This window comes from Ranitomeya imitator, chromosome 8 (genome assembly GCF_032444005.1).
Source record: "Ranitomeya imitator isolate aRanImi1 chromosome 8, aRanImi1.pri, whole genome shotgun sequence".
Classification (NCBI taxonomy): domain Eukaryota; kingdom Metazoa; phylum Chordata; class Amphibia; order Anura; family Dendrobatidae; genus Ranitomeya; species Ranitomeya imitator.
The window spans coordinates 197,080,808-197,152,896 of record NC_091289.1 but is presented as its reverse complement, the minus strand read 5'-3'; the positions used below and the strand labels follow the sequence as shown (position 1 = coordinate 197,152,896).

Here is a 72,089-nt window from a genome sequence, read left to right as displayed (position 1 = left end):
CCAAAAGTGTTGGATGAGGTTGAGTTCAGGTCTATGTTTAGGCCATATGACTCTCACCAAATGCCTATACCCTGACACCAGGACTGCCCGGGAACGCCCATAAAATACCCATCGGGATGTGATTTTCCTAAACTCAACCCAATGCTTTTTGGTTCAATGAAGGCTAACGGACACTTTTTTGGCTCCCATCATGTGAATGGAGCCTTATGGAGATGGATGTTGTGGAGATCACCCTACACATCAGTTGGTCATGCGTTATGCTCGAGCACGACCTTATTAGCGTGAGCATGGATCGTGGACCCACAGTGCCACGAACCAGACTTACCCCGGAGGGGCATGAATAAGCAGCAAACTTGGTCTTCACTCGAGTATCTAGTGGTGACGTCAGGCATGGGCATCAGGTAACTGCTAAGTACCACTCCAGGGCAGCGTCTGCCAGTAGCAGGTGACCCACAAACGGGCAAGAAGCTCTGACAGATGCTTGCAGAAATGGCAGGGATACTGGCAGGCATGACAGCTACAGGCGAGTGCAGCAGGGATACTGACATGCACGGCCGATTCACAGGCAGGCTGGTACTGGCAGACACGGCTGGCATGCAGGCAGGTCGGTACAGGCGGGAACAGCTAATATACTGGCAGGCAGACAGGCATGGCTGACAAACAGGCAGAGATAGGAGTCAGTTCAGACTGGACAGACAGGAAGAGCTCCAGAAAGAACTGGGTCACTGGCAGGTACGGCTGGAATACATTAACAGGTAGGACCCAGTTCAGACAGGGAACCGCAGATGCAGTCAAGTAGGAAGCCGCGGATACCGTCAAGCACAAAACTGCAGATGCGGTCACGCATAGAAGTGGAGGTTCCAACAGGACAGACAGAAGCAGGTTCACATAGAACAGAAAGGGTAAGGATAGGTACGGACAGGACAGACTGGACCAAGTTCACACAGGAAGAACTTAAGGACAAGTACACACCGGTCAAATAGAGCCAGATTCACACAGGGTACTTACTATGAAGCAGCAAGTGTACACACAGATCACTAATGTTGCACAGTGACAACAGACTCGAGATAAATGCTGGTTCAGACACTGCCGGCAGCGATAGGTGCTGGTCCAGACACAGAATGTTTAAGGATAGTTACAGAGTCAGACACACTGTAGATTAGGAAAGGAAGCTGCTACAGCAGATATATGGTAGAGACTGATTCAGACATCGGGTTTGGAGGAAGGGACAGAAACAGATACAGCTGGTGTGGAAACAGGTACTGATTTAGACACAGAAGGATACAGAGACAGGTACAGATACTGACACAGGAGATACAGAGACAGATACAGACTGGATACAAACAGCATAAACATCAGGTTCTACAGGTACAGGCTCAGGGCTGGACCTACAGACCCAGGGACACAGGTACAGGATCAAGGTACAGGCCTGGGTATAAAGACCCAGGGACACAGGCACAGATTCAGGGTACAAGCCTGAGTATTCAGCCCCCAGAGTGGAGAAAACAGATTCGGGCAAGGAGTGGACCTGACAATGGACTTAGCTGCTTACAGACAAGCTAGGCATTAAAGTCTAAGCCATTGAAAAGGCACCTCCCAATAGGGGAAGGTGCCTTAAGTACCAGATGCCTTCCAGGAATTGACTGTGGACATCTTAGTAGCGCACGCACTGTCTCATTAAGGACCAGGAAATTCCCACACATTCACCCTAACCATACTGGCAGGAAACATGCATAACAAATAGAGGACACAGAGCATACAGCATGGCAAGGACTGACGAGTATGCTGGTGTACCTGCCAGTAGGAGAAGAAGGCACGCAGGGATGCTGGCATTACACGATGCACTGCAGAGCCTGAGAGGTCCATCTGAAGCCTAGAAGATTAGTCCAACAATCAGGAATAAGAAGTTCTCCTGGAATCCACCGCATCGACCCATTAGACTGCCATATGGCGAAGCTTCATTAATCTCTCTAAAGAATGTGTTTTCACATGGCAGTGTGATTTACACATCTCCAGATGACACTTGAGCATAGTGCATGGTGACCTCAGACCCATGTGTGACCGCTCAGCTATGGAAATTCACATCAGGCCGCTCCTGATGACGGCCCTTTCTGTTGACTCTTAGAGGAAGAATGGAAGAATGGAACTCGCAGTTCAGTGTTTGAACCTTGGACAGAAGGTAACTTCTCACATATCACAAGCTTCAACACTTGCTACTCCCAATGCATTTCAGTCCCATTTTACTGGCCATGGTTCACCGATCTGCAGGGAAATAAACCAACCCTGAAAGAAAAAAAGCTGTTTGCAAGGTTTTCCTTGCCTGTTACTCTGCTGATCTCTGTATTTCCTGGCCTGTAATAATGACCTCTCCTCCCAGCCTGGAATTAGCCACAGAGCTCACATGGGTCAAGACATCATCGCAAGGACAAGGGAACTATGGAAGACCCAGATGAAGCTCATGTTCAGTTTCCTATGTTATCCTATCAGCAAAGGAAAATCCATAGATGCCGTATATTAGCGCAAAAAATGTGTACAATTTAGTGCAAATTTGCATTGTGCACGTCTCTCCTGTTTTAGGCAGAATTACTGGGGAATTCTTTTAGTGAAATTCCACCTTGTGTAAAGTTACCCAAAGGCATCACCGAATAGAGATCATGGCCATGGTAGGTACAATGGATACAGTGACAACCAGTGTACCCCAATGTCATATAGCTGCAGTAGTCTGCAATCGTAGTTACCAACATTCAGAAAGCAAGAAATGGGACCTTAAGACCCTGACACCAGGAATGCCCGGGAATGCCCATAAAATGCCCATTGGGATGTGATTTTCCTAAACCCATTTGCCAACCAGTTTGTATGACTGTTAGTAACCATAGTCTAACAATAAGGCTTTGTTCTCACTGGGCAGAAGCGTAACCTGAAGATTACCCCAAAGAAAAATGTATACCAGGACCTCCAGCTGTCATCTGTAGCATGGATGGTCAGTAGGACTCTTCGAGACCCCTTAGGTTTCAGCACCTGGGTGCAACCACATTAATTCTAACCTGTCTCTGGAGATATGGAAACCCAATGTCAAAGAACTAAAGCATGTGAGCATATCCTTATCTCTAAGAGATCTGGCCTGTGGCATGTCAATGGGAAATCCATCCCACCTTATCTTCTGTGTGGAGGTTTTCCAAAAATGTGAAGAATGTGCACTGGTGCAAATGAGCCTGCAGTGTGTAGCCAGCAGAGCTAGGTGTATAATTGACACGCAGACATATTTCATCTACATAGAACAGAGCTGTCTGCTGACATTCTCCAAGAGAAGCGTTATGTGGATTTCCAGTGAGGAGACCTGAAACAAGAGAAGAAAACAACCCTGCTAATGAGGGTTTTAGACGGAGCATTTTTTTTAAATATCCAGAACATTAATCCCTTACAAAACAATCCTGAATCTCGAAACCGCTCGATAACCTTTAAAAAACGCAGCATTTCCCCAAATTAGTTATATATTAAAGCCCGGCTCTGTGTTGAGTGCCGCTGACCTTTCAAATATTGTTTCGCAAAACTTTAACTAAGAGAATTTCACCTTTATAATTTTTTTTGAAGTTCTGCCGCGAATGAACACATAACCTTTTCATAAAAAAAAAGAATAAAATAAAAAAAAAACCTTCAGAACATAGAATTACTTACCTGGCTTAATTGTCTGCCGGGATGAAAGCAGTCCCCATGTTCCCAATAATATAAATGTTATTTATTCTGCGGGTTATGTGGTTCACGGACTCTCAAAAAACCATCACTTTTTCTCCCAAACTCTGTACGAGCCATTGGCGTTAATAGCTTTCCTTTACAAGCTGTATACAGCTTCCTCCAACCCAATAATCCCTCAAATATGCGCCTGATTAAAGACCATATATCCCAGCCCTGGGAAACAGCCAAGGATGATACTGTTTCTAATAAGTCGGGCTGCAGACAGTCGATCATCGGGACAGATACTTCCCGTTCCTGTAATGAGTTAACCACCAGATGATTCAACCTGAATACATTATTCTACAAGACGAGTTAGAATAGAAATATGCAGAATATTTTCCGCCCTATGATACGAAATCTGTCATTATCTACAAGGTAGAATTGGCCAAAGTATCATCAGTGACATCACTGAGGCTGCAGGCGCGGATTATCTCATGCCTCATTGATGCTGCTGGGCCGGGGCGTAATCATAGCCCTAATTGTCATAGCTGAAGAAAACCTCATGGTGTAGTCGCCTAAATTGTGTGCATGGATGATGGACATTAAAGAGTCAGGAATGAGCAGATTTCATCTAAGTTAAATCGAATTTGTTTAGACTTTACCAATATTTGTGAACTGTAGCCGGTGAGTATTTTTGTGAATTCAATTTGCGCAAATCTGAAACCAAGCTTGTTAGTATAAAGCTGAAGCAGCAGAGCTGAGAGTGCAATAGCACCTGGAGTGGCCGGAGGAGGTTGGACGTAGGGACTTGTTGCTCGATTGCAGTCAGGGGTAGGGGGGATGATAAGTAGACAATTGGCTGGCACAGTGTCATGTGGATGACGAGCTTAACTCTGGAAAAAGCATGTGGTATCAGGTGCGATGCTTTCTGAATACTCAGGCAGGAAGTGACCACCTGAGCCAGTCTTATCAGATCCAAGTTGATCACATTTGTGAGGTTAGCAGTGCAACCACAGGAACTTGACAAAGACGAGCACAGAAGTAACCGGCCATAGGGAAGGAAGCAAAGCCCGGCGCTGGAGCCAGGACAGTGAGTAACACCTGCAACATATGAACATAACAATGACATACAAAGCCATTCACAATCTGACTCCTCCATACATCTGTGACATGGTCTCCCATTAGCCAACCTACACGCAACCTCCGATCCTCTCATGATCTCCTACTCTACTCCTCTCTCATCTCTTCCTCCCACAACCGCATCCAAGACTTCTCCCGTGCTTTCCCTATACTCTGGAACTCTCTACCCCAACACATCAGGCTCTCACCTACCACGGAAACCTTCAAAAGGAACCTGAAGACCTACCTCTTCCGACAAGCCTACAACCTGCAGTGATCCACAGTCTACTGAACCACCACATGACCAGCTCTACCCTCACCTACTGTATCCTCACCCATCCCCTGCAGACTGTGAGCCCTCGCGGGCAGGGTCCTCCCTCCTTATGTACCCGTGTGCCTTGTTTTACTCATGTTTATTGTACTTGTCTATATTTGCCCCATTCATATGTAAAGCGCCATGGAATAAATGGCGCTATAAAAATGAATAATAATAATAATAATAACATGTCAAAAGCTACTGTATCATCCTTCATTACTGCAGTGATATTGAACATTTGTCACCAAGTTTTTCACAGCTGATCAACGTAAGAAACTTATGGTCAAAGGATCCTTCTATTAATGGTGTCTAAAGCAGAGAACACATTTCAAGTAACCCAAAAAAAGTGTCAAGAGCGAGTGACAAATATTAGTAGGCCTGGATAATACCTGGAAAGGCATTTCTTAAAATTAGAAAGTTTGATAATAATTTAGTAAAAATGATGAATTTCTCTTGAATATTTAGCATTAGCTAAGCCCCGCCCCTGAGCATCTCACTCCCTGTCAGGCCCAATCAGAGACATGTAATCCCGCAGTCTCAGAAATGCTTGGAGCTTATTTCCAGGATATTTCTTCACAGCTTTTCTCTTGCATTTTTGTCACTTTTGCTCATAAATTTGTAGTCCCTTCTTGCCTACACTGCATTATACCATTAATCTAGAATTTTCGTATCTGTTTAACCACTGATTACATTCAGCAAAGCCCAAGGAAAAGATAATAGATTTTAGTGCACCCATCAATCAGAAAAACAGATGGCTCCCTACTTAGCAGAATCTGACTCGGCATTGTTATCCTCCACATTTGGAAATTCTGTCCGCTCAAGTATATAAAACCATTGCCTCGAGCTTATGAAATGTGAGTTTTTAGCGCTTATGATCCTATTAGACAACTTGGAAGGATTCGGGAATCTTCTGCAGTCTTATTTTTATGGCATTCATTTACAGAATTTTACATAATTATGCCGAGCTTCAATTAATTAATATTGGAATAGAAAGAGAACATTTCTCTTCGAGTCCTGAACTCTTAGCCCAATGCTTTGCTTTCCAGAAATCAACAATACATACTGAGCGAGAGTCGGTCATATTGATTAACCCCCAAACCAGTCTTGGCTTGTGAAAACTTAGGCCCACCTGGGAAAAAAAGTCAGCTGGTTCCCATGATGGCGGTTAGTTTGATCATATGTTGTCCTTACACAGCTAAGAGTGTAGAATATCTGGTCTCATTGTGAAACCGTTGCCCCAAAATGAACCCCCAGAATACATAGTAACATAGTAACATAGTTAGTAAGGCCGAAAAAAGACATTTGTCCATCCAGTTCAGCCTATATTCCATCATAATAAATACCCAGATCTACGTCCTTCTACAGAACCTAATTGTATGATACAATATTGTTCTGCTCCAGGAAGACATCCAGGCCTCTCTTGAACCCCTCGACTGAGTTCGCCATCACCACCTCCTCAGGCAAGCAATTCCAGATTCTCACTGCCCTAACAGTAAAGAATCCTCTTCTATGTTGGTGGGAAAACCTTCTCTCCTCCAGACGCAAATAATGCCCCCTTGTGCCCGTCACCTTGGTATAAACAGATCCTCAGAGAGATATTTGTATTGTCCCCTTATATACTTATACATGGTTATTAGATCGCCCCTCAGTCATCTTTTTTCTAGACTAAATAATCATAATTTCGCTAATCTATCTGGGTATTGTAGTTCTCCCATCCCCTTTATTAATTTTGTTGCCCTCCTTTGTACTCTCTCTAGTTCCATTATATCCTTCCTGAGCACTGGTGCCCAAAACTGGACACAGTACTCCATGTGCGGTCTAACTAGGGATTTGTACAGAGGCAGTATAATGCTCTCAACATGTGTATCCAGACCTCTTTTAATGCAATGACAATGAGAATGACAATAATCAGTATTGGGCACAGTCGGGAGTGGGGTCAGGTTGGTAACCACCAAGTTTGGTTCTTGTTTTCTGTATGTTGTCATCATCACCAGAATGCAAAATGTCTGTGGGACTTTGAATGAGCAACCAATGGGAAAATTTGCCTGATGAAGAGACCTGTGTAGTCTGGAAAGCTGCAATTTGTTACCATCTTTTCAGTTAGCCATTAAAAGGTATCAACCACTGAGGACTCTCAATTCTAAATATTTTTCAACCAATGGGACACACACTGATCACAAGAATGGGGGCATATGTCCCCGTCTCTCCTCATTGCATTATGACAGCCAGGAGATGTTTGGAGAATCAGTAGACCTTGTGCCACGGACGGTTCTTCATTCCATTTTCCTGGGTTGATGAAGAGTCACACATTGTACTCTACTGTCTCAGTCCCATTGACTGTGGCTGAAGTGGCACTGCTGTGGTGATGGTGGTTCTAGCCACGGGCTCACAAATAATCATGTGAATATGTGACTATTGTAGAATCTGATCACCTTATCATTTTTTTCTGTATTTAGAGTGAATGAGTGAATAGTTTCGCAGGACCTTAGTCTGGTGGTTCTGCCATTAGTCTGTTGCTGCTGGATGGAAGCCCTGCAAACCTCCTCTTACCTGCGCCTCTAATGATTTGTGGAATAAGAATGGTTGATAATTGGCAGTTAGGAGGCAGTGGGCTCATGTTCGGTGTCCACATAATGCCGACGTGGCCCCCGACTCAAGATCCTGAAAATGGATTTGCTCATTTCTGCTCGGAATTCTTCCCAAGTCATCTCCTGACTCCTATAGAGGATGTAACATCAGAGACCGCACCCCGTTCCGATTGGCAATCAACTGATCGCTTTGGATCCAGCTCTTGTCCCTTGGCCCCAATAGGTAACGGCTTGTCTTAAAAAGTCCCTTTAACCAGTGCGATACAATATATCATCCTTTTCTGGCTTGTTTATGTGATGCCTATGTGACATCTGAATGAGACAATCCCTTTCCAATATGAGATGTCACATCCATCCACTGATCGCCTTGGATCCAGTTCATGGCACGCAGCCGCTATAGGGAAATGTATATTCGAGGGCGGCCCTTAGTGACCCGTTACGGCATGAGAAAACAAATGTAAGGAGTTTGATATCATATACACATTTGTGAATTGTTTGTGTGATGTCTATGAAGGTTGTGTCATCGGGGGTGATCCCTTTCCGTTTGGAGATGCCCCGGTAATCAGCTGATCATTGTGGATCCGGCAGTCAACAAATAGCTGGCTTTACAATTGCATCCGGGCAAATATAACATGACCTAGTGGCCATTGGCTTCCCTTTATGACACTCCTGTCCCAAAATAGAGCAGAAGGAGAAGGCACGTTAAGGTGTCAGTTACAATATATCCTATTGATAGCTGTACAGTAGACCCTCGTAACTTACTACATTGGTGGGCAATGAATTCTTGGCTAAGTTATCTCCATAGGATTCTTGTAAAAAATGAGCATCACTTTCAAAGGGCTAAAGAGGAAAGAGCGGACACTTCAATTAATAATAGAGCTAGTCCATGGAAACGATTTATGCGGGAAGCCTGTGGACACTATGGAGAGGAATGTCCTATTAATTAAAATAACGGCATGTATCCTGTTGGGGGTGAGGGATACTGTTACGTTTGGAGGATGAAATTCACATTCTATAAACCTGGGAACAATTATTATATGTCATAGCTTCTTCAGTTCACTAATGATCATAAACTGTCCAAAAATGAGAATCGTCTGCTGTAACCAGATGTCCCGGTGTGGAAAAAGTATCAGGAATGCCGACTACGGTATATAAATATTAAGTGTCGTTCTATTATCTGCATGGGGGCAACTATGTACAAAGGTTTAATTAAAAAAGGTAATTCCCTAAACTGTGTCATAAATGTCCAGGGTTCGGTTCTTGAGATAAATGTGCACCCTATCAGTATGCGTTCCCTATAGGATCGTTGGGTTTGAAACTTCATAAGCGCAGGCACAAATGAAACCCATACAGTAAAGATGAGCGAATTTTTTGAAATTGCATTACTATGACGTACAACACTGTGAGGCCTCCTAGGACTGTATGAACGCTTTTCAAGCTCCTAAATGCAAACATAGCTTTAGTAATGCCCCAGGAAACTCACCATATGTTGTGCTTTCACACACTATCTGCACAGTTTCATCAGTGGTTCATGGCTTTTTCTCCCTATCTTTATGGCTAACTGTGAGCTGTGACCCTTTAAAGGAACTTACCAAAAAACGTAGGATAAGAAGCCAAACCAGAAGTTCCATTTGTAGACACGTGTTTCGGGGTGTTTGCCCAACATCAGTGCAAAGCAGAGGTGGCTTGGCTGAGTGAGACCTGTGACAGGAGGTCTAAGAGGTAAAATTTCTCCTTGTGAAGTGCGCCAGGATTGAGTGGGATGCCCCAGGCTCCTGGTTGTCACAGTGGCATTGCTTTCCTCACGGGGAGAGTGATGTCACGCTTGGAAGCGATGGAAGATTCCTCTTAACAGGTAATTAGCACATACAACACCGTTCTGACTCCAGGCCAGAAGGGGGAGCTCTACACCCGACTTCAGGGGAGCTGCTCTCTCTGGTTGGGAGGAGGAGTTAGTTGCTAGGCAGTTGCTAGGCAGTTAGGATTATTTAGACAGTTGATGTCAGACAGCAGACTGGAGCAGTCTGAGGCAGAAGGATGGGTGAGGGGCTGTACAGCCTGAGGTGCTGTAGCTCCTAAATAGCGAGATACAGAAGGAAAAACAGCCTTTAGCTAATGTGATGGAGAGAGACAACAAGGAAGAATAGCAGCGACTCGGCTACCTCCCTCACAGAACGCAGATACCGCTAACCGGAAGACCGAGGTTGTGCCATCCTCTAGGAGGCACAGCAGAAACTGGTAGGACAGCTAGATTTCAAGTTACCTGTCCACCATTAACACCCGAGGACAAAGTAACAGATAGAGCCTGAGTGGTGACAGAGATCCTGTAAAAAGGCTCGAGTTACCTTTCGTACCTGTCAGGTTAGTGTCCCACCTAAAGGGGGACAGAGAGAGAACGTGAGGACCTTGTGTGAGGCCTAAGGCAGCAAGGGACTACAACAACACAGCACTAGAAGGAAAGCTTCCAACTCCATCTGGTTAGGGGGATTCCTGAGAAGCTTCCAAGCCAGCAGGACCACCACCAGCACCCGTGATCCGGTACCCTGGACTGTGGCTGTCTGCTACCATCAGTAAACCAGGTAAAAAGACTGCACAACTACGTCCTTCGTTCTTTACTGCACCACTCACCATCTTCCATCTATTCGCCGGGAGCCCTGGGGACCTACTTCACCTGTGGGAAGTTATACCATCTGGCTGCCATAACATCACCCCAGAGGACCCCTTTGAGCAGTGTTGGTCATCCCTGACCGAATACCACATGTGGCATCACGAACTTTCTTTATTTCAAAAACCCCTTTAAAGACCGTCCCTCTAACATGGGCGCCCAGGGCCACGGACCGGGTCGCTGCCGCCGTGACACATCCCTTTAAGTACCGGATCTGCTACCGAGTACCCCACGGCACTGGAGGGTGACTCATGTGTATGGAGACTTATCAGCCATAACATGCTACTGTGAGAATTTAAATATACAAATAGCCTCTTCAGACAGGAAGATGACAGAGATTCTTAAATTATGAGAAGGCTTTTAGGATTGATACCTCCAACAAGTGGCACTAGAGTCCTTGTCCTTCTCCTCTCTGTAGAGGCTATTAAGAGACTTAATTTCCCAGGGAAACATTGCATAGCCTACAGGTCTCCATACGCCGATGCTCTCCACAAACAGAAACTTTACTCCTTCAATCCCCTATTTTTTCCAAGAATCAGACTCTCTTTCCATGGATTGTGTCCATTATTGGAGCCCGACTTTGCACATAAGATGCATTGAGGAAGCCATTGAGATAAAGGGTCCAGTCAGGGTGGGTTCCATCCTCACTGCTATCCCTGTGATGCATGCTCTTTGCCACCAAGACTGCAGGATAAGGGGGAATCCACATGACGGTCATGACTATGGCGAGAGAGGGCAAACAAAAACCATCAGAGGTTTCTTAGAGGTATTGGTGCTGTAGGGCCATCAGTTTATTAATTGGTGTTTTTGCCCAAGCTCTTATTTGGGCACCTCATGATTAACCATAAAAGAGACATCAATAGAAATTACTTTATAGGGCATCACCAACCTAGGGCTGACTCTGTAACCATGTGCTTCTGTCGAGGATGGCATTATCAGCTCCCTAGTGCCAAGTGACACTTTATAACTCTGCTATGGAGCCCCTTTATTCTATGTACCAACCTACAGCCCCATTTATTTCTAAATGGCTGACCTGCCATACCTGGGGCAGCATGAATAATAATATCGCAGCCAAACACAGCTCCTTTAGTAGGATTGTCCCATTGGGGACATTTATGCCATTGGAGCGCCCCCAGACGCAGGGCCGCGGGTTTCTCGATACCGGTCCTCTCTGTCTCGGTTCTGAGGTTGTCACGGTGGCTAGACCCGGTCCATGACCCTGCTAAGGGGCGTCCAATGAAAGGGTGATGAAAGTCGGTCAAGGTTTCGTGACGCCACCTGTGGTGTTCGGTCAGGGTGACCGACGCTGCTTGGGGCCCACTGGGGTGATATGATGGCAGCTAGATGGTATACCTTCCCATAGGTGAAGTATATCCCCAGAGCTTCCCAGTAGTGCATATGGTGATGATGCAAGGTGCAGTTAATAACGAGGACACAGGGTTGCAGTCTATTTACCTTTTTACTGAAGACTTCGGGATCCGCAATCCAGAGCACTGCTAACTGGGCTGGCTGAGTCCGGCCGGTCCGAAGGCACATCCAGAGCTCCCCCTGCAGGTGGAAATCAGTGCCTACCAATAGCGCCTGTGTGTTGCAGTCCTTCCCTGCTGAGCATTCGGGATAGTCCTCACAACTTTTGTATTCGTTCTTTCTCTCTCTCTCTCTCCGTCCCCCAAGTATATCTGGATAGGACGCACCCGTTTGACGGGAAGGCTCGGAGCTATTCTGGGACCCTAGAGATGCCCCTCTCCACGCTTGCCCCCTATGTCTTCTTAGGTGATGTATGGTAGACAGCCAACCTATAATCAACTGTCCTGCCGCTGTTTGAAGTAATGCGTAGAGTCAGTTACTTCCTCGGCGTTCCAGCCACCGGCTACACGCCTCAGTAGGATGTTGCCGATCTCGGGGCACGACTCCTACTGGCTCTCCTTTGTGCTGTGATCTCATTTCTCACTTCTCCACAATATCCTTCGCTTCGTGTCCTTTCTTAGGATGCCGCCGAGAAGGTAGTGCAGGCGCGGCTCCGTCACGTTCTGTCCTTATGCTAAGTACCTGCCAGGAACCCACCCCTGACAGGTCCTCCCTGGAGCTCTACCAGGATGCCTTCTCTGCTAACTTCCTATCCAACCCCCAGTTTTACCAGTGTGAGGAGTGGCCTAATACATAGTGCCTTTTGCTCCCCCTGGTGGCCGGAGTGTGAAGTGTAATGTGTGACTGTGATACCTGGTCAGGTGAACTCCTTTAGTGCAATCAGACATAACATCACTCCCCTTAGTGGCAGAGTGTCATACTGCAACGGCCAGGACTCTGGGGCGCTGCACCATAGCCATAGGTTTCCCATTACACGCCACTGTCAGTCAGAGGCAGCGGAGCATGTTCGGCAATCTCTATTGATTTGTATGGCGATACTGTAAATTACTCGAAATTTTAGGGACTCGTCTACAAGTGAATAGTGAAAGTTGTGCATGCCTAGTCAAGCCTACATTCTAGGAAGCGCGTCACCGGGCCTCATTGCCAAGATAAATGAGTGGCCCATCATCCATGGGATTTTTTGTGGCATCTCCACAGGTCCAGGAGGACAATAACCCTTTAATGTCGTGCATCATCATCATCATCATCATCATCATAAAAGCGACGCTGTCATGTGTGCTCACATATTCTTTTCTTTCTTTTTAGCATTTTCCCCTTCTGTAACGATAGTTTATTCTCTGACTCAAGAGTTTAGATAATAAAACACCTAAAATTGCAAATAGAAAAAAAGGCAAAATTACAAATTGTTATTTCTGAAGGACACAAATTCACCAATTCGCTCACATTTTTCCAATAGTCCCTTTCTGTATGGCTGAACTGGAAACGGTAATTCATGATGACACGTAGTCAGTGCTTAGAAAAGTGGATAATAATTATTTTAATTGTCGCACTTCGTTATTTCTGACTTTTTACTGGACTTATTCTTGGAAATATGCATAAGGTCCATAAAGATACTGATGGCAGAATATGGAGAATATTACTGATACTTATGTACGGGAAAGTGGTGACACAAGATCTACTCCACTTGTCTGACATCCGGGACATCATGGTTATCACTTTACACCAGAAGGCTGCCCCACCTGCAGATTTATTGGGGACTCCTCCTAATTAGCTGTTATCAGAAAGGAAAGAAGCTGGAATCATGGAGGGGGAATAAAATGTTGCATATTCCCATTGAAATCACTTGTGTCCCTCCAGGCAAATTCCCCTACCAGAAGACCCCTATGCTACACTTGTAAATTGACCAAGCGAGGTAGCCGTGAGTGAGCTGCTGCTCCCACTCGCTCCGGCACTCTACAGACAACACGTGTCCCCATCCCGGTGTGCTGCGGTGGGTCTTACTTGTGGCCCACAGGCCTCCATTGTCTCCAGGTTTTCTTCTACTGGAACCTTGGCAGCAATCAATCCAGAGGACACAGGATTCATAAAAACAATCAAACTTTTACTTGACAACTGGTAGTCTTTATAAACAGGCATAAAGGATAAGGCCCAACGGGTTGTCGTACTTCCCCACAGGTACCGGACACAACTCCAGCCCTTGTTCTCGGTATGGGTAGAATATCCCTCTTGCTAACTTCTCTAGCACTAGGAATTCTTCTCCACCACTAGCAGTTCATCCGAATTGCTTCACCTTCTGCCTCTTAGAGTTTGAGTCCATATTTCCTTGTGGCTTGACAGGCATAGTGCACTCAAGGGCAACGATGTCCATCTCGAGGTTCCTAGGCCAGGAGGCGGATTCACATGGATGGGTTCTTTGGCAATTCACTGCTCCGAGTATTGGGCGCATGTTTTCCCTTGCAGTCTATTGCCTGCAACTGCTGCTGTCACCTCTCACTCCTTCTCCCAACTGAACACTACTTCCTATTCCTCAAACTAACCAGAAATTCCCAAACCTCCTCCCTACAACGGGCTGGCCCTAACTCTCACACTGTCTCTGTGACTGCTGTATTGCTGGCAGATCTCACCTTTCGGCCAAACATGCGCTGCATTGTCTATAGGACTGCAGAGAAAGATGGCTGGCTGCTGTACTTCACTATTAGTACCTTGGCCAATACTGAAGTTCTGGAGTTCAATCACTGTCTCATTTATAGGACCGCTGGTGAAAACTATGTCATGTGCTTTGCCATTTCCGGCAGTACTATAGAGAATAGTGAAGCCACAAACACTGCCCACTTATGATCTGATCAGACCTCCATGATCGGTGGGTGTCCCCTGGATCAGTGATGATAACCTGCAATGTTGGAAATAACCCTTTAAGAATAGAAAAAAGTCAGATCTTTAACAGTAAAGAGGCAAATGTTGCTGATATAAGAATTGGAGAATTGCAATTTCCTCACTTCTCGGGTGGTTTGTAGACTTTTCTTCACCATTTACCAATGTACAAGTTTGTTCCCCAATGAAAACAAATCTTCTTTACACAAAACGTAGGACGGGACAATTTTATTTTTCAGTAATTATTCTTGTAACACCCCAGGTAACCGGTTGTTACAGTGATGTTGCCTTCCTTTCGGGAAGGGCGAAATCATGCGTAAAGGCAAAGGGGATTCTCTTTACCAGGTAAGCAGACACATGCAACACATTCTGAATCCAGGCCAGGAGGGGGAGCTCAGGACCCGAATTCAAGGGAGCTTTCCTCAAATATGAACATATGTCCTGGTCTGGAGGAGGAGTTAGACAGTCTAGGAGAGACAGTGGACAGAGACAGTTGGTCACCAGGAGGGAGAGATAGAGGAAGGACGTCTGGAACACACAGGGAGCCCAGCAGCCACGTGGGAACTGCAGCCTCCGGGAAGAGGAGAACCTGAAGGGTTGTTGCATACAGTGGAGCATTGAGGATAGGAGTGCAGGAGTGGAACAGGGATCAGAGGGGAACAGTGGCAAGACACCCTCAGAGCCAGAGCGTAGCAGCCGGGTACCGGGAGCCCGAGGCCTTAGTGGAACTGTAGAACACTTGGCAGAACCGGGGGACTAAGAACTTTATGTGATTGGCCCACACCACACCTAAGACGCAGCAGCACCTGAAGAGCCCAGGGCATGATAGAGTCCCTGTAAAACGGCTCAAGCTGCCCGTCGTGCAGGTACCTGTCTTAGGACAGGGGGAAAAGAGGACTTTGCTAAACAGCTTCAAGCAGCAGGGACCTCATAGGACAGCCCTAGTTGGAAAGGCTTATGGACCTCACCTGGGAGAGGGATTGGACCCTAACTACTCCTGTACCTGGTACCCTGGACTGAGGCCTGTAACATCTACAGTAAACCAGGTAAAGACTTTAGAACTTGTGTCCTCCACTTATTCGTCGGCATACACCATCAGTGCCACACACCTTAGGACCCCTGGGGACCCCGCTTCACCTGTGGCAAGCATTACCATCATTGCTGCGACAACATCCCCCAGAGGACCCCTTTAAAGCAGTGTCGGTCACCCTATTGACCGAACACCACAGGTGGCGTCACGACAGACTTTACCACAATTCCCCTTAAAAGAACTTTCCCCTTTTATTGGATGCCCAGGGCCACGGACCGGGTCGCAGCCACCGTGACATCCCCTTTTAGAGTGACCGGATCCGGTACCGAGTACCCCGCGGCCCAGGCGGGGCGCTCCATTCTCGTTACACTCAGCAATGGGCAGTGGGAAGTTTGAAGGTTGGGAGACAATTGTTTTACGTTTTTTATCTTTTGTTCATGTAGGAAAATGTTTCTCTCTTGTAATCTTTAATTATGAGCACCGGTATAATGAGAATAAAGGAAGCAAAACACAAGCACGGGGTAGGCCGAGAAATGTATTTTAATTAATGAGAACTTATGAAAAAAAAAAACTAGGATGGAATCAGAATCCTATATCTAACCAGAAGAAAATGATGTTAAATAAGTCAGAGAACAGATGTAATCCCTCAGAACTAAAACCAAATTAGTGTATGGCGGGATGCGGAATAAATACATAAACAAGCCAAAGCGCCGGAAGAGCGGCAAAGTGCATCTCTCCGCTCGCAAACGGCTCAGGACGGGTATTTGATTGGCCTGTAAGCACAAAGGTAAACAAGAGCCGAGATAAACCGCGCAATTGTCGGGGTCTTCGTTTCATCTGCGCTCATTAATTATCAGGAAGGGACAAAAACGATACAAAGTGAATATTTAGTGATGCGGAATAACAATTTGCAACATCTTTGTTTTAATAAATACTTGTATTCCCTAATAAATTCCCTGATAAATAAGAAATTTGTTGCATTTTTTAATAACACAATGCACTGCGCTGTTCCTCTGTAATGTACAAGAAGATTGGCACATGGGCCCCTGTTGATAGGCGGAGTCCCTACATAGTCTATTAGCATTGATTGGATAATATCAGAAAGTGTAAGAGAATTGGTTACGCCTAATGTATTTATATGTCCATCAGGAATAACAGAGGAATGATACAACGCAATGAAAAGATTCCCCAGAATTCCAATACATTGATACATTCAAGTATTTACTAGAACTGGGAGATTATTGCAGATGATCCTTATTTCAGTTGCACAAACTTCTAAGGCTACATTCACATTTGCGGTGCGTCGGGCGCAACCGCGGCGACGCATGCGCCATGCGCCCCTATATTTAACATGGGGGGCGCATGGACATGCGTTGTGTTGCGTTTTGTGACGCATGTGTTTTTTGGGCGCAAGCGTTAGGGCGCAGAGGACGCTGCTTGTTGCATTTTTTTTGCGCTATAAAAATGAACGCATGCGTCACAAAATGCAGCGTTTTGCTGCGTTTTGCATGCGTTTTTGCGTGCGTTGTGCGTTGCGTCGCCGACGCAGCACACAACAACGCAAATGTGAACGTAGCTTAACTTGTCTCCTCCAGTAAATATTTATATATCCCATAAAATAATGTTTCTTTTCTTAAAATTCGTCATTGTCATCCCTCTATTATCCCTTCGGAGAAATGTATCACTTGGACAATACCTTCACCCTTGTCACCAGATTTTGCCCTTAGACTCTCTGACACCTTCGACATTGATTGGACAGTATGGACACATGCCTAATTCCCAGAGGAATATCACAATGTAAAGTCCTAAGAAACTCCGTCGCTTACTCTGTCATCTGTCTTTTTTCTGAGCTGATTTATGACCACAGACCACATCAAAGTTGAATGTGCTGGAAACAAACAGCCTAAAAAAGTCAAATGGTGCAAAGTTTATAAAGAAACCCAATGGAAAAGATTATATTTAGCTCAAAATACATGAATTTAAGTAAAAAAAAAATCCCCCTTTTAATTCCGTAGAGGGAAAACAATTGGTTTGCCCGCGTTATAGTGTGGCTGAACGCAATGCATCGTCTGACAGCTGCTGAGGCTCGCTGCGATTTCAGCTGCTGGCGCGACCACTATGTGTGAACGCGACCTAAGAATAAAACCACACAATCCGGCTGCCACACACAGCCGGCAGCCTTCACACCCACACTCCTACAATGGCAGTGGGTGCACCATTTTGTAAGTAATATTTCACTTTTATCTGCAGACTTGTTCGGCCATTTCTAGGGTTTTAGCGGTCTGGCAAGATTTTGGCCACAGCTGGGTCTTATGTTCTTTCCTACAGGACAGATTCACATGAACGCGTTTTACTAATGCAAACTGATGCATTTATTGACCTGCAGTATTGACATGTGAAACACCAATGTTTCAACCAAGCAGCAGAACGCATTTCATATATACATTTCAAAAATCATCTGCCGAGGCACTTAAATAAAAAAAAAAAGTAATGAATTATTCTAAAAAAAATATAAAAAAAAAATGTATAAAAAGTTTACATCAACCCCTTTCCCCATTCAAATATATATATATATATATATATATATATATATATATATATATACATATTGAATACAGACTCAATGTGTTCTGATAACTGTATAAGATATAAAGAAAAGATAAGATTAGTACACAGGACTTTAAGACTAAGATAGGATTGGGTATAGTGCAGTGGCGGGCCCAATAGGTACAGGAAGTAGACAGGTTTAGGATAGAAACAGTAACTGTATTCAGGAACAGCCCAGTGTGGGAGCGGAAGGTAACAACAGGAACACTTCCTTCTTAGTGCAGTCAGAGTGAGAGATTAGATAGAGAGAGCAGTAGTCGGAGGTCTGAGGGCACGAGGAGCACGGGCTGTTCAGCAGGAAGAGAACATCAGCCATAAATTTGGAGCAGACATTTCTGGAACATCTGGAACGTCTGGGACCTACGGTCCAACTGAGGTACTGAGAAGCGTGCCTCAATATCTTCCTAGGAGAGGAAGTCGGATGAGTAATCACATAAGGGAGTTTTGACGGGACTCATGGAAACTGCAGAGCCAGGTGGAATATCCCAGGGGTCAGAGATGCCAGAGAGGAAAGGGATAGCCCAGGGTGAGTGAACAGCGGTCATCAGACGTGCTGGGCTATGGACTTTGAAAACGGAAAAGTTTGTGCCCTGCCCAGTACTGTGTGTTTCAATGTGATGAAAATGGAGAGGTAAGTCAAGTTATTTATTATATAAAACTCAAGGCTCAGTTCTAGGACCCCTACTCTTCTCATCTACACCTTCGGCCTTGGACAGCTCATAGAATCCCACGGTTTGCAGTACCATCTCTACGCCGATGACACACAGATCTACCTATCCGGACCTGACCTCACCTCCTTACTTACCAAAATCCTGCACTGTCTGTCTGCTATTTCAGCCTTGTTTTCTGCTCGCTTTCTACAACTGAACATGGACAAAAAAGAATTCATCATCTTTCCCCCATCTCACTCTGCCCCTCCACCAGACCTATCCATCAATGTCAATGGCTGTTCACTTTCCCCAGTCCCACACGCCCGGTGCTTCGGGGGTGATCCTCGACTCTGCCCTCTCTTTCTTGCCTCCTCCTGCCATCTCAAACTCAAAAATATTTCCAGGATCCACGCATTCCTTGACCGTAACACCACAAAAACACCAGTGCATGCCCTTATCATCTCCCGCCTTGACTATTGCAACCTCCTACTCTCTGGACTCCCCTCTAGCACTCTGGCACCACTCCAATCCATCCTACACTCTGCTGCCTGACTAATCTACCTGTGTCCCCGCTATTCCCCAGCCTCTCCTCTCTGCCAATCTCTTCACTGGCTTCCTATCGCCCAGAGACTCCAGTTCAAAACCCTCACAATGACATAGAAAGCCATCCACAACCTGTGTCCTCCATACATCTGTGACATGGTATCCCGGTACCTACCTACACGCAACCTCCGATCTTCTCAAGACCTCCTTCTCTACTCCCCTCTCATCTTGTCTTCTCACAACCGCATTCAAGACTTCTCCCGTGCTTCCCCCTACTTTGGAACTCTCTACCCCAACACATCAGACTCGCGCCTACCATAGAAACCTTCAAAAAGAATCTGAAGACCCACCTCTTCCAACAAGCCTACAGCCTGCAGTGATCTTCAACCTACTGAACCGTCGCACAACCAGCTCTACCCTCTCCTAGTGTATCGTCACCCATCCCCTGCAGACTGTGAGCCCTCGCGGGCAGGGTCCTCCCTCCTTATGTACCTGTGTGCCTTGTTTTTTGCTCATGTTTAATGTATTTGTCTATATTTGCCCCGTATTCACATGTAAATCTCCATGGATTAAATGGAGCTATAAAAATGTATAATAATAATAATAATACAACGAATGTGATGTCCCCTAATGTCCCTGAAGCCGAAGAACCAGAGACAGCAGAGGCCTGTGACCAAAACGTAAGAGTCAAGCACCACACGCATAGCACAGGAGAATCGGGACTCTGTTTATTTATGGGGTGCCAGGGTGTGGGAGCACAGCAGCTCCTCGCCCATGACTTCCACTTTGTGCTACTTGCAATTATATAAGATTTTATATTTTAAAGATGTAGCAGAAAAATCTTTATTAAATGTCATGAAAAGCTCGGAACCACTTTGCTTGGACACCACGGACCTACAGAATGATGACCACAATGGCGCATGAGTCACTACTGGAACCACAACCTCTCATTCGCCGGCAATGTTTTTGTTTTCTGCAGATTGCGCTTATCTGGCCGCGATTTTCTCTTTATAGAAAGCAGAGCGTTCGCCTCCTATCTCCCATCTGGCTTTCCTGACTGTAACGTAGTTGAAGTGTTATTTTAATTCATCACTATACAGCGAACCTACACATGGCATAAACCATCGCAGCCGCTTTATTGAATGCCAAACTGTCTTTGCGCGCAGACATCATGTTCAGCCACAGATGTGACTGGTTAACTGCTCAGTATTGAGATTAATTCCGCACAACAATACCTCATTCACCAAGGAAACCTGCACTGGATTACAGCTTTTCTATGGTTAAATCTGTTCTTAATTTGCTGCTTTTATTCAGTTTTCAACCATAAATGAACCCCTTATGAGACATTCAATATAGACCATTGACAACTCTTTTTATCTGCAGGAAAAATATTTTTGGATAATAACTTATGGTTACGAAGTATTCCGAGCAGACTCCGTTACTGTACAGGCTGAACCTTTAATGATGTCGTGTCTTGTAGGAATTTTCATGACTTTTGTGATATTTGCAAACTTTCCACTCTTTACAAATATCGTTTTTATTGCATGGCAGCTTTCAGAGTGTTCTATAAAGTCAAAATATAGATGACGGTGGCATCTGGGGCTTATCTACAAGCGGCTGATTAGCTTCTATCCTGAACATATATAGGAGCAAAGCCATGAATCCGAAGGCTTGGAAGTGCTCAGCACATTGTATCAATGTCGTGTCAAGGTCGCGACCTTCTGTTATTTTCCTGTTGTTCTGCTGAATGATTCGCCGAGGAGGAAATTGTAATTGTAGGAAACAAGTGCAGGACAATCAGTACCCGAGTGATTAAGGAAATACAAATATGAAGAAAACTGCACCAGGATTCTATAAAAAAAAAAATCACAGGAAATTCTTAAATCTTATGAAATTGAAATTGGCTGAGACGGAAATGTCATAAGATAAAACGATACATAGGAAACATTTTACATTGATACAAAATAATTAATTCTCTTTTCAATCCATCATATTAGAGATATATGAATCTATGGAATTTTAAATTCTGCAGATTTGCTCGATATTGGTCAGGAAATTCGATTTGCATCAAACAAATGAAATGTGAATCAAAGGAGGTCAGGAGTTAGGAAGCCTCATGCTCTTTACTCCTTGTCTCTCCTCTTACCGCTTGTCCTCATATTGTCTCCTTCGTCTTCTACTTACTTCCTTTTGGGAAGAGAAAAAAAGAACAGTGTCAGGAGGAACTGTAGAGGTTCACAGAGAAACCATCGGGAGGCGCTAGTGAGCTCTGCGCTTGTAGAAAACCCTATAGCACTGGAGTCGCAAATCACTTTACTAGGAATGTGAATTAACACATAAGCCCTAATTGATGTAAGACCAATGCGTTTCCAGTGCTATACCGCGGCACCCGCAATTCACACCCAATATGGTGGCTGCGCGCTGATCTCAGCTCACAGTGATTGTGTGACGGGTCTGTGCATGGGTGCAAGTTGGATGTCAATCAACTAGCCGGGGCCAATGTCTGCGCTGATGTCACGTCGACAGAGCAATGCTTTGGAGACACTAAACCATGTGACGTCAGCAGAGCGCAGGACTCACTTTATTGACGGCTACAGAACAGAATCGGGACAGCAGAACTAGTAAGAAACTATTTGAAAACTTTTTGCAGGGCAACTTTGGACACTTTAGAAAGTAAAACTTCGAAATGGGACAAGCCGTTTAAAGGGATTATCCAGGGTGTGATGCAGTGACCCCTGTTACAGGTAGGGAGCGCAGCATGGTCTCCCCAGAATACGCATGGAGGCGTATTGAAGCCATAGGAATGCATGGCAATTACAGGAATAACTGTGGTGATGAGATAAAGTTCAGCGTTATTGTGAATGGCCGGTATGTGTGTCACAGAGGAAGACACTCTGCACTGTCAGCCTGAAGTAAGGATGTTCTGGGACCAGTAGTTCAACAAGTAAATTGTGTTGTTTAACAAGGGAGGCTGGCAGGGCTAGTTATAAGAGATTGGCGGGTCGAACAAGCCACACACACACACAACTCCCACCTATGGGAGAGGTTACAGGTGTATAAAGTGACCAGGGTGGGGGTCACAGGAGTTGAGAGTGTGGACCTGAATGGTCTGTGCTGGAAGTTCCTGGAGAGCCTATGTGTTGGGAGTACCATCTCCCTGGTTTTGGACCTGGTGGCCTGGGGTGTTGGACAAGTCCAAAATAGCACCCGGACAGGCCACATGCCTGTGTGTTGGACGGTCCAAGGCAGGGATGGACGTCCTGAATAGCGCACAGTGAGACTGCGGTCCTGGACGGTCTCTGTGTTGGAAGCTCCTGTGAGTGGAGTCTTCCTGGAGCACCTAGAGAGACTGTGGACCTGGACAGTCTATGTTTGGGAAGCTACCGTCCTTCGGTGGCTCTGACCTAACTGAAGTGTGCCTGCTAGGCAAGTTGGTGAACCCCGTAAGGCAGCTTCCCTGAGAGAGAGAGGACTGACAGGAGGTCAGCGTGTGGAGCAGAAGCTCCAGAAAGGTAACAGCCAGAAAGGAGGGCTATCATAACGGCAGAGACGTCTCTGCCAGTGGGACAGACTGTTGGTGCTTGTTGTATTCCATGGACATTGATGAACTGTTCGGCGTACGGTCACCCATGGTAACTGGACGAAGTGAGAGGTCCAGCATGTTTAGTGAACTGTGAATTGAAGCCATACAAAATGTATATAATGAACTGTGCATGACCGGGTTTATGACACTTTTATAAACCGCATACACTATGTTTAAGCGAAAAACCGTTCCTGTGTGCTTGAATCCCATGCCAAGCGAGTGTCCCCCAACACATGCAGTAAGCGCAATCTCACAAGGGTCTCTCATTTCTGCATCACAAGTAGCAATGCACCCGCTAAGATGCAGATATCGTGCATGCGTCTGATCCATTAGAACTGTAGATTATATCTGGTGTCGACGGGTTGTAACATCATCGGCTGAGTCAAAAGGGAGAACAGTCGAATGACCCCTTTAAGAAGTAAATCAGGCAATACACACTAGATATATGCTATGGGATCCTTGCCGCATCCTCCTACTATTGCATGCATATGGCGGCTTCCCTACAGTCACCTGACATCAGACATGGAGGGAACCTTAGGACTTAGCAGGCTGATCCCCGATTCCCCTATACTCCTCTAGTCCCTCCATGGATAAACATACAAAATAATGGGGGGAATAAGATCGCTTTACCAAACGATTGAATAGATCAACTGAAAAGTCTTAAGCCGAACACCTGAGGATCGGAGTCAGATATTGTCAGTTTCCATTTAACATTTCTCAGATCACCCAACTGGGGCGGCTCTCAACACAAAGATAAGAAAATCTCGAAAAAAATTACTTTTTCTTTGTCAAATTCTGCATAAAATTCTGTTCAATAAACTTAGTGACAGAATGACGATCTCTCTCCAGGCAAGAGAAATTCTAGAGGATGAAATAAAGAAAAATATTTCTATTCGGAATGTTCTTTTCCCGAATCTTTGCGATCCTGTAGCGGTGCCGCTTAGATCCACTTGTGCCATGGTAAACTGGCGGGTAACTCGGATATTGATTGACAGAGCAGCGGCCTGAAGTTAGTGGAGAAATCATCTTCAGCTTCTGGTGAACAGACTCCTTGTGTCCTTGGGTCTCAGATTTCGAATTCTTTTCACAAAGGTTCACGAGGTGAGAGTCGCTGGGATTAAGGAGACCACTGTATGATTTTTTAATGTTTCATCCTTCCTTTCATCTCTCCATTATTTCTTAATAATTTAGTTGATTTGCTATTAAAACTCCTTGTTCTGGACAAAAAAAGATGAGTTCTTTATCAATGCTTCCTGCGCTTCTACACGCAAAGACGGCGGCCATGTTCTGGAACATTTTGGATGTTGTCTATTGATGTATTGCGAAGACATTTGGGAGGCATTTCCTAAAATCAGAACATTTTAGTTGTAGTTAGAAGTTGTTATTACTAGAATCTCACAATATTCTCACAATATTCATTTCAAGCCGATTCACTCAATCATCCTGGGTGGGTAGATATCAGCAGATATTCCGCAGCAGCAAGGAGGAGACACAATAAAGAGCTGTCAGTCATGCTGGGTGGGTAGAGATTCTGCAGCATCAGGGAGGAGGGACACTGAGGAGCTGTCAATCATCCTGGGTGGGTAGAGATTTGCAGCATCATGGCGGAGGGACACTGAGGAGCTGTCACTCATGCTAGGTGGATGCAGATTTGTAGCACCATGGAGGAGGGACACTGAGGAGCTGTCAGTAATGCTGGATGGGTAGAGATTCTGCAGCAGCAGGGAGGAGGGACACCAAGGATCTGTCAGTTATGCTGGATGGGTAGAGATTCTGCAGCAGCAGGGAGGATGGACACTGAGGAGCTGTCAGTCATGCTGGGTGGGTAGAGATTCTGCAGCAGCAGAGAGGAGGGACACTGAGGAGCTGTCAGTCATGCTGGGTGGGTAGAGATTCTGCAGCAGCAGGGAGGAGGGACACTGAGGAGCTGTCAGTCATGCTGGGTGGGTATTGATCATGTAGCAGCAGGGAGGAGGGACACTGAGGAGCTGTCAGTCATGCTGGGTGGGTAGAGATTCTGCAGCAGCAGAGAGGAGGGACACTGAGGAGCTGTCAGTCATGCTGGGTGGGTATAGATCATGTAGCAGCAGGGAGGAGGGACAACAAGGAGCTGTCAGTAATGCTAGGTGGTTAGAGATTCTGCAGAAGTAAGAAGGGACACTGAGGAGCTGTCAGTCATGCTGGGTGGGTAGAGATTATACAGCAGCAGGAAGGAGAGACACAAAGGAGCTGTCAGTCATGCTGGGTGGGTAGAGATTATACAGCAGCAGGAAGGAGAGACACAAAGGAGCTGTCAATCATCCTGGGTGGGTAAAGATTTGCAGCATCATGGCGGAGGGACACTGAGGAGCTGTCAGTCATGCTAGGTGGATGCAGATTTGTAGCACCATGGAGGAGGGACACTGAGGAGCTGTCAGTAATGCTGGATGGGTAGAGATTCTGCAGCAGCAGGGAGGAGGGACACCAAGGATCTGTCAGTTATGCTGGATGGGTAGAGATTCTGCAGCAGCAGGGAGGAGGGACACTGAGGAGCTGTCAGTCATGCTGGGTGGGTAGAGATTCTGCAGCAGCAGAGAGGAGGGACACTGAGGAGCTGTCAGTCATGCTGGGTGGGTAGAGATTCTGCAGCAGCAGGGAGGAGGGACACTGAGGAGCTGTCAGTCATGCTGGGTGGGTATTGATCATGTAGCAGCAGGGAGGAGGGACACTGAGGAGCTGTCAGTCATGCTGGGTGGGTAGAGATTCTGTAGCAGCAGAGAGGAGGGACACTGAGGAGCTGTCAGTCATGCTGGGTGGGTATAGATCATGTAGCAGCAGGGAGGAGGGACAACAAGGAGCTGTCAGTAATGCTAGGTGGTTAGAGATTCTGCAGAAGTAAGAAGGGACACTGAGGAGCTGTCAGTCATGCTGGGTGGGTAGAGATTATACAGCAGCAGGAAGGAGAGACACAAAGGAGCTGTCAGTCATGCTGGGTGGGTAGAGATTCCACAGCAGCTAGGAGGTACACTGAGGAGCTGCCAGTTATACTGGATGGGTAGAGGTTATGTAGAAGCAGGGAGGAGGTACATTGAGGAGCTGTCAGTTATGCTGGATGGGTAGAGATTATATAGCAGCACGGAGGAGGGACACTGAGGAGCTGTCAGTCATGCTGGGTGGGTAGAGATTATGTAGCAGCAGGGAGGAGGTACACTGAGGAGCTGTCAGTTATGCTGGATGGGTAGAGATTATGTAGCAGCAGGGAGGAGGGACACTGAGGAGCTGTCAGTCATGCTGGGTGGGTAGAGATTATGTAGCAGCAAGGAGGAGGGACACTGAGGAGCTGTCAGTCATGCTGGGTGGGTAGAGATTATGTAGCAGCAGGGAGGAGGTAGACTGAGGAGCTGTCAGTTATGCTGGATGGGTAGAGATTATGTAGCAGCAGGGAGGAGGTACATTGAGGAGCTGTCAGTTATGCTGGATGGATAGAGATTATGTAGCAGCAGGAAGGAAGGACACTGAGGAGCTGTCAGTTATGCTGGGTGGGTAGAGATTATGTAGTAGCAGGGAGGAGGGACACTGAGGAGCTGTCAGTCATGCTGGGTGGGTACAGATTATGTAGCAGCAGGGAGGAGGGACACTGAGGAGCTGCCAGTCATGTGGGGTGGGTAGAGATTATGTAGCATCAGGAAGGAGGGACACTGAGGAGCTGTCAGTCATGCTGGGTGGGTAGAGATTATGTAGTAGCAGGGAGGAGGGACACTGAGGAGCTGTCAGTCATGCTGGGTGGGTAGAGATTATGTAGTAGCAGGGAGAAGGGACACTGAGGAGCTGTCAGTCATGCTGGGTGGGTAGAGATTATGTAGCAGCAGGGAGGAGGTACACTGAGGAGCTGTCAGTTATGCTGGATGGGTAGAGATTATGTAGCAGCAGGGAGGAGTGAAACTGAGGAGGCTTCATGTTAGGGAGGGGAAAACTGTAGGTAAACCTGCTCAACAAAACAAAATAAAGTCCCGTCCATATAATGTTATTTTTATTAGAATTTCGCCTGCTTGTATTTGATTTTTTAGCCTTTTTATTGTCTGCACTATAACTTTGCCTCGGCCTGTGTAGTGGGTGTTGCAGTTTTTGGTGCATTTATTTTTTTTTAAATGACTAAAAACACTGTGAATAAAGAAGGAACATGATCGGGTCATTGTACCTACTCTGTATACCACCAAATAGATCAATCTGCTATATTTCCCTATGGGTGAGTGAAATATGTCAGCTGCGCATTGTGCTCTATTGCTTCATTTGTGTGAGAGTAGTCACAGGGAAAGACAGCTTAGAAAACAAGTATACTCCGGTGATCGCTTGCAGTAAATTCACCATGATGTATTACGACACGATGGCCAATAACACGGCTCCCATCAGTGCAGTATTTCACCAACCATCGAATTGATATTTGAGTTAAAATACATGAGAGACAATTGTACGGGGCGACAAAGTAAAGCAGGAGGCGAAGGCCCCCGATGGGGAAAATGTGCCCATAATATTAATATATCTATACCTTCCCCACATAAACATCCCATCATAGAAAATACAGCTATTGGTTGCAGCTCCGACAAGGTGGTGACCTCTGCCGCTCCGCTCCTCCGCCTCGGCTCCGAGAGCTATGCTTAGGAGAATAGTAAAATACAGTTAGGTTTGTGATTAGAAAGCGAGATGCAACACGCGGCGCTGAAATATCTCTGCCGGGGGATTGATAATAACAAGAAACACAGGAAAGGACAATTTTTCTTCCCGAGCTTCTCAGATGTAAAACTGTATGAAGTTATCACGCCGGTAGACCGCTAATATCGGAGATTCCCTTATTGCTAGGGCAGATTAAAGGCATATTGTGGTGAAATATCGCCTATGTGGCAAACAATACAAATTCTTGGTCTTTCGGTGATGAAAAATAAGGGAGGGGAACATTTTTGAATTGTAGCAGATATAAGAAGTTTGGCTTCATGTAAAGACGATGGAATCGGGAGAGGTCGTCTCTGGAAGTTGTGATTTGTCCTCAGGAACATGGTGACAAAATGTATTCAAAGTAGAAAAAAAAGTATCATATAGAAAACATGTATATGGGGATTTAACTGAAAATTCACAATGAAGATGGGAAAAGCCAGCAACATTGTATCTTCTCCCATGGTCTGCCATTTGGAACACTGCCCCACCTGTCCACAGATGGTATTGCAGCATCGTCACATGCACTTATTTATTCATTACGCTAGATACCATGAGGTATGGGTGAATCTGCTGATGTATTTGGGGAAGGAAGCTTGGAGTCATGTTTTTTTAAATACAATACAACCAAATTTAAAGAAACTACTTTAGCACAGACAACCCCTTTATTCTGAGACCTACCTTGAAGATTAATTGATATTGTGGAGGTAAATTCATGGAAGAGATTTTATTTATTTATTATGCTTTGCTTATATAGCACCATCATATTCCACAGCGCTTCACATGCATTATCATAGAATGATAGAGTTGGAAGGGACCTCCTGGGTCATCTTGTCCAACCCCTGCTCAAAGCAGGAGTCACTAAATTATCCCAGACAAATGTCTGTCCAGCCTCTGAAGACTTCCATTAGAGGAGAACTCACCACCTCTCATAGCAGCCTGTTCCTATCATCACTGTCCCCCTTGGGGCTCACAATCTAAACTCCCTATCAGTCTTTGGAGTGAGGGAAGAAACCAGAGAACCTGGAGAAGACCCATCAATCACGGGGAGAACATACAAACTCCTTACAGAGGTTGTCCTTGGTGGGATCTGCACCCAGGACCCCAGCAACTGTCCTACCACTGAGCCACCCTATATGTTTTTGGAATCAAGTGTCCGATTCCTTGCACAAAAAGGTCAAATATAGCAGTTCTCATTCCAATGTTCCATCTCCCTCAATTCTGTGTCGTTGTAAGTAGCTGAGCCTCCGAGCTAAGGCCTGATGGATCTTCTGCATGTACCAGGATGGGAGACAGCCCTGACCCTGCTTATCTAACGCCCCCCATTCTGCGCTCCTGCTGACTATTAGTATTAGTGATCAAAAAATTACAATCAAGGTTCCGCAGTGGAACTAAAAAATGTGAAAGACATTAAAGAAAATCCTTAGAAAAGTAAATAATTATATTAAATAAAAAAAAGTGAAAATTATATACAAAATCAGTATTGCAATAGAGAAAGTGTTTTTATTATGTAAAATTAGTAAAACATAAAAATGCTAAAAATATCACGATTCAGCAAATAGTTTACAACAAAATTTTGCAGTTTACAGTGGCTTGTGAAAGTGTTCACCCCCTTGGCATTTTCGTGTTTTGCTATCACACACCCAAGAATTTTATTGTTTTTCAGGTGTGTTTGTGTCAGCTGCCGACAACTGTGAACATTTGATTTTCTTTTTGTTATTATGCAAACAACAAATAGAAGAAAATAGCTGTAAAATTCAATGTGCAAAATTATTCACCCCCCTAAAGTCAGTACTTTGTAGACCCTCATTTTGTGGCAATTACAGCTGCAAGTCACTTTGGACAAGTCTATATGATCTTTCTGCGGCGCCCCAGGGTCCTGGTCATTGCAGTGGTATTGGTTTCCTTTCGAACAGAGTGATGCTATATTTGGAGGCAAAGAAGGATAACTGCATCCAGGTATCACAAACATGCAACACATTCACACTCCAGGCCACCAGGGGGAGCTTTTGCTCCTTTTTATTAGGTCACTCCCCATATATATATATATAACTGGTAGTCTGTAGGGAACGTTAGTTAGTTCCAGACTGGAGTTCTGGTAGAACATTCCAGACCTGAGTCTGAGGTGGACAGAGGGTCCAAGGAGCTGTGCATGACCTCAGAGCTGCAGCTCCAAGAAAGAGACATTCAGAAGGCAGAACTGTATTGCAGCGAGCGTGAAGGAAAGCAAAGCAAAGGAGAGGATACCAGAAGGGAACCAGCCCTACACAGGCTGCCTCCTTCTGAGGCGCAGAAGCCCGGTAGCCAGAATACAGAGGGAGTAAGGACCTTTATGCTTTGCTCCAGAGATCGGCAGGACAGCTAATTGCAGGTTACCTGTCCTCCCCTACGCTCCAGCTCCTTCAGATTAGATGTTTCCTCTGGTGAACAGCGATCTTCACATCTGACCACCGATTCTCCATTGGATTAAGGTCTGGGCTGTGACTTGGCCCCTCCTGCACATTTACACATTCCCCCTTACACCGCTCGAGTGTGACTTTAGCACTATGCTTTGGATGATTGTCTTGTTGGAAGGTGAACCTCCATCACAATCTCAAATCACTGATGGACTGAAACAGGTTTTGCTCAAGAATATCCCTGTATTTCACACCATCCTTCTCCTGGACTCGGACCATTTTCCCTGTCTCTGCAGCCAAAAAAATCCTCAGAGCATGATGCTGCAACCACCATATTTCACTGTGGGAATAGTGTTCTCAGGGTGATGAACTGTGCTGGTTTGACATCAGACATAGCATTTACATTGGTGGCAAAAAAGTTCACCTTTGGTCTTATCTGACCACCGCACTTTCCTCCACATGTCTTTTGGCAAACTCAAAATAAGCCTTACAATTTTTGTAGGTAAGTAAAGGCTTTTTTGCCAACCTCTATGGAGTGTACAGCTTATTGTGGTAATATGGAGAGATACTCCAGTTTCTGCTTGAGAACTCTGTAGCTCCTTCAGGGTTACCTTTAATCTCTGTGCTGCCTTTCTGATTATTGTCCTCCATGCCTGAGCTGATAGTTTTGGTGGGCGCCCTCTCTTGGCAGGTTTGTTGTGGTACAGTGTTCTTTCCATGTGATGATAATGGATTCGATGGTGCTCTGGGGGATCATCAGAGATTGGGATTTTTTTATTTTTTTTAACCCAACCCTGACTTGTACTTCTCAACAACTTTGTCCCTGACTTGTTTGGAGATCTTCTTGGTCTTCATGGTGGTGTTTGGAGATCTCCTTGGTCTTCATGGTGTTGTTTAGACATCTCCTTGGTCTTCATCTTGTTTTTCGGAGATCTCCTTGGTCTTCATGGTGTTGTTTGGAGAGCTGCTTGCTTTTCATGGTGTTGTTTGGGGATCTCCATGTTCTTCATGGTCTTGTTTGGAGATCTCCTTGGTCTTCATGGTATTTGGTCAGTGATGCCTCTTATTAATGGTGTGGCAGCCTCTGTAACCTTTCAGAAAAGGTAAAGTGTATATTCTGACAGACATGTGACACTTAAGGTACTGTCACATTTAGCAATGCTGCAGCGATCTAGACAACGATCCCAATCGCTGCAGCGTCGCTGTGTGGTCGCTGGAGAGCTGTCACACAGACAGCTCTCCAGCGACCAACGATGCTGGTCCCCTGGTAACCAGGGTAAACATCGGGTTACTAAGCGCAGGGCCGCGCTTAGTAACCCGATGTTTACCCTGGTTACCAGCGTAAACATAGAAAAAAACAAACACTACATACTTACCTTCCGGCGTCTGTCCTCTCCGGCGCTCTGCTTCTCTGCACTCAGCGCCGGCTGGAAAGCAGAGCACAGTGGTGACGTCACCGCTGTGCTTTCCGGCCGCTGCGCTTACACAGTGCAGAGAAGCAGAGCGCCGGAGAGGACAGACGCCGGAATGTGAGTATGTAGTGTTTGTTTTTTTTTACATTTACACTGGTAACCAGGGTAAACATCGGGTTACTAAGCGCGGCCCTGAATACTATCGCAAGCCACTTTAACTGAAATTTAACCAAATTTTTATGCAACTTTGCAGTTATACCACTAACATGAACAGTAAAGAGAAAATATGCGGCACTCACCCCGATATAGCAGTGGAAGACGTGAACTTTAATGGAGAAAATGAGTAAATACATACATCCGTCAGGACATCAGGTAAACAGGAGGGTGCGGTATTGGAGCTTGGACAAGCTCCAAGCTTCTATGGGTCCTTTAGGCATCACTATCTGAGGCCACCTCCACCCACCTATGTCTATGGCCCTGAGCCAACGCTGGATTGAAGACATCCGGCCTCACAACCACCAATACTTTGGACGTACATCCGTAATCTCCCAGGTGCGACAGTACTTGACATTTCCTGCATCTTTTACTACTTTCCCCAGTAAATGATAATGATATTAAATGCCTGTAAACCTCGCTTGGTGACTGATTGCATGGGATACCTCGGACAAGCATGTCCATCCGGTCCAGTCCCGCTCCGCACCGCTCTCATGGATCCGCTCGCCGCTGATTAACACGTTTCTTATTGCAGCAGTTTTACGGAGAGATAAATGAGAGTTTTTAACTCCAATAAATCTGTCATCATTTTCGGCTGTTCTGCCAGAGTTATTGACTTGACCTAGAGAGCGCGAGGGGAAGGGAATTACACCAAATCCCAATATGCTTCTTCTCTGAATTATCCGATCATTTCTAAAAAGAGAAAAGAAAAAACAGATAAGTGAAAAAAAGAAAAAAAAATAGATATAAATAGTGTAAAGAATCCATCTACCAATTTATCTGGTGAAGATTTTTTATTGGACTCAAAAGATTAGATGTTATATTTCTATCTATTATCTATCTATTATCTATCTATCTATTATCTATCTATCTATCTATTATCTATCTATCATCTATCTATCTATCTATCTATTTATTATCTATCTATCATCTATCTATCTATCTATCTATTTATTATCTGTCTATCATAATCTATCTATTATTTATTTATTATCTATCTATTATCTAATATCTATCTATTATCTATCTATCTATCCATCTATCTATCATCTATTATCTATCTATCTATCTATCTATAATAATAATAATAATTTTATTTATATAGCGCCAACATATTCCCCAGCGCTTTACAAATTATAGAGGGGACTTGTACAGACAATAGACATTACAGCAATAATACGGCTGTTGTGGGTTTCTGCGGTGGTGGTGTGTGTGGGACCAGGGAGAGAGGCGCCTTTTGTAATGGGCGGCAGGAAGTACCGAACAGTGGGCGCCTCTCTCCCTGGTCCCACACACACCACCACCGCAGACACCCGCAACAGCCATATTATAGGTAACCTTGCCTGTCCGCTTTCCTCCTTCTGCTCTGGACTCGTACCTTTGGCTAGCATATTTACCCCTCTGGCTTTCTTTCCTATAGCCCCTAACGGGACTCCTGCATCTCTCCAGGGATCTGTGCCCTTCTCGGTTTCTACTTGTGAAAGGTCAGTTCTTAGCCTCTATTAGCGTCCACCACCTGGGTAGCCGGTTCTTTTTATTTACATCTAGATGTTGTGTTTGCTTTATACCGTTTCTGCATTAATTCTGATTGTTTTTGTCCTTTATGGAATACTGCTATCACACAGGGCAATAGTGTGTCTACAAAGATAGTGGTGGATTCCACTATAGCTTCTGCCCCCCTATGACACTGCCTTCACGGTACCTTCCGCCCTTGCAGCCTGTGTTACACGTATACTCCATAGGTTCTGCCATGACAGTTTACGTCCGACAAGAACCCTGATGTCTCTTACCATCGTACCTCTCCATGATCTCGATGGGTCCTGCTTTGCTGTCGCCGTGTCCATTATTGTGGCAACTTTTCGCAATTTTCATTACATAGGGACTTTATTCTTGATTTTTGTAAAAATGTATATTTCATTCAGGTTTTTTTTTGTTATGTTTTCATGTTTTGTGATATTGTATATGTTTTATTCTTGTTTCAGTGGGGTTTGAAAAAGACCCGGTGAGTCGAAACGTTACCCTGAAACTTTGAAACACTGCGGTGATATCTCTAATTTTGGTGTTTGCTCACAATAAAAAACCACGTTTGTTTGGCAAAGAAATCTACAGACTTCTTTCTTGAGTGCGACTGTTGTTGTTCAGCGCAGAATCAGGACAATGAGGACTGCAAGTTCATCATAAGTTCCTGGGTGTTAATGGCCTGTATGTTTCTATAAGTGTGGAAAGTGGGGGTGACCTGAGCGGGATGGCAGTTCTTGATACAGAATGAAAGAAGGTTGTGGTCAGAGAGCGGGAGAGGGGAGTTTATGAAATCGTCCACTGAGCAAAGGCGGGAGAAGACCAAGTCAAGGGAGTTTCCATCTTCATGCGTTGGAGAGTTAGTATGCTGCGAGAAGCCGAAAGAGGAGGTTAGAGATAAAAGATGAGAAGCAGATGGGGAGAGGGGAGAGGCAATGGGGATGTTGAAATCACCCATGATGATGGTGGGGATGTCACAGGAGAGAAAGTGTGGAAGCCAGGTGGCAAAGTGATCCAGGAACTGATGAGAGGGGCCGGGAGGACGATACACCACCGCCACTCGAATGGAGAAGGGGACGTAGAGTCTGACCACATGGACCTCAAAGGAAGGGAAGACAAGTGAGGGCACTTGGGGGATAACTTGGAAGGTACATTTGGGTGATAGGAGCAGACCAACGCCTCCACCTGCTCTATTGTCCGATCTTGGGGTATGAGAAAAGGGTAGTCCACCATATGAGAGCGCAGCAGCAGCGTTGGTGTCTGACTGCTGGATCCAGGTTTCAGTAAGAGCCAGGAGATTAAGAGAATTAGAAAGGAAGAAGTCATGAATGAAGGAGAGTTTATTACACACAGAGCGAGAATTCCAAAGGGCACAGTTGAAGAAGACAGAAGGCATGCATGGAATATTAAGGATAGAAGGGTTTCTGAGTGTAGCAGTTGGGAGGTTTGACTGGCTATAACATGGGGGGCCGGGGTTGGGAGAGATGTCTCCAGCGACTAGGAGAAGGAGGATAGAAAGAGTGAGCAGATGGTTAAGTGATTTGTGAGAGCGTCTCTTGTGTTGGATGGTGGGACTGAATGGATCAGCGCTGTTAAGCAATGTGAACAGAGCATGAGTGCTATACATAGGAGAGGCAAGGACAGAGGGGCCGATATGGATGGAGTGTAAAGAGTTAATGCAAGGGTGGTGAAAGTGTGTGAATGCGGCAGCCAGGATATAGATTATACAAATGCATATGGTGAATATTTGTTCTGTTTCAAGGGAACAGAGAGTAGAAAGATTAAAGTGTCTTACCTGTCTCCTGCCCTGTCTCACTGCCATGGTTTAACTGCCTGGACTTAAAAAACTGTACTTCGAATAACTGTACATGAATAATAGTGCACGAATGCGTCCCCAAAATATGTCTACATTTATAGAAGGCTAGCTCTTAGATCTCACTTTTTTTTTCTCTCTCTCATTAGCAATCAATCTAACTCAGGTGAGACGGCAGGACACAATAAATGTAGTGAACAGATAAACAAATGTCCAGGTCTACATGGAAAAATATTTAGAATTGAGAGTCCTCAGTGGTTGATACCTTTTAATGGCTAACTGAAAAGATGGTAACAAATTGCAGCTTTCCAGACTACACAGGTCTCTTCATCAGGCAAAGACTAAAAACCTGTGTAGCCTCTTTGTGTCTGTGTAGTACCAAGATATATTTCTTTCCTGTATCAGGTCTACATGGATCATAAACCACTTTGAAAACAGTTATGTGATCTCTCTGCATGAGGACAAACAGAAGTGAGGTCAATATCTACCGTATGTACAATAAACAATTACTTACTAAGATGGCTAACAAATCTACATACATGCAGGATTCAATGCCTGAGATAGAATGATATGATTTACCATTCAGGCTGCTTGCTGACAATGAATGGAGGAAAAAGACATGCAAGATTCAGTTCAAAGCTGGAATGATATCTATCTATCTATCTATCTATCTATCTATCTATCTATCTATCTATCTATCTATCTATCTATCTATCTAGAGATAAAAAAAGGAACAGCACAACGTTTTAACTTATCTGCGGGTGCAAAGCCTTCAGGAAGCCCGTTCACCGGCTAACCTCAGTCTATAGATTCAAACAAAAAGAAAAGGCTTGAGAAAGGCTCAGTTTGAGCCGAAACGTCGTGATTAAGACATGTGGGTCTGAATAAACTCTGCACAAGACATTCAAGATTATGGTTTGTATCTATCTATCTATCTATCTATCTATCTATTACACTGGGGAACAATTTGAAAACAATTTTCTGTTATGTTCGGTTTTTGAGCTGATTTATACTAAAATTGTCATGCTGATTCCAAAAATGTAGTCAGTTTTTTTCTAGCACGACAAGTTTTTCCTCCACAACTTACCTGCCAGAGAAGCACAATTGCACTGATATCTGTAATAAGACTTGTTATCTGATTACAATTCGACTCATATAGAGCTACGTGGCAACTTGTAAGAGTAGTCACAACTGAGACAGTGTGGTGAGAGGTGTGTGCAGCTCCCAATGCCTCATAATTATCAATATCTTTACACAAAAAATGTATCACAGTAGGAATAAATAGGATTTGTGATAGCTTTTCTCTTTACATTGGGCGCTTAGTTGTAATTTATATATCTTTTATGATTTTTTTCTTTGTTAGTTTTCAAAGCTTGTAACTTTCCATCTCAGTGTTTGATTTACATATGTACATATTTCCTTTGTTTCAGATCATGTCTGCTCCTTCTTCCTCTCGTCGTAAATGCCTATTTGTACTATTTAAAAAAAAAACACTTTTTAGGTACAGTAGTTTACGTATTTTTGAGAAGACAAAAATCCTATAGTTCAAAAACTTGACGTGATAGAGAAAAACTGAGATCATTTCTGGATTCAGCATCCAAAAATTAGTTAAGAACAGTTGTCTGACCTAACTCTTAAAAAATTGTGTTCCCCAGTGTTATCTATCTATCTATCTATTATCTATCTTCTATTATCTATCTATCCATCTATCCATCTATCTATCTATTATCTCTCTATTATCTATTTATCTATCATCTATCTATCTCAATGCAGCATAATTCTGTTTTTACACAGGGGTATACATAAAGGAAAAGATGGTTAATATAATGAAGTTTTTCCCTGGGAGCTAGGCATTGAAATTCATATCAGAAACTGTGCCTCTGCTGGTTTGTCTCCTTCCAAAATTAGATCCTGTCATATACTGAGGGCACTCTGCAACACCTGCCGTATAACAGGATGGAACACCCCCAAATACCTGCCATATACCAGGAACACCCCACAAGACCTGCCGTATCCCAGGAACACCCCACAAGACCTACTGTATACTGGGAATACCCCTAAAAGCCCGCCGAGAACACCCCACAAGACCAGTCATATACTGGGAACACCCCACAAGGCCTGCCGTACACCAGGAACACTCCACAAGACCTGCCGTATACCAGGAACACCCCACAAGACCTACCATATACTGGGAATACCCCAAAAGGCCTGCTGTATACCGAGAACACCCCACAAGACCTGCCATATACTGGGAACACTCCACAAGACCTGCCGTATACCAGGAACACCCCACAAGACCTACCATATACTGGGAATACCCCAAAAGGCCTGCTGTATACCGAGAACACCCCACAAGACCTGCCATATACTGGGAACACCCCACAAGACCTGCCATATACTGGGAACACCCACAAGATCTGCCCTGCCGTATATCAGGAACACCCCACAAGACCTGCCATATACTGGGAACACCCCACAAGACCTGCCATATACTGGGAACACCCACAAGATCTGCCCTGCCGTATATCAGGAACACCCCATAAGACCGGCTGTATAATGGGAATATCCCACAAGACCAGCTGTATACTGGTAGCACCCTACAAGAACTGACGTAGACCAGGAACACCCCACAAAACCTGCCGTACACCAGCAACAAACAACAAGACCTGCAATATACCGGAAACACCCCACAAGACCGGTCAAATATTGAGAAAAACCCGCAAGACATTTTGTATACCAGGATCTCTCTACAAGACCTGCCATATAATAGGAACACCCCACTAGACCAGCCATACACAGGGAACAAAGGCACAGGACCTGCCAAATACTGGGAACACTCCACAAGACCTGCCAAATACCGAAAAAAAACCATAAGACATTTTGTATACCAGGAACTCTATACAAGACCTAGCATATAACGGGAACACCCCACAAGACCTGACGCACACTGGCAACACCCTAAAAGACCTGCAGTACACTGGGAACACCCCACAAGAGTTGCCGTATACCAGGAACACCTGCCGTATATCGAGAAAACCCCACTAGACCTATTGTATATCTGGAAGACTCCACAAGACCAGTTGTATAACGGGAACACTCCAAAAGACCTGCCGAATACCGGGAACACTCCAAAAGACCTGCCATACACCAGTAACACCCCACAAGACCTTCCATATACCGGGAACACCCCACAAGACCTTCCATATATCAGGAACACCCCACAAGACCTTCCATATATATGATACACCCCACAAGACCTGCTGTATACCGCGAACACCCCACAAGACCTTCCATATACCGCGAACACCCCACAAGACCTTCCATATATCAGGAACACCCCACAAGACCTGCCATATACCGGGAACACCCCACAAGACCCGCTGTATACCGGGAACACCCCACAAGACCTGCCATATACCGGGAACACCCCACAAGATCTGCCGTATACAGATAACACCCCACAACACCTGCCGTATACCGGGAACACCCCACAAGACCTGCCATATACTGGGAACACCGCACAAGACCAGCCGTATACAGATTATTATTATTATCATTATTATTTATTACAGATATTATTTATTACAGATATTATTATTTATTACAGATAACACCCCACAAGACCTGCCATATACTGGGACCACTGCACAAGACCGGCCGTATACAGAGAACCCCCCACAAGACCCGCCGTATACAGACAACACCCCACAAGACCTGCCATATACCTGGAATACCCCACAAGACCTGCCGTATACTGGGAACACCCCACAAGACCTACAGTTTTGGAGATGCTATGAGCGACTTGCTAAAACATCAGAATTTGTCCCTTGTCGCAGTCACTCAGGTCTGCATTCTTGACGATTTTTCCTGTTTGTAACATATCAACTAGAAGAACTGAACGATCACCGATAGTGTGTACATTGTCAGCAGGTAATCAACGCTATTTGCTTCATCTTTCAGTGGTTTTAATGTTCTGGCTGTTCCGGTAGATGATAGGATGTATGTATACAGTATATATGTGTCTTTTTATCATCTTATAACCATCGTTTTCTTCTTTTCTCCACGGCTTACAAATCAATAAAAACTATTATACCAGCGAATACCTTCAGAAATGCTAACACTCCACATTTTCCACGAAACAGTCCAGCTGACTGCCAAGACATCTGAAGCACAGGCCTACGTTACTGTATAGTGTCCATACTGCAAAAAGAAAAAAAAAAGGAAGAAAGAAAGAAATGAAAAGTGTCACCGTGCTCTTTTTTAGAACTATTCCCACAGGGAGCAGCTATTTCTCATTCTGCCTTTCCTTTCAGCCATACATTGTGTGCTGCCTATCATGAAAAAGTCATTATGTTCCTGTAGGAATGGGATGGGATGAAGCAATGGATGCTGTTCACTTTCTGTCACCTGGAAGTGATCTGGGGAATTGAATAGATGAATGCAGCAGACACGTCTTGCAACTTTATTTTGATTCCTTTTCCGCTGTGAGAAGCCTCCCGACTTTTGTTTTCAGCACCCCAAGAATAATAATAAAAAAAGAGACATGACCTAGTGTTAAAAATAGCTGGCGCCAGCTCAAGAGAAATTTTCAAAAAACATTTTTTTTCTATTTTTTCAAATTTTTTTTTTTTTTTTTAAAAGCTTCTAACGGGGAAATTACAGATTCTGCAGAAATCTACCTTAGCCTTGCAGACGAGACGTTCTGGCATGCCATTATATGTCACTTACCAGAGGGACAAGCGCTGAATGTGGTAGAGAAAATCATCCATCTATTTAGAAAAGGTCAACAATGACAGACTGGAAGCTGGTTGTAATCCAGTACATCTCCAAGTTCCACGTCAACCGATAAAGACACCATGGGAATAATGAGTTACTCGTTGCTTAGACAAAAGTGATAAAATAAGTGGGAGCAGGAACTTTGTAACATTGAGATAAGCGCGTTACAATTTTGGCATACGGAGATACCATCGGCGATGCGCTAGCGGCTTCTGTCGATTGTTTGTTTTGACAATTGTAAAAAAAAAAGGATTTACACGTTTGTCCTTCAAGATCTTAAAATTCCTATTCCTTCTGTACCATGACAGCTTATTTTGAGGCACGGGGCCATATACTGCAACATGTACACCTTTGTGTTTTCTCCTAAATTCGAGGTGGAGTCTGGATTTTGAAGACGGTTGGCAGGGAGTCCTTATAACGCAGTGTTTGCTTCTGATACTTTAATAATAATTCCACCACCTGTGCAATTCTAGGGAAATCCTGAAAATATGACATGTGGGGGCTTGTGCAGTAAGGAGGTTGTGCCTGAGAATCCGTCAATGTCCGTTAATATGAATAGCCATCATGTGACGCCATTGACATGTCAACCTCTGGTGATACCAACCGATTGTTGGCACACAAGCAGCGGTAGTTGCATTTTAGCGGTTAGAGCCAAAGTTTAGCAATATCTAATAATTTATTTATAAAATGTTGACTTTATAAACTTAATTTTTTACATGTTGCATTATGTTCTGCTTTTCAAAAATTGCCGCCACAATTTACCACCTGCCTGGGCTTGGGTCAATGTCACAACCAAGGCGACCATCCAATATCAGAAATGTCTTTAGCAATGCCGGTGCCATGCCACGGTTTCCTTTAGCCAGAATGTTGGATGATTTCTCTGTCATAGCCTGATATTTAGATGCCCTGGCTACAGCAAAGTGGCTTGTTAACATCCTCTCCTCCTCCTTGGCATCCGGACAATGTAGTCCTCTACTAACTACACTCTTGGGCAAAACGTCTTTTCTGGCTCCGCAACAGAACCAACCAATCTGCAGGTTTCCTCTTCTAGACATCTGATTTTCTGGAAGGAATCACGGCTGGATGTAGCACTTGAGAAGTACAGGGTGGGTCATTTATATGGATACACTTGGGTGGGCCATGTATATGGATACACCTAAATAAGATGGGAATGGTAGGTGATATCAACTGCCTGTTTGTTGCACATTAGTATATGAGAGGGGGAAAACTTTTAAAGATTGGTGGTGACCATGGCGGCCATTTTGAAGTCAGCCATTTTTTAATTCAACTTTATAAATAGCCCACCCAGGTGTATCCATATAACTGGCCCACCCTGTATTTTAACCTGGCATAGACCACTCATCCAATATTTATTTTTTGTTTCCGATTAACATCTGATGTAACATAATTATAATTCTATACTGAATTGTTGCCTGTTGGAACTTGTTGGATATCATTTTTCTAAACTGTATCAAAGTTCACCACCAACAAAGTTGAAAATGATGGGACCTTAACTTGTACTTCTGTTTGAAAAACCCATCATTCTTAGTTTTGGAGTACTTTGGGTGTTTGGTTGCACCAGTGAGCAGCGTTAAACGTTATTGTGGAGCCCCATCATACTTAATTGTGGTGCACTGCCGGAGCGCTACTGTGCAATGAAAAACCAATTGGGGGGACTATCATTCTCAGGCTCCATTCACACATCGGCATTTTTTCTCATGCGTCATCCGTATTGTCTCCATGTTGTATCTGATTTTTCTCATTCTGATGAAACTGAAGCAGATGAAGCAGCCGAACTTATTTTTCCATCGACTTACCAATGAATAGTTTAAAAATGGATGAAACATGAATGGAGCTCTGACATACAAAGTCTGTTTCATCCATTTTATATGGATCCTCATAGACTAAAAACTAAAATGGCCATGTTTGGATTGCAAAAGGAGAATAGGACACATTCTGAGTTTCACAGACCAGTATGTGTGGATCGATGAAACTCTATGGGGCCGTCTGCTGTCTGAGAAAAAACTAAGTGTGAATGAAGCCGTAGGCTTGATGGACATTGGATAGCTATGCTAGAAAGACAAGAGAACTAAAAAAAAGTTTAATGGCGCAGCCTCTATCATTGGTGCACATTGGGTGGCCACAAGCGCCACTGAACTAGAATAAAGTGGGAAGCCCTATGATTCTGAGGGTTAGCACATACTGGGCAGCTCGGAAACAGAAATTTTAGCGGGGGAGCCATATCATTTTGTATTCATTGGATGCCAACTGGGAAAACTTTGATTCAGGGGCCCCAACATTCTTATGTTTAGTGCAACGCTGGTCGCTAGGAGCTCCACTGAGAATGGGAAAATGGTAGAGGAGGTAACCAACACTGCAGATCCTAAATATTCAGGATCATCTGATGTCTCAGAAGTCCTCCTTACAATGCTCCTCCTTACAGTGCTCTTCCTTACAGTGCTCCTCCATACAGTGCTCCTCCATACAATGCTCCTCCTTACAGTGCTCATCATTACAATGCTCCTCCTTACAGTGCTCCTCCGTACAGTGCTCCTCCTTACAGTGCTCCTCCTTACAATGCTCCTCCTTACAGTGCTCCTCCTTACAGTGCTCCTCCTTACAATGCTCCTCCTTACAATGCTCCTCCTTACAATGCTCATCATTACAATGCTCCTCCTTACAGTGCTCTTCCTTACAGTGCTCCTCCTTACAGTGGTCCTTCTTACAGTGCTCCTCCTTACAGTGCTCCTCCTTACAATGCTCATCATTACAATGCTCATCATTACAGTGCTCTTCCTTACAGTGCTCCTCCTTACAGTGCTCCTCCTTACAGTGCTCCTCCTTACAATGCTCCTCCTTACAATGCTCCTCCATACAATGCTCCTCCATACAGTGCTCCTCCATACAATGCTCCTCCTTATAGTGCTCCTCCTTACAATGCTCATCATTACAATGCTCCTCCTTACAGTGCTCCTCCATACAGTGCTCCTCCTTACAGTGCTCCTCCTTACAATGCTCCTCCATACAATGCTCCTCCATACAGTGCTCCTCCTTACAGTGCTCCTCCTTACAGTGCTCCTCCATACAATGCTCCTCCTTATAGTGCTCCTCCTTACAATGCTCATCATTACAATGCTCCTCCTTACAGTGCTCCTCCATACAGTGCTCCTCCTTACAGTGCTCCTTCTTACAATGCTCCTCCTTACAATGCTCCTCCATACAATGCTCCTCCATACAGTGCTCCTCCTAACAATGCTCCTCCATACAATGCTCCTCTTTACAATGTTCCTCCTAACAATGCTCCTCCTTACAATGCTCCTCCTTACAGTGCTCCTCCTTACAGTGCTCCTCCTTACAATGCTCATCATTACAATGCTCCTCCTTACAGTGCTCCTCCATACAATGCTCCTCCTTACAATGTTCCTCCTAACAATGCTCCTCCTTACAATGCTCCTCCTTACAGTGCTCCTCCTTACAATGCTCCTCCTTACAATGCTCCTCCTTACAATGCTCATCATTACAATGCTCCTCCTTACAGTGCTCTTCCTTACAGTGCTCCTCCTTACAGTGGTCCTTCTTACAGTGCTCCTCCTTACAGTGCTCCTCCTTACAATGCTCATCATTACAATGCTCATCATTACAGTGCTCTTCCTTACAGTGCTCCTCCTTACAGTGCTCCTCCTTACAGTGCTCCTCCTTACAATGCTCCTCCTTACAATGCTCCTCCATACAATGCTCCTCCATACAGTGCTCCTCCATACAATGCTCCTCCTTATAGTGCTCCTCCTTACAATGCTCATCATTACAATGCTCCTCCTTACAGTGCTCCTCCATACAGTGCTCCTCCTTACAGTGCTCCTCCTTACAATGCTCCTCCATACAATGCTCCTCCATACAGTGCTCCTCCTTACAGTGCTCCTCCATACAATGCTCCTCCTTATAGTGCTCCTCCTTACAATGCTCATCATTACAATGCTCCTCCTTACAGTGCTCCTCCATACAGTGCTCCTCCTTACAGTGCTCCTTCTTACAATGCTCCTCCTTACAATGCTCCTCCATACAATGCTCCTCCATACAGTGCTCCTCCTAACAATGCTCCTCCATACAATGCTCCTCTTTACAATGTTCCTCCTAACAATGCTCCTCCTTACAATGCTCCTCCTTACAGTGCTCCTCCTTACAGTGCTCCTCCTTACAATGCTCATCATTACAATGCTCCTCCTTACAATGTTCCTCCTAACAATGCTCCTCCTTACAGACTCTAGTTACAAAAAGAGATATTTGTGAAAAAAATAAAAACAGTCATTTCCCTCCCTACCAACAGCAAGCATTAACCCTTTGGCCAGAATTGTGACTGAAAACAAAACCGCTTTGTTGTTACCAAAGGACACATTATTTCCTCAAAACAAAGAGCGAAAGAACAACGTATCAGACGACCCGAACCGTCAGATAGCATAATGCCGTCCTTCCACTCCACATCTTTGCTAATACAAACAATCTCTGACATGTAAGCAAACCTCCATTATGCAACCAGATCCAGAATCGTTAACAAAGAGAAGGAAAGTCTTGCTGCCTTTTTGAGGTTCAAGCCCCGTTCATGCGACTGGACTAATGGCCGGGCATTATTGGCATAGCTAATGGGGGGGAAGCGGTGACACATTTCTCCTCAGTAGTATTTAAACTGCAAATCTAAGATATTTGCTTAAGGAAAAAGAAAAAATAAACATAATATTACATGACTAATCAGTAAGACATGTCATCCGATAATTTAAAAAATATATATTTTTGAGGGAGGAGGAAAAAAAATTTCTTGATTCCAAACAGATTGTTTAAATTATAAATCCTGGTCTTAATCCGAGGGATTATTCAACAAAACCGACCTTCACTCGGCAATATTTACAGAGTCTGTTGTGGATTACTTACACGGTCGGCGAGACCTGTTTCAAATTTATAGCTTTCATTTACGTTAAATATTAAAAGGGCCCATTTGTACCGCCATGTGTATGTACATGAAGCCCGCACTCACCGTATCTTTGAAAAGTTTAATCTCGTGATTTACGACTGCCTCACCCACCGAGGGAATCTGCTGGACACTGATGGAGATTAAAGGGCGTCTCTGGATCTCTTTTGCTCTGTGTTGTATGCAACTGTCTAACTGAGGAGGATAATTGAAGGAAGCCAAGGCTGGAAGCGCCTTTCCCAATATTCCTGGTGGACGAGAAGAATTGCAGACTTAAATTTGGAAAATATAATGTATCAGTCAACGTTTCTGTAAAAAAAAATTAATAGAGATAAAGTAAAGATTGTAATTAAAGAAATGTTATAAATATAAACCAAATTATGGGTTGGTGATGGCCTAGAGCGTGAAGACAGGAGGCGACCTGACGTCGTGTAATGGAGTGTTACCAATTATTCTTTGTCTAGAGTTATTTTGTTCTGGATTTTTTTGCATCATTTTCTGGGGCTTTTTATTTAAATCTCTGTTTGCTTTCATTCAATTGCATCCTAGAGGATGAAATTTTTTTGGAAATCGTGTTATGGATCACATGGTGCTTTGTAAAGTTGGCCATATACTGTAGCTACCTCTTTCAACCAATCATGCATGTGCTCTGAATACCGATTTGGAATTGGCCAAGATGCAACCATTGGGATGTGATATGACAAGACATTGCAAATTTTAAAAGATTGGAACTCACGATGGGAAAGGAAAAATCCAGACAAAAAAAAGCTTTTTTTTTTTTAAACATGGGATTTAAAGGGAACCGGTAATTTATAAAAATAGCTATTAATCTGCAGGTGAATCTCATGGACATTCTGCCTGGCCGCCTTACTAAGGGCGCGGCTATGGGGAAAATACAGACTGATATTCTCCCGGGAGCGGCTGGATTTCAATCATTGGGGCACCGAGCGCACGTGGTCACCGCTCACTATACAGTGAGTGCAGCTGTAAGAACTCCCGGGCATTTTGATTGACAGCTTAGTCTGCAGAGCGAACTGTCAATCAAGCTGCCGAAAGTGATTACAGCCGCACTCACTATAATGAGTGTGGACCATATGCGCTCGGTGCCTCTATGACTAAATGTCGGCGACACCCGGGAGGATTTCTCCTGGCAGACGCGTTTTCAGTAAGGTGGCTAATCAAAATTAACCCTATATCTGCAGGTAAATAGCATTTCTGCTCCCATTTAACATGGAAATCTCTCTTAAATGGTGCATGTTGACTTACAATCGCGATGCCCCACATTTTTTTTTTACCAGATGATAACAGTACGATTCGACCACTTACTACAAAATACCGATGAAAACGTGTAATGTATGAAGCTTTCCAACTTGAAATGAGGGAATACGTTTGCTGGACGTGGACCTGCAGCTCCATCAGTATTCCGTGGCTGTTGGATGGGAGCCCTACGATCCACCTCCTACCTGCCGGCATCCGCTGCTCCCCCATTAGCCGGCCGAGCCGTTGGGTGCGCGTCGCGCCGCATTGATGATGTTGCATCAGGTCTTCTTGCAGTCACTGTTTGCTTACTGACCGAAGTCCTGCAAATCGTTTCACTTATCTCTGGTTCCGACCAGTAAACTCTAATTTCCATCACTGCGTTCTACATGTTTTTTGTAGCAAAAGATTGTAAAATTGGTTAGTAACGATGAATGATTGTTTCGTCTTCTGACATTTGCAGACAGATTTTCATCGTGAGGCCACCAAACCCTAAGACCTCCAGAGTCAGATTGTCTATAAATTGTGAAGTTGTGAAGGAACAATCCCTGCAAGCCTTGATGGCTGTGATCTTTCGGGACGAGCCGTGTGGTGTATTTTTTAAGAGTTGGAGAACTAGAGGTTAGGGAACACTGTCCTAGATCACATGGACGTCCTGCCCCAGCGATAAGACCACAGAATCAGGTGACGTGATGTTCCAATATTAGACGACCAAAAGATCTTTATCAACTTCATGAAGCGTTTTTATTCCTTATTCTCCAGCTGGTTACGAGATGTCTGTCCGGAGCCCACTCCTCGTTTTTCCTGGACATATGCTTGAACGCTTTATGTGTTTGAACAAGCCCCTCTTACGCGCTCACGCCATGCTTGTTTTCCTTTACTCGGTGTGAACAGTTCAGAAACTCAGCTTGATTTCCAGTCACTCAACAGAAAACTGCGAGAGAACTTCTTCCAAAGTGGTCTACTGTTGGGATGTCACGGAGAGCTGTAATGTGAGTCTAATGAAAGCGTAAGACAGGGCATCGATAGATGCTGCCGGTGGGGTTTATGTGCCTCTGTTTACTAGAAGGTGGAGGACGCTACTGTAACTTGTCAAAAAAAATCTTTAGGGTGCAGATGTTGAGTAACCCAAGATACAAAAAGATGAAAATTGTGCTCCAATGATGGCAGGCAAAAACAGAACATAAGGGGGTAAAAAACTTAAAGATATGGCCTAATTAGTCAAAGAAAGGTTCTTTACATCCTCAAGAAGGCCAGCTTACCACTGCGGGCACCCACCATTTTCTGGCAGCAGCTCTTCTCCACCATTGTGCAGCTTTGCTGTTGTGTCCACCTTCTGCGCCATCCCTGACTCCATGTACCGTACGTTTTATGACATTTTTTTCTCCCGCCTCCTTGTTCATTTGGTCCCAGGTTTCATTGCCGTTTGTTTCTGCTCCATATTTCGATACAACGTGGCTTGGTTTCCAGACCTCATTTTCTTGCCTGATTCCCATCCTAACCCCTGCCTATGACTGAACTCCACCTGTCTTGCCTTTTGGGTCATCTGATATTGATTCCTACATGTTGAATTGGCTTACTGCTTTGGGAACCCTAATTGTTTGCATAATAGCGACTGAGAAGGAACGTGTCATGGAAAATGATCTATTCTTTACATCAGGATTTTGTGTTACATGTCATTTTAAAAAAAGGTAAATAGTTTTCTTTTATATCACAAAATGTACTAAAATGCAAAATTCATTTTTTGCAATCTTCACACTGGCCACGGGGGCTTTTATTTTAGATACTTCATATCCTTTCAGAAGCAGTGTTCAGCAGTCTCATTATCATCAGAAGCAGGATTACAATGATAAGTAATATCTGTACATACAGCTGTTAACAATAGGTGATGTTACAGCTCACCTCCTCCTCCTGTACAATGACTGATCACTCCTCTATATACAGTAGATAACACAGGATCCACCATTCACAATAGGCGATATCACAGCTCACCTCCTCCTCCTGTACAATGACTGATTACACCTCTACATACAGCTGATAACACAGGATCCCCAATTCACAATAGCGATATCACAGCTCACCTCCTCCTCCTGTACAATGACTGATAACACCTCTATGTACAGTAGATAACACAGGATCCACCATTCACAATAGATGGTGTCACAGCTCACCTCCTCCTCCTGTACAATGACTGATAACACCTTTATATACAGTAGATAACACAGGATCCACCATTCACAATAGGTGATGACACAGCTCACCTCCTCCTCCTGTGTAATGACTGATAACACCTCTATATATAGGAAATAACACATGATCCACCGTTCACAATAGGTGATGTTAGAGCTCACCTCCTCCTCCTGTACAATGACTGATAACACCTCTATATACAGTAGATAACACAGGAACCACCATTTACAATAGGTGATGTCACAGCTCACCTCCTCCTCCTGTACAATGACTGATAACACCTCTATATACAGCAGATAACACAGGATCCACCATTCACAATAGGTGTTGTCACAGCTCACCTCCTCCTCCTGTACAATGACTGATAACACCTCTATATACAGTAGATAACACAGGAACCACCATTTACAATAGGTGATGTCACAGCTCACCTCCTCCTCCTGTACAATGACTGATAACACCTCTATATACAGCAGATAACACAGGATCCACCATTCACAATAGGTGTTGTCACAGCTCACCTCCTACTCCTGTACAATGACTGATAACACCTCTATATACAGTAGATAACACAGGATCCACCATCCACAATAGGTTATGTCACAGCTCACCTCCTCCTCCTCCTGTACAATGCCTGATAACACCTCTCTATATAGCTATATAAGTGATTTCACAGCTCACCTCCTCCTCCCTTCACAGTGTCATTTGTACACTCTCATTAACTGCTTTGCTAGGAATATAGGGTCTGACTGTGTTCATTGCAGTTATTGTACAAGTGAATTTACAGAAACAACAGAAAGTTAGAGTCTAAATAAAGTCTAGTGGCTGTTGTGAAAATTGAAAGGTTTCTATTGACATTTTTTATAAAGATTGTTATATGATAAATAAAATAATGTTAGAAAAAAAATCAAGAAAAAATTCATGTAAAACCTGATTTAAATAATAGGTTATTTCCTTGAAGACTAATTTTGAGTCAAATTTTAGGAAATTCTCTGGAATCTGGGGATTTGAGCAATTTGTGATTTGATTCTTTTGAATTTCCCCCCAAAAATGCCAACTTCCATTTTAAACAAGGCAAAAGATTGCAGAAAGTGGCTTCCCATAATGTCCTGCAGGTATCACATCATGTGGTCTAGCACGGCCAATCAGGAAGGACTAAAATACCCTGTATGAAAGCCGAGGAAGAGAATGCAGCTGCCAATTTGAGGTGAATCTGAATAGTGAGAGGACGTTATAGCGCACGGATTAGCCATAGAGATAGGGAGCTAAAGCCATGAAACACAGACGAAACTGTACAGATAATTTGTGACAGCACAACAGTAAAGAACAGTTGATAGGGGACCTCAGAGGGTTACATGCTTCTCTTTGGTCCAGTTGGAGGCTTGGCCATACTGGCAAATTAATTCACTGCAAATCAAATTTTTGGAACTCCAAGTTACTGCAGTAAAGCTGGTGGACTAGAAGCCATCATGACCTACTGGCATCACCTACTGCGCAATTCTTTACTTTTCCCATGGAAAGTCGTGAATTTGACCTGAGCATCTATATAACCATAGGTTTTACTGGGAAATCTTCGCAGTTCATTGTCAGCTATATAGACGTACTGTAAAAGAACTGGACAGCAAGATACTATGCTGGAATGTTTTGAGGACCACTCAGTCCAATACATCTAAGAAACTCAAATGGATGGTCCATTAACAGGTCCATAAATCATTCTGCGCTTTCAATAAACACTAATCACTTTCCTAAATTGCCAAGAAAGCTTCTAAATTGAAGTGCCTGTAGCAATTCCCCAAGTACAAGCTGTGTTCAGTCAAGAACCCTAAGAATTAATGACACCTGTGTCTTGTCAATGTTCTCGAGGTCTTGGAGGTCTCCTTAATCTGTAGCTCCAGTTTGGCTGGAGCAAAGAATGATAAAGAACCAATGACAAAAATATAATTAATAATGGTGGTTCTCTCTCAGTACTTCCTAGACAAAAGCGTTCCAGAACCTGGTACATTAATATTACAGTATGTCACATTGTGGACATCATAGACCCGGGGAGTTGTGGAAGGAGTCGCGCGCTGCTGTAGATCCTGCTCCATAATTGCTTAAAGTGTGAATACTTCTCTAGATCGGTTGTGTTGGTAGCATCGAGATGTTTCATGTGCCCCCATTACAGCTGGAAACTCCCTGCTCTGCTCAGATCACGCACTTTTACATACACTTCTGCTCTTATTCAGAGACTGTATCTGCAAAATTCAAAGGATCTCAGAAAATTCAAGACCGAAATATTTATTAAAGTTAGTATCCAGGAGTTAATGGCAGTCCACTAACGAAGAGGAAGACATTGACAGAATACGACTCACCAGCAGGCATCAGTTAGCATTGCCTGTGTGCAGAAGGAGTTACTTGAGTGGTTACAACTTACAATAAAATGAGGCACAAAAGAGAATAGATAGTAACAGATTCACATGTAAAGTGCAATGGAATAAATGGTGCTATAACAATAATAAAGAATTGACACGATTGACACCGTGTCCGTCACCCTTTCGTCACGGATCAGGGTGACTTTAGGCCAACAGACGGCTATCACATGTGCAGGGGGGCTTATCTTAGTTATCCCTCCACTGCTACAATGTGATGAAAAAAAAACGCACAAGTCTATTGACCTCTTAGTTTACAGCAGGGGCTTATTTTAGGTATCCCACTGCTCTTCAATATACCACGAACTGCAGGGATTTATGTATACCCGTTTTACAGTTCCGCTTGACCTTGCAGCTCTCTGGTGCCCCCCTTACTCTTAGGTCAGATGTGGTACTGCACCCTGGGGTAATTAGTCACCAGAAAGGCTGCCTGCTATGTACTGGCTATTGGGCACGCTGCAGCGAGGCGATATAAATACTCCCACTCAGGCAGGAACAATAATTATAAACGCCGCAGTCCCTACAACGACTCCCAAAGGCACAGCACACGGTATGCTGCCACCAGCTTCGATTAACGGGTCCGAAGCTAACCCAAAACAGTAGCGTAATTCTCTTCAGAAGACTTAGGGTACGTTTTAGAGCAGGAAGAACGAAAACTAGTAATTTAAATATTTTACTCCGAAATTAAGGCAGTGTTTATAAGAAAGGTATGTAAAGATGTTACAATATGAGACAATTGAAAATATGTACAAAGTAATTATAAAAATAACATGGATTAAAGAAGAAAGGTAAAACTCACATGTTCTCAGATCATTTCAGGCAAAACTATGCTGGCAGGCAAAACCCCAAATGTCCCAATGCATCAGGAGGTCTGGGTAGGAACAGCTCCTCAGGTAAGATTCAGACTACAACTGAAGGCTGGGTTAAGGGTAGAGACTTTTAAACCCCAGCCTCATGACATCCCGAAAGGGGTTGGTTTCCTCGGAACCTCCCATCTCCTCAAACATACCAAATGTAACACAAAGTTTTATAATGCTCGTATCTCTGCTCCAGAATATGCCAGAATCACAGCACACCCCTCATTCAGCTTATTTTAAAATTGACTTTCTAATGAAACCAAATTTGTCCTAGTTTGGACACACAATTTCGGAGAAATCCGTACTTTTTTACCTGTTGGAATCAGAGGCTTGTGCTTACAGTGGCTGATAGATCCGCTGATAGACTTTAGCAATATGTACTTATTATTTTCCTAGCCCAAATCGGTGGCCCAGAATCTTACAAGATTAGGACAAAGAGCCTCATGTTTTAAAAGAGAGATCAGACCAGTTTCAGCTGGTACAACTGTCCACTGCAGCTACAGCGGTCATAAAAATTCTTCTGGGAGGGGCATGAGGGTTTTGGGATCTACACATACACATCTCCACAAACAGAAACACACAGAGAAGGGTTTTTTTTTAGCCCACATTATGGGCTAACAGGCAAGAGAAACTAACTTATATTATACATTTTCCTCACAAGAATAATAATAATAATAATAATACATGAAAGGCATCAAATCCACCAGATCCTGCATCTCAAGGGCTCTGCTTCTTCCAGCCTTCAAAGACACAAGTTAGCTCAGTATTCGTATAACGCATAAGTAAAGTAAATATTATCCTCCTTGGGCCTCCTGACATACTTATGACTCTCAAATATATTCCTAGTACCCTTAGTTGAGTTGGCACAAATCATAACCCTGCAAGGGGCCGTTGACAGCTTCCACTGGATCTGGGCTCAGCACGGCGGATCCTCCATACTGGTTCACCCCAGGATGGCTTAGATCAAAACCGACCCCACCAAGGCTGGCAATGCTCCAGTTCTGCACTGCTTTAACATAAATCTGCCCTGTTCACCCGAGAACGTCCTCACTCTACCTTGGCTCCATGACATTATACTCTCTTTTCCTTGTTGGCACCAAACAGTCCATTTTCCAAGCACCTCCCAACAAAAGCATAAAGGTCCAGTGCATCAGAGTAACCACAGTATATCCTTCAGAACCAGGCAATCTGTGGACCCACTCACCATCCCTACCTTCTTCTCATCCACCATCTGGCACCAGCACTCTCACAGCCAGACATAGCAGGCAGTCATGTTAGCGCCACACGTCATTGACACCGTCTTGACAATCTACAAAAGAAGCATCAGAAACATCATATATACAATGTATACAAATATAGTTCAACATGTTAGAGCTGCATAAACGCTCAGTGGTTAGCACTGTGCTATATATAGGGCAACACGGTGGCTCAGTGGATAGCACTGCGGCGCTGGAGTACTGGGTTCAAACCCCACCAAGGACAACATCTTCAAGGAGTTTGTATGTTCTCCCCGTGTTTGCATCGGCTTCCTCCGGGTTCTCAGGCTTCCTCCCACACTCCAAAGACATACTGATAGGGATTTTAGTTTGCGGTCCCCATTGGGGCTCACAATCATTTTGTCTGCAAAGCTGTGGAATTAATGGCACTTTATATGTGAGTAAAATAAATGAAACCTGCGTGTAAATCATTGAGCCAAGCAGTCAGGTATCCAGCAATAATGGACACAACGGCAGATCGTTGGCTGTGAATTGGAGGCCGCGCTCTCCCTCCTCTTTATTATGGACCAGATTCAAGCAATTAGTAAATTGTTTGTGCCCAATTATTGCGTTTTGAAGATATTTATATTGGGAGAAGACTTCGGGAACATTGCAAGGTCGGAATCTGGAGACTCTCAGAGAAAAGTTAAACAAAGCGGAGGCGCTAATCCTGATGATTTCGTTAGTTTCACAAACATCTCGAGATCCCATTGTAAACAGATCACAGTCTAAAGTTCTCGGTGACACACATCACCGCCGGCAATTCAGCTAATTGCTTTTAACTTGATTTGCTAACAGTAAGACTGGAAGCACGAAAGAGTCAGGAAGATAGAACCGAGACTTGAGCAGATAACAGGAAACTTGACCTTTTCTCTTAAAGATTAACAAAGTGCAATTAATGCAGAACTGAGAGCGACCCGAGCGCGGCTCCATAATGAGCGTGCAATTAGGCAAATCACGGTTTACACACAGTGCCCCGAAGACGGAAGCTGTGGTCGAGTAACCACTAATGGGCTCTGGTGGAGGAGCCGAACTACTAAGTCTTATCATCCAAGGATGATGCTCGCTCAGGCTCAGGACCACGCCTGTCAATGAGTTGAGTCAAAGCCATTTAAGTTAAACTGGTTTTCTGGTTTTATAAAACCCCAGTCCTCCAACTGCATACAAAAAAAATTAACTACTGTGCTTCACTCGCCCTCCGCAGGTCCAAGTTGAGTATACACAACTCCTCCCAGTATTTGTTATTTTGTGCAGCAATAGAATCACATCAACAGCCCTTCAGCCAATCAGTGAGCTCAGAAGCTACGAGCGGTTCAAGCCGTTTACTCGGGCACAGCCACAGAGCTCGGTTATTAGCCGCAGTGCTGGCGCCATATCATTAGAGCTCGGTTATTGGCTGCAGTGCTGGTGGCATGTCATCAGAGCTTGGTTATTAGCTGCAGTGCTGGCGCTGTGTCATTAAAGCTCGGTTATTGGCTGCAGTGCTGGCGGTGTGTCATCAGAGCTCGGTTATTAGCTGCAGTGCTGGCGCTGTGTCATTAGAGCTCGGTTATTGGCTGAAGTTATAGCGGTGTGTCATCAGAGCTCGGTTATTAGCTGCAGTTATAGCGGTGTGTCATCAGAGCTCGGTTATTAGCTGCAGTGCTGGCGCTGGGTCATTAGAGCTCAGTTATTAGCTGCAGTGCTGGCGGTGTGTCATCAGAGCTCGGGTATTAGCTGCAGTGCTGGCGGTGTGTCATCAGAGCTCGGTTATTAGCTGCAGTGCTGGCGCTGGGTCATCAGAGCTCGGTTATTAGCTGCAGTTATAGCGGTGTGTCATTAGAGCTCGGTTATTAGCTGCAGTGCTGGCGCTGGGTCATCAGAGCTCGGTTATTAGCTGCAGTGCTGGCGCTGGGTCATCAGAGCTCGGTTATTAGCTGCAGTGCTGGCGCTGGGTCATCAGAGCTCGGTTATTAGCTGCAGTGCTGGCGGTGTGTCATCAGAGCTCGGTTATTAGCTGCAGTGCTGGCGCTGTGTCATCAGAGCTCGGTTATTAGTTGCAGTGCTGGCGCTGTGTCATCAGAGCTCGGTTATTAGCTGCAGTGCTGGCGCTGTGTCATCAGAGCTTGGTTATTAGCTGCAGTGCTGGTGCTGTGTCATCAGAGCTCGGTTATTAGCTGCAGTGCTGGCGCTGTGTCATTAGAGCTCGGTTATTGGCTGCAGTGCTGGCGGTGTGTCAGAGCTCGGTTATTAGCTGCAGTGCTGGCGCTGTGTCATTAGAGCTCAATTATTGGCTGCAGTGCTGGCGGTGTGTCATTAGAGCTCGGTTATTGGCTGCAGTCCTGGCGGTGTGTCATTAGAGCTCGGTTATTAGCTGCAGTGCTGGCGCTGTGTCATCAGAGCTCGGTTATTAGCTGCAGTGCTGGCGCTGTGTCATTAGAGCTCGGTTATTGGCTGAAGTTATAGCGGTGTGTCATCAGAGCTCGGTTATTAGCTGCAGTGCTGGCGCTGTGTCATTAGAGCTCGGTTATTAGCTGCAGTTATAGCGGTGTGTCATCAGAGCTCGGTTATTAGCTGCAGTGCTGGCGCTGGGTCATTAGAGCTCAGTTATTAGCTGCAGTGCTGGCGGTGTGTCATCAGAGCTCGGGTATTAGCTGCAGTGCTGGCGTTGGGTCATCAGAGCTCGGTTATTAGCTGCAGTGCTGGCGCTGGGTCATCAGAGCTCGGTTATTAGCTGCAGTGCTGGCGGTGTGTCATCAGAGCTCGGTTATTAGCTGCAGTGCTGGCGCTGTGTCATCAGAGCTCGGTTATTAGTTGCAGTGCTGGCGCTGTGTCATCAGAGCTCGGTTATTAGCTGCAGTGCTGGCGCTGTGTCATCAGAGCTTGGTTATTAGCTGCAGTGCTGGTGCTGTGTCATCAGAGCTCGGTTATTAGCTGCAGTGCTGGCGCTGTGTCATTAGAGCTCGGTTATTGGCTGCAGTGCTGGCGCTGTGTCATCAGTGCTTGGTTATTAGCTGCAGTGCTGGCGCTGTGTCATTAGAGCTCGGTTATTGGCTGCAGTGCTGGCGGTGTGTCATTAGAGCTCAATTATTGGCTGCAGTGCTGGCGGTGTGTCATTAGAGCTCGGTTATTGGCTGCAGTCCTGGCGGTGTGTCATTAGAGCTCGGTTATTAGCTGCAGTCCTGGCGGTGTGTCATTAGAGCTCGGTTATTGGCTGCAGTGCTGGCGGTGTGTCATCAGTGCTTGGTTATTAGCTGCAGTACTGGCGGCATGTCATCAGAGCTCAGTTATTAGCTGCAGTGCTGGCGGCGGGTCATCAGAGCTCGGTTATTGGCTGCAGTGCTGGCGCTGTGTCATTAGAGCTTGGTTAATAGCTGCAGTGCTGGCGGTGTGTCATTAGACCTCGGTTATTGGCTGCAGTGCTGGCGGTGTGTCATCAGAGGTCGGTTATTAGCTGCAGTACTGGCGGCGGGTCATCAGAGCTCGGAGATTAGCTGCAGTGCTGGCGGTGTGTCATTAGAGCTCGGTTATTAGCTGCAGTCCTGGCGGTGTGTCATTAGAGCTCGGTTATTGGCTGCAGTGCTGGCGGTGTGTCATCAGAGCTCAGTTATTAGCTGCAGTGCTGGCGGCGGGTCATCAGAGCTCGGTTATTGGCTGCAGTGCTGGCGCTGTGTCATTAGAGCTTGGTTAATAGCTGCAGTGCTGGCGGTGTGTCATTAGACCTCGGTTATTGGCTGCAGTGCTGGCGGTGTGTCATCAGAGCTCGGTTATTAGCTGCAGTGCTGGCGGCGTGTCATCAGAGCTCGGAGATTAGCTGCAGTGCTGGCGGTGTGTCATTAGAGCTCGGTTATTAGCTGCAGTGCTGGCGGTGTGTCATTAGAGCTCGGTAATTAGCTGCAGTGCTTACGCCGTGTCATTAGAGCTCGGTTATTAGCTGCAGTGCTGGCGCCGTGTCATCAGAGCTCGGTTATTAGCTGCAGTGCTGGCGGTGTGTCATCAGATCTCGGTTATTAGCTGCAGTACTGGTGCCGTATCATTAGAGCTCGGTTATTGGCTGCAGTGCTGGCGCTGTGTCATCAGAGCTCGGTTATTAGCTGCAGTGCTGGCGCCCTGTCATTAGAGCTCAGTTATTGGCTGCAGTGCTGGCGGTGTGTCATCAAAGCTCAGTTATTAGCTGCAGTGCTGGCGGTGTGTCATCAGAACCTGGTTATTAGCTGCAGTGCTGGCGGCATGTCATCAGAGCCCGGTTATTAGCTGCAGTGCTGGCCCCGTTTCATCAGAGCTCGGTTATTAACTACAGTGCTGGCGGTGTGTCATCAGAGCTCGGTTATTGGCTGCAGTGCTGGCGGTGTGTCATCAGAGCTTGGTTATTAGCTGCAGTGCTGGCGCTGTATCATTAGAGTTCGGTTATTGGCTGCAGTGCTGGCGCCGTGTCAATAGAGCTCGGTTATTAACTGCAATGCTGGCGCCATGTCATTAGAGGGCGCCGTGTCATTAGACCTTGGTTATTAGCCCCAGTGCTGGCGCCGTGTCATTAGAGCTCAGTTATTAGCTGCAGTGCTGGTGCCATGTCATTAGAGCTCGGAGATTAGCTACAGTGCCAGCGGCATGTCATCAGGGCTCGGTTATTGGCTGCAGTGCTGGCGGCGTGTCATCAGAGCTCGGTTATTAGCTCCAGTGCTGGCGCTGTGTCACTAGAGCTCGGATATTAGCTGCAGTGCTGGCGGTGTGTCATCAGAGCTCAGTTATTAGCTGCAGTGCTGGCGGTGTGTCATCAGAGCTCAGTTATTAGCTGCAGTGTTGGCAGTGTGTCATCTCATCAGAGCTCGGTTATTAGCTGCAGTGCTGGCAGCCTGTCATCAGAGCTCGGTTATTAGCTGCAGTGCTGGCGGTGTGTCATCAGAGCTCGGTTATTAGCTGCAGTGCTGGCGGTGTGTCATTAGAGCACGGTTATTAGCTGCAGTGCTGGCGCCCTGTCATCAGAGCTCAGTTATTAGCTGCAGTGTTGGCAGCCTGTCATCAGAGCTCGGTTATTAGCTGCAGTGCTGGCGGTGTGTCATCAGAGCTCGGTTATTAGCTGCAGTGCTGGCGGTGTGTCATTAGAGCACGGTTATTAGCTGCAGTGCTGGCGGCATGTCATCAGAGCTCAGTTATTAGCTGCAGTGCTGGCGGTGTGTCATTAGAGCTCTGTTATTAGCTGCAGTACTGGCGGTGTGTCATCAGAGCTCGGTTATTAGCTGCAGTGCTGGCGGTGTGTCATCAGAGCACGGTTATTAGCTGCAGTGCTGGCGGCATGTCATCAGAGCTCAGTTATTAGCTGCAGTGCTGGCGCCGTGTCATTAGAGCTCTGTTATTAGCTGCAGTGCTGGCGGTGTGTCATTAGAGCTCGGTTATTAGCTGCAGTGCTGGCGCCGTTTCATTAGAGCTCGGCTATTGGCTGCAGTGCTGGCGGTGTGTCAATAGAATTCGGTTATTAGCTGCAGTGCTGGCGCTGTGTCACCAGAGCTCAGTTATTAGCTGCAGTGCTGGCGGTGTGTCATCAGAGCTCGGTTATTAGCTGCAGTGCTGGCGGTGTGTCATTAGAGCTCGGTTATTAGCTGCAGTGCTGGCGCCGTTTCATTAGAGCTCGGCTATTGGCTGCAGTGCTGGCGGTGTGTCAATAGAATTCGGTTATTAGCTGCAGTGCTGGCGGTGTGTCACCAGAGCTCAGTTATTAGCTGCAGTGCTGGCGGTGTGTCACCAGAGCTCAGTTATTAGCTGCAGTGCTGGCGGTGTGTCATCAGAGCTCGGTTATTAGCTGCAGTGCTGGCGGCTAGGATTGAGCGAAACAGATCGGACATTTTCAAAAGTCGTCGACTTTCGGCAAAGTCGGGTTTCGTGAAAACCGACCCGATCCTAGTGTGGGATCGGCCATGAGGTCGGCGATCTCCGCACCAAAGTCGCGTTTCGTATGACGCTTTCAGCGCCATTTCTCATCCAATGAAGGAGGACGCAGAGTGTGGGTGGCGTGATGACATAGGTCTCGGTCCTCACCGTCTTAGAAAAGGGCATGATAGTGATTGGCTTGCTTTCTGCGGCGTCACAGGGGCTATAAAGGGGCGTGAACGCCGACCGCCATCTTACTTCTGCCGATCTTAGCATAGGGAGAGGTTGCTGCAGCTTCATCAGAAGAAGGGATATAGTTAGGGAGGGAAGATTAACCCCGAAACTGCTTGTGCTATAGCGATTTCCACTGTCCAACACCACCTTTTCTTTGCAGGGACAGTGGAGTTTTTTTTTTGTGCATCAGCTCTGTAGCTTATTAGGCTGCCCTATAAGGCTGCCGTCACACTATCAGTATTTGGTCAGTATTTTACATCAGTATTTGTAGCCAAAACCAGGAGTGGGCGATAAATACAAAAGTGGTGACATGTTTCTATTATACTTTTCCTCTAATTGTTCCACTCCTGGTTTTGGCTACAAATACTGATGTAAAATACTGACCACATACTGCTAGTGTGACGGCAGCCTAAGGCTCCCTGATAGCTGCATTGCTGTTTGTACGCCGCTGTGCAAACCAACTGCTTTTTTAAAAGCAAAAATCCTGTTGCTTCTTTCTGCACAGTTCTCTTGTTTATTTGTCCACACTTTTGTGTGCAGCAGTCCTTTTTATTGCTGCCATACTTGTCCTGAGATCATTGTAGGGAGATTGAAATTGTACTACAGCCCTTGTATTTTTTTTATATATCTTCCAGCCTCGTTCTGCCACTTACATTGTGTAGTGTAATACACAGGTCCTGTTTTTTGTTGCAGTCTCCCCCCCCCAAAAAAACTGAGATTTAAATTGCCAACAAGTTTATATACACCTTCTACCTTGTTTTACAGTACCATATAACGGTTGTTATTTTGGTTAGATTTTCCCAAAAAATGAGGAAGTCTGGTGGAAAAGGCCGTGGGCGGCCCTTGCCAGCTGGTACTGATGGTGGTGGTGGTGGTGGAGCATCTGGTGGTAGTGGGAAAAGCAAAATAGCACCTAAGGCTGGAGGTGTTGAGCCAGCATCATCGTCTGGCTACACAAGGCCTCGAAGGCTCCCTTATCTGGGAGTAGGAAAACCGCTTTTAAAGCCGGAGCAGCAGGAAAAAGTTTTGGCCTTCCTTGCTGACTCAGCCTCTAGCTCTTTCGCCTCCTCTTCAGAAAGTTCGAAATATAAAAGCAGCGAGTTGTCAGTGGATGCTCCCGGGCAGGAACAAGTCGCTTCCTTGTGTCCTTCACCCAAAGCAAAAGTGAAGGATGCGGCAGGCGACACTACAGTTTACTCCATGGAGCTCTTTACACATACCGTGCCAGGGTTAGAAAGGGAAATAGTTAACAGCCCATTACAAGATGAATCGGACATGGAGTGCACAGATGCACAGCCACAGCTAGATTATTATGCTGTTCCATTGACTCAGATCACAACATTGCCCTCGCAGTGTACTAAGCCAAAATCTGACACTGATTAGACTATGGTGCCCCGTCACGAACGCTATAGCACCTTACACGGTGACACAGAGGAAGGTGCACATGACATTGAAGAGGAGGTGATAGATGACCCAGTTGTTGACCCAGATTGGCAGCCATAGGGGGAAGAGTGTGCCGCTGGCAGTAGCTCTGAAGCAGAGGAGGATGATCCGCAGCAGGCATCTACATCGCAACAGCTTTCATCTGGCAGGCCAGTATCTGGCCAAAAACGTTTGACAAAACCTAAAACACTTTTAGGACAGCGTGGCCATCCGGTGAAAGGAGAACAGCGTGCAATGCCTGAAAAGGTATTCCATAGTAGGAAGAGTGCAGTGTGGGAATTTTTTAACCAAGATCCGAATGATCAGTGCAAAGTTATCTGTAAGAAATGCTCAAAGACCTTTAGCAGAGGGAAGAATGTCCAAAATTTTAATACAACGTGCATGCGTAGACATTTAACCATCATGCACTTGCAAGCCTGGACTAACTACCAAACGTCCCATACCGTTGGTGCACCTGCTCAGAATGAAGGTAGTCAGCAACACTACATTGCTTCCCTCACAGTAAGCCCACCGGTTAGGACACCACCACCAGCAAATGTGGAGGTATCGTCGCAAGGCCAAAGCAGTCAGGGAATCCCAAGGTTCTTGGTAGGAAACAATGTATGTAGGCCAACATCAAGAATACCGTCACTAACCCTCTCTCAATCTGCCATGTCCACCACCACCCCCGCTAGTTCCACCATATGCAGCTCTCCAGTCCAGCTCACCCTACAAGAGACTCTCGTTAGGAAAAGGAAGTACTCATCCTCTCATCCGCGTACACAGGGTTTGAACGCCCACATTGCTAGACTAATCTCGTTAGAGATGATGCCCTACCGGTTGGTTGAAAGCGAGGCCTACGCAGTACCACGCTATGACCTACCCAATCGACACTTCTTTGCGAGAAAAGCCATCCCAGCCCTCCACCAGCATGTCAAAGACCGCATTGTCCATGCACTGAGGCAATCAGTCAGTAGAAAGGTGCACCTCACAACAGATGCATGGACCAGTAGGCATGGCCAGGGACGTTACGTGTCCATCACGGCGCACTGGGTTCATGTGGTGGATGCAGGGTCCACAGGGGACAGCCATAGTGGGACAGTTCTGTCTAGCCCACGGTCTAGGAAACAGTTGGCAGTAGGTGTTCGACACCCCTCCTCCTCCTCCTCCTCCAGAAGCGAAAGCTCATCCACAGAGCGCAGTCACCCGACCACTCCATCCGCAGCTGCCAGTGTTGCACACGAGGTGTCACATTATGGAACAGCTATTGGTAAGTGTCAGCAGGCTGTGTTGGAAATGAAGTGTTTGGGTGACAACAGACACACCGCGGAAGTACTGGCCGAGTACGTGCAGCAAGAAACTCAGTCATGGCTGGGCAGTGTACATCTTGAGGCAGGCAAGGTAGTCAGTGATAACGGAAGGAATTTTATGGCTGCCATAGCCATTTCAGAACTGAAACACATACCTTGCCTGGCTCACACCTTGAACCTGGTGGTGCAGTGCTTCCTGAAAAATTATCTGGGGTTACCAGCCCTGCTCCTGAAGGTGCGAATACTTTGCTCGCACATCCGCCGGTCGCCCATACACTCCAGCCGTATGCTGAACCATCAGCGATCGCTGAAGCTTCCCCAGCACCGCCTAATAATCGACGTTGCAACAAGGTGGAACTCCACACTGCACATGCTTCAGAGGCTGTGCGAACAGAGGCGTGCTGTAATGTATTTGTGGGAGGATACACATACACGGGCAGGCAGTTGGATGGCAGACATGGAGTTGTCTGGTGTGCAGTGGTCGAAGCTACAAGACCTCTGTCAAGTCCTTCAGTGTTTTGAGGAATGCACATGGCTGGTAAGTGCAGACGACGCCATCATAAGCATGAGCATCCCACTAATGCGTCTGCTGATGCAAAGTTTGATGCACATAAAGGAGCAGGTGTCTGCGGCCGAGGAGGAGGGAAGCCTTGATGACAGTCAGCCATTGTCTGCTCAGGGAACTCTCCTGGACGAGGTGGCAGACGAAGAGGAGTAGGAGGATGATGGGGATGAATATTTATGGGAGGAGGATGCTTCTCAGGGTGCAATAGAAACTGGTAGCGTTGCAAGGTCAGGTACAGGGTTTTTGCGGGAGACAAGTGATGTTAATTTGCAAGAAAGTGCTCCTCAACCCAGCACAAGCAGTGAATTGACACCTGGAACATTGGCCCACATGGCTGATTATGCCTTGCGTATCCTAAAAAGGGACCCCTGCATTATAAAAATGATGACCGATGACGATTACTGGTTGGCCTGCCTCCTTGATCCACGATATAAAGGGAAATTACAAAATATCATGCCACATGAGAACCTTGAGCAAATATTGGCTACCAAACAAGCAACTCTTGTAGACCGTTTGGTTCAGGCATTCCCAGCACACAGCGGCGGTGATGGTTCTCACACGAGCTGTAGGCGGCAACATGGCAGAGGTGTTAGAGGTGCACAAATCAGAAGTGGCGTTGGACAGAGGGGTTTTATGTCCAGGTTGTGGAGTGATTTCGCAATGACCGCAGACACGACGATTCAAAGTGACAGGAGACAGCATTTGTCCAGTATGGTTATGAACTATTTTTCATCCCTTATCGATGTTCTCCCTCACAGGTCATTCCCCTTTGATTACTGGGCACCTGGCCTGATTTGGCAGAATATGCATTACAGGAGCTCGCTTGCCCAGCTGCTAGTGTGCTATCAGAAAGAGTCTCTTCAGTGCTGCTGGTTCAATACTGACCGAAAAAAGGACTCGTCTGGCTACCCAAAATGTTGATGATCTAACCTTCATTAAAATGAACCAATCATGGATTTCAAATTATTTTGCCCCACCTTCCCCTGCTGACACGTAGCTTGCCTGAAAAATGTCTTGCTTTTGGCCTCCTCTTACTGACTGCTCCAATTCCTCCATTTGCAGCTGCTGAATGTCCACCATAGGCCATTTTTATACCTCCCTAAATGGGCTGACTCCCCCCACAGGGCCGTGGTCACCACTTGGCGCAAGCACCCATGCGAGTGCCGTTTGCCTGGACAGGTGGGTGTGCCCACTTCTGGGTGACGGCACTGGCACAGGGTCCCTCATAGTACAATGAAGTGTCTCTGACGGTGGTGGTGCACACCCAACGTCAGACACACCCTCGTAATATGAGGGGCCCTGTGCCAGTACCGCCGCCCACGAGAGTGTTGCCCCCCAGCTCAAACAGTGCTCTACCACTTGCAATACCTACCTCTCCCTGCTCCACCACTGTGTAGTCTGTGCTGTTAAATCCTTCAATGGCTCTGCCAATACAAATTTGTTGAAATGATAGATGATATTTAAAATATACAGGGGCCCTGGCCTCCATTTTGACCAGTTAATACTTTGCGCCTACTACCACTGTCTGCTACTCAGCAGAGGAGCCCACTCCAGTACCTAGCTATGCCGCCTGTTTAGTCCTGTTACCAATTTTGAACACCTTTGAGCCTACTTTTGTATTTGAGCCTACTAACCGTGTCTGCGCCACTCATTACAGTTGTCCTCCACTGAACAAAGCCAAGCCGCCTGTTTACTCCTGTTACCAATTTTGAACTGCTTTTAGCCTACTTTTTTATTTTAGGCCTACTAAGTCTGTCTGCGCCACTCATTACAGCTGTCCTCCATTGAACAAAGCTATGCCGCCTGTGTACTCCAGTTACCAATTTTGCACTGCATTTAGCCTACTTACTTATTTAGGCCTACTAACTGTGTCTGCCTCCCATTACAGTTGTCCTCCACTGAGCAAAGCTGAGCCGCCAGTTTACTCCTGTTTCAAATATTAAACTGCATTTGGCCTACTTATTTGGTTGGGCCTACTAACGGTGTCTGCCGCTCCTTGCTTTTCTCCTCCACTGAACAAAGCTGAGCCAAAATTTTCATCCTGTTTTGGATATTAAACTGCATTTGGCCTACTTGTTTGGTTGGGCCTACATAAGGTGTCTTCCGCTCCTTGCTTTTCTCCTCCACTGAACAAAGCTGAGCCAAAATTTTCATCCTGTTTCGGATATTAAACTGCATTTGGCCTACTTGTTTGGTTGGGCCTACTAACGGTGTCTGCCGCTCCTTGCTTTTCTCCTCCACTGAACAAAGCTGAGCCTCAATTTTCATCCTGTTTCGGATATTAAACTGCATTTGGCCTACTTGTTTGGTTGGTCCTACTAACGGTGTCTGCCGCTCCTTGCTTTTCTCCTCCACTGAACGAGGCTGAGCCTCAATTTTCATCCTGTTTCGGATATTATCTTTGTGGGTTTGTGACTCTTGTAGTGCCGCAGGGTGGTGCAGCGTGATAGGCAGTGACCACCTTAAAGTTCCAAAAACAAAGTTTCTCTAATATGCAGAGAGCTCACAAAGTCACAGCACCAAAATGATATACTCCGGATCGCAGCCGGGAAACAACACAGTTCACGAATGTCTGGTCGCTCAGGGCAACTGCACCACGGTATCAAGCAGTGGGGTTCCAGGAGTTTGCTCTGCTTGGCCTTGATGGTGCCTTTTTGCAGAGCCGACTGGTCCACAGGTTGCAAACTCCAAAACTGACGCACCCAAACCTCCTGTAGGCTTTTTTTCTCTCTCCTGGACTCTGTGGCCATGGGCCACTGGTAAGATCCGGGCTGGAAGAAACGAACCGGCCCCACTACCTTTTTGCAGTCTGTTTAAAAAAATAAAAGCCCATACCGGGTTTTCTTGAACAATTCCTTTGTCAAAAATAACTTGACCAGGTCCATGCTTACTTTTATTCTGCCTTGTGACTCACAGACACCCTGCTGTGACCACAAGACACTCCAGCGGATCTAATACACTTCTGAGCGCATCCTGGGGGACACATAGCGAAACTCGCATAGGACACCGGTCACTACCTCACATACCTCCCCCTATGTTCAAACTTGTGGGTTTGAACATTTGTCACCATACAGGGGGGCCCGTGGCTGGGCATCCCCATGTCCCTGTGATTTCCCCTCTGGTCACTGCCTCAGGGTATGTGCACACGTCAGGATTTCTGGCAGAAATTTTCCTGACAAAAACCTGACATTTCTGCCAGAAATCCGCATGCATTTTTTTCGCATTTTTTATGCGTTTTGACGCGTTTTTTGTGCGGTTTTTCCCAAATGCATAGAATAGCGTGAAAACGTGAAAAAAACACAAAATTAATGAACATGCTGCTTTTTTTTACCGCGATGCGTTTTTTTCACGGAAAAAAATGCATCCTGTGCACAAAAATTGCAGAATGCATTCTAAATGATAGGATGCATATGTCTGCGGTTTCTAATGCAGTTTTATCGCGTTTTTATCACGAAAAAATGCAAAAAAACACGAAAAAGCCTGAACGTGTGCACATACCCTCACACTCCACATTCTTATAGGTCTTTTTCCTTATAGTGATATGTATATTCAGGGGTCTTTGGCCCCTTTACTTCTCTGTGTTACCTTTTTATGTTTGGATAATAATAGGTTATTTGAATGTAGGCTTTCCTAAACCAAGCTCCCCCCTCTCCTTTACTATGGGTAATTGCGACCACCCTAAATATATTAGTTGGTTCTATGAACCCATGTGACTGCATTAAAGGAAAAAAAAACTTTGCAAATTGGAAATCTCTTACCGTTTTGTGCATGCAATTCCCATGCTGTCTTATTCCTGATCCTGTGGTTAAAAGTCACTCTTTTCCAGGGGCGCCGCTATCATAGGGCAAGTTGAGCCCTTTGCTTCAGGCGGCAGTCGTCACTGAAAGACAAAGGGCGGCAGAGTGGCGGTCAGAACACCTGGTGCCGACTCTCCATAATCCCTAACATTTGCTGAGTGCTCACTAGTGCGGTGCGCGCCCCTGCTCACAACCCACAACCTAAGCATTAGGTTAGTCACAACCCACGGTGTGCAATATCAGCCGGTCATCCCTGCACCCGCAGAGCAGCCCACCACATATTGGCTGCTCTGTGCAAACAGGACCTGTGATGAGGTCACAGGAGGGGAGGAGTCAGGGGTCATATGATCACGACCTCCATGGATTGCAGGACTCTGCTGTGTGGAATGAGAAGGGGTTTACAGTGTGAATGTAGCAGAGCCATGTGTGTACGAGGTGTACGGAGCGGAGCCGTGTGTGTGTGAGGTGTACGGAGCACAGCCGCGTGTGTATGAGGTGTACGGAGCAAAGCCGTGTGTGTATGAGGTGTACGGAGCGGAGCCGTGTGTGTACAAGGTGTATGGAGCGGAAGCCGTGTGTGTGTGAGGTGTATGGAGCGGAGCCGTGTGTGTATGAGGTGTATGGAGCGGATCTGAATGTGTACAATGTGTACGGAGCGGAGTCGTGTGTATATGAGGTTAATGAGCAGAGCTGAATGTGTACGAGGTGTATGGAGTGGAGCCGTGTGTGTATGAGGTGTATTAGGCGGAGCTGAATGGGTACGAGGTGTATGGAGCAGAGCCGTGAGTGCATGAGGTGTATGGAGCAGAGCTGAATATGTACGAGGTGTATGGAGCAGAGCCGTGAGTGCATGAGGTGTATGGAGCAGAGCTGAATGTGTACGATGTGTACGGAATGGAGCCGTGTGTGTATGAGGTGTATGGAGTGGAGCTGAATGTGTAGGAGGTGCGCAGAGCGGAACCGTGTGTGTATGAGGTGTATGGAGCGGAGCTGAATGTGTATGAGGTGTACGGAGCGGAGCCGTGTGTGTATGAGGTATACGGAGCGGAGCAGTGTGTGTATGAGGTGTAAGGAGCGGAGCCGTATGTTTATGAGGTGTACGGAGAACAGCCGGGTGTGTATGAGGTGTGCAGAGCAGAGCCGGGTGTGTATGAGGTATATGGAGCGGAGCCAGGTGTGTTTGAGGTGTATGGAGCAGAGCCGGGTGTGTGCGAGGTGTATGGAGCGGAGCCGCATGAGTACGGAGTGGAGCCGTGTGTGCAAGGTGTACGGAGCACAGCCAAGTGTGTAGGAGTAACTATGTGTGGTCATTATACAGTATGGAGCATCATGTGGGCCCATTATACAGTATGGGGCATCATGTGAGGCCATTATACAGAATGGAGCATCATGTGTGACCATTATACAGTATGGAGCATCATATGTGGCCATTATACAGTATGAAGCATCATATGTGGCCATTATACAGTATGGAGCACTGTGTGGCCATTATACAGTATGGAGCATCATGTGGGGCCATTATACAGTATAGAGCATCATGTGTGGCCATTATACAGTATGGAGCATCATATGTGGCCATTATACAGTATGGAGCACTGTGTAGCCATTATACAGTATGGAGCATCATGTGGGGCCATTATACAGTATGGAGCACTGTGTGGCCATTATACAGTATGGAGCAACATGTGGGGCCATTATACAGTATGGAGCATCATGTGAGGCCATTATACAGAATGGAGCATCATGTGTGACGATTATACAGTATGGAGCATCATGTGTGGCCATTATACAGTATGGAGCATCATGTGTGGCCATTATACAGTATGGAGCACTGTGTGGCCATTATACAGTATGGAGCATCATGTCCGGCCATTATACAGTATGGAGCACTGTGTGGCCATTATACAGTATGGAGCATCATGTGGGGCCATTATACAGTATGGAGCACTGTGTGGCCATTATACAGTATGGAGCATCATGTGGGGCTCATTATACTGTATGGAGCAATATATGGGGCTCATTATAGTGTATGGAGCAATATATGGGGCTCATTATTCTGTATGGAGCAATATATGGGGCTCATTATACTGTATGGAGCAATATATGGGGCATGTTATTCTGTATGGGGCGCTGTGTGGTGCCACAATACTGCATAAAGCAATATATGGGGCTCATTATACTGTATGGAGCAATATATGGGGCTCATTATTCTGTATGGAGCACTGTGGTGCCCAGAATACTGTATGGAGGACTATACTGTCTGATTTACGACCTATTGTAGAATGTACAATAGTTATCACTCATGTAATGTATGGGGGGGGACTGTATATGAGATGGGAGCGCTATAGGGGGGCTGTACTGTATATGTGTTTGGGGGGGCGCCTTTTTGAAGTTCGCCTCAGGCAGCAGTGTGGCTAGGTTCACCCCTGCTCTTTTCCACCTATCACCTTTATTACACTTTTTTTCATAAAATATTTACAATTTGCTTTATAAATATTGTCCAGATCTGGAATAATAAGTCAAAAAATGTTTGTGACCAAGGATCAGACTACAGAGAAATTATATACAATCACGACGACATATGGGTGTGCACAGGGGCTGCGTGCACAAAACGGTAAGACATTTTTGAACATTTATTTTCCAAGAATTTGCAATATGTTCTACAAATGTTGCTATAAGTAAAAAAAAAAAAAAAAAAGAAAAAAAAAAGAAAAAAGTGTGTTCTCCTTCCAGGCTGTTCCTCCACATGCCAGACAATGTTTTATTTCTGTTATTTCCCCAAAATGTGGTTTAAACACCTGAATGTATCTTTAAATCCAACCTGTCCAAAAAGTATGTGATAAATCATCCTGCATATAAACACTCAAGTGCGGTGACTCACAACTGCTTAACTGGAGAACTCATTAATAGCAGGAAAAGCCATTTATCATTGATACTTTGTGCCCAGGCAGCGGCTGTGATTCTGCAGCATTCCAGCAGATGTTTCAAGCAGCCCAAATACTACAGAAGAGCAGACACTTCTGTATAAACCTCCAGTGACACCTGTCTCTGACAGGACTTCCTAGAAATCACCGCTTCTGCATTTCTTCATCTGGCCCATGTACAATTAAAGGGAATGTGTCATCAGAAAATGACTTATTGTTTCACAAAGGTTTTTTGTTAATTGTATTTTTTGTAAATATTGACATTATTTTTTTTTTTTCGCGTATCACAATCTTCATTACAAATAAAAAGTGTAAATCTCGCAGTTCTCACATCGACCACTGGGGCTGTTTATACTTCTTGTTGCTTCAGAAATCTACATGCACATTAGCAGCAATAACTCTAGCCCTATATACTGTACTGAAGCATCTAGTGAGTGTGTGCAAAGGTAATTGTGAAGGGATGGGGAGCAGGGGAGCTATGACATCACTTACTATAATTGATGGATCTGCTGTTATCTGCTGTACATAGGTGTATTATCAGTCATTGTACAGGAGGAGGAGGAGGTGAGCTGTGACATCACCTATTGTGATTGATGGATCTAATGTTACCTGCCATATATATTATCAGTCATTGTATAAGAGGAGAGGAGGTTGGCTGTGACATCACCTATTGTGAATGGTGGATCCGGTATTATCTACTTTATATAGAGGTGTTATCAGTCATTGTACAGGAGGAGGAGGTGAGCTGTGATATCACCTACTGTGAATGGTGGATCCTGTGTTATCTACTGTATATAGAGGTGTTATCAGTCATTGTACAGGAGGAGGAGGTGAGCTGTGACATCACCTATTGTGAATGGTGGATCCTGTGTTATCTGTTGTGAATTCTGCTCTTGGGTTCCCTCCAGTGGTTGTAGGTGGGAATGCAGTTGTCTCTGAGTTGCAGTCCTGGCCAGGAGTATCTGCTGATTACAATTCTGACTGGGATATTTAGGTGTGCAGGATTCATTAGTCCTTGCCAGTTGTCAATGTTCCTTATGAAGTGCTGGATCACTTTCTGGCTTCTCCTGCTTGCTGCCAAATTCAGCAAAGATAAGTGTTTGGTTTTTGCGTCTGTGGCACACTGCTGTGTGCTTGTTTTTTGTTTATATTCCTGCTCTGATTGTAGGTTTCGCTGGAGTTGCAGATTTACGCTCCTACATCTTTAGTTAGATGTAGGAAGTTTTTGTATATTCTGCTGTGGATATTTTTGAAGGGTTTTAATACTGACCGCACAGAACTCTGTCCTATCCTGTCCTATTTAGCTAGAGTGGCCTCCTGTGCTAAATCCTGTTTTTCTGCCTGTGTATGTTTTTTCCTCTCTGACTCACCGCCAATATTTGTGGGGGGCTGCCTATCCTTTGGGGATCTGCTCTGAGGCAAGATAGTATTCCTATTTCTATCTTTAGGGGTATTTAGTCCTCCGGCTGTGACGAGGTGTCTAGGTGTGTTAGGTACACTCCACGGCTACTTCTAGTTGCGGTGTTAAGTTCAGGATTGTGGTCAGTATAGTGGCCACCTTCTCCAGTGAAAGTTCTCATGCTGCTCCAAGGTCACCGGATCATAACAGTTATCTACTGTATATAGAGGTGTTATCAGTCATTGTACAGGAGGAGGAGGTGAGCTGTGACATCACCTATTGTGATTGGTGGATCCTGTGTTATCTACTGTATATAGAGGTGTTATCAGTCATTGTACAGGAGGAGGAGGTGAGCTGTGATATCACCTATTGTGATTGGTGGATCCTGTGTTATCTACTGTATATAGAGGTATTATCAGTCATTGTACAGGAGGAGGAGGTGAGCTGTGATATCACCTATTGTGAATGGTGGATCCTGTGTTATCTACTGTATATAGAGGTGTTATCAGTCATTGTACAGGAGGAGGAGGTGAGCTGTGACATCACCTATTGTGAATGGTGGATCCTGTGTTATCTACTGTATATAGAGGTGTTATCAGTCATTGTTCAGGAGGAGGAGGTGAGCTGTGACATCACCTATTGTGAATGGTGGATCCTGTGTTATCTTCTGTATATAGAGGTATTATTATCAGTCATTGTACAGGAGGAGGAGGTGAGCTGTGACATCACCTATTGTGAATGGCGGATCCTCTGTTATCTACTGTATATAGAGGTGTTATCAGTCATTGTACAGGAGGAGGAGGTGAGATGTGACATCACCTATTGTGAATGGTGGATCCTGTGTTATCTACTGTCTATAGGAGTTATCAGTCATTGTACAGGAGGAGGAGGTGAGCTGTGACATCACCTATTGTGAATGGTGGATCCTGTGTTATCTACTGTATATAGAGGTGTTATCGGTTATTGTACAGGAGGAGGAGGTGAGCTGTGACATCACCTATTGTGAATTTGTGAATGGTGGATCCTGTGTTATCTACTGTATATAGAGGTGTTATCAGTCATTGTACAGGAGGAGGAGGTGAGCTGTGACATCACCTATTGTGAATGGTGGATCCTGTGTTATCTAATGTATATAGAGGTGTTACAGTGCCTTGCGAAAGTATTCGGCTCCCTAGAACTTTTCAACCTTTTCCCACATATCATGCTTCAAACATAAAGATACCAAATTAAAATTTTTGGTGAAGAATCAACAACAAGTAGAACACAATTGTGAAGCTGAATGAAATTTATTGGTTATTTTAAATTTTTGTGGGGCGTGCAATATTATTCGGTCCCTTTACTTTCAGTGCAGAAGTTCATTGCGGATCTCTGAATGATCCAATGTTGTCCTAAATGCCTAATGATGATAAATATAATCCACCTGTGTGTGATCAAGTCTCTGTATAAATGCACCTGCTCTGTGATAGTCTCAGGGTTCTGTGTGAAGCACAGAGAGCATCATGAAGACCAAGGAACACAACAGGCAGGTCCATGATACTGTTGTGGAGAAGTCTAAAGCCGGATTTGGATACAAAATGATTTCCAAAACGTTAAACATCCCAAGGAGCACTGTGCAAGTGATCATATTGAAATGGAAGGAGTATCATACCACTGCAAATCTACCAAGACCCGGCCGTCCCTCTAAACTTTCATCTCAAACAAGGAGAAGACTGATCAGAGATGCAGCCAAGAGGCCCATGATCACTCTGGATGAACTGCAGAGATCTACAGCTGAGGTGGGACAGTCTGTCCATAGGACAACAATCAGTCATGCACTGCACAAATCTGGCCTTTATGGAAG

The 72,089-nt window shown here is 45.3% G+C and overlaps 1 long non-coding RNA gene across 2 annotated transcripts; it reads right to left on the bottom strand.

Moving 5' to 3' along the window:
- Window positions 1-31,820: 31,820 nt before the first annotated feature.
- LOC138647598 (uncharacterized) lies at window positions 31,821-65,988 on the bottom strand. Of its 2 annotated transcripts, none has more exons than XR_011315007.1 (3): window positions 65,888-65,988; window positions 44,853-45,034; window positions 31,821-32,412 (listed from the first exon to the last, which is right to left on the bottom strand). It is a non-coding gene; the product is annotated as an uncharacterized lncRNA (long non-coding RNA). The 2 variants fall into 2 exon arrangements; XR_011315008.1 differs by lacking the exon at window positions 31,821-32,412 and adding an exon at window positions 39,154-39,250.
- Window positions 65,989-72,089: the final 6,101 nt, after the last annotated feature.